The 54916-nt window shown below is 40.6% G+C and overlaps 6 protein-coding genes and 1 pseudogene across 11 annotated transcripts in view; 3 read left to right on the forward strand and 4 right to left on the reverse strand.

Moving 5' to 3' along the window:
- The window catches only part of LOC104760251 (disease resistance protein RPS6-like), a 6583-nt gene extending 1144 nt beyond the window's left edge, over positions 1 to 5439 (reverse strand). For 3 of the 5 annotated variants that reach the window (XR_015588739.1, XR_015588738.1, XM_087499010.1), the window contains exons 1-5: positions 4755 to 5439; positions 3538 to 4654; positions 3108 to 3443; positions 2606 to 3004; positions 1 to 1019 (exon numbers count right to left, since the gene is read on the reverse strand). The exon at positions 1 to 1019 is cut by the window's left edge and continues 198 nt beyond it. Coding sequence is in view for 2 of the 5 variants with exons in the window: in XM_087499010.1 (XP_087355136.1) it covers positions 1 to 1019; positions 2606 to 3004; positions 3108 to 3443; positions 3538 to 4654; positions 4755 to 5224 (3341 nt within the window). In the remaining 3 variants the exon portion in view is untranslated. Of the gene's footprint in view, positions 1068 to 2605; positions 3005 to 3107; positions 3444 to 3537; positions 4655 to 4754 lie in introns of all 5 variants that reach the window. The other 2 variants (XR_015588740.1, XM_087499011.1) reach the window with 2 other exon arrangements.
- A 1508-nt stretch (positions 5440 to 6947) lies between these two features.
- LOC147921348 (uncharacterized) lies at positions 6948 to 8042 on the forward strand. Its single transcript, XM_087497643.1, has 2 exons — positions 6948 to 7187; positions 7275 to 8042. The coding sequence occupies exons 1-2, from the start codon at positions 6948 to 6950 to the stop codon at positions 8040 to 8042; spliced, it is 1008 nt and encodes a 335-aa protein (XP_087353769.1).
- Positions 8043 to 10139: 2097 nt separating this feature from the next.
- Positions 10140 to 10478, forward strand: LOC104763053 (uncharacterized). Its single transcript, XM_010486469.2, has one exon. The coding sequence runs from the start codon at positions 10140 to 10142 to the stop codon at positions 10476 to 10478; it is 339 nt and encodes a 112-aa protein (XP_010484771.2).
- Positions 10479 to 15325: 4847 nt separating this feature from the next.
- Positions 15326 to 15835, reverse strand: LOC147921349 (uncharacterized). Its single transcript, XM_087497644.1, has one exon. The coding sequence runs from the start codon at positions 15833 to 15835 to the stop codon at positions 15326 to 15328; it is 510 nt and encodes a 169-aa protein (XP_087353770.1).
- Positions 15836 to 26054: 10219 nt separating this feature from the next.
- LOC104760252 (disease resistance protein RPS6-like) lies at positions 26055 to 31869 on the reverse strand. 2 transcript variants are annotated; one of them, XM_087499009.1, is made up of 5 exons: positions 30032 to 31869; positions 29387 to 29692; positions 28821 to 29228; positions 26421 to 27638; positions 26055 to 26277 (listed from the first exon to the last, which is right to left on the reverse strand). In XM_087499009.1, the coding sequence occupies exons 1-5, from the start codon at positions 31694 to 31696 to the stop codon at positions 26233 to 26235; spliced, it is 3642 nt and encodes a 1213-aa protein (XP_087355135.1). In that variant the 5' UTR covers positions 31697 to 31869; the 3' UTR covers positions 26055 to 26232. The 2 variants fall into 2 exon arrangements, with proteins under 2 accessions (XP_087355135.1, XP_019095933.2); XM_019240388.2 differs by lacking the exons at positions 26055 to 26277; positions 26421 to 27638 and having other exon boundaries at positions 28538 to 29228.
- A 1350-nt stretch (positions 31870 to 33219) lies between these two features.
- Positions 33220 to 37187, forward strand: LOC147921350 (uncharacterized; annotated as a pseudogene).
- A 13298-nt stretch (positions 37188 to 50485) lies between these two features.
- LOC147921351 (uncharacterized) lies at positions 50486 to 52469 on the reverse strand. The gene is made up of 3 exons (XM_087497645.1): positions 51477 to 52469; positions 51023 to 51392; positions 50486 to 50761 (listed from the first exon to the last, which is right to left on the reverse strand). The coding sequence occupies exons 1-3, from the start codon at positions 51917 to 51919 to the stop codon at positions 50486 to 50488; spliced, it is 1089 nt and encodes a 362-aa protein (XP_087353771.1). The 5' UTR covers positions 51920 to 52469.
- Positions 52470 to 54916: the final 2447 nt, after the last annotated feature.

Below are 54916 nucleotides of genomic sequence, written 5' to 3' on the forward strand. Positions count from 1 at the left end.
TCATTCATGTATAATGGACCCTTCCATATTTTTTTTATATGAATCTTCATATCTACGTGATCGTAGTTCCCTTGATCTAGAGGAGCATTATCTGCGCTTAGAGGGATACGACAGTCCAATATAAACAGATGACTATCCGTCGTAGGTGTCCAGAAATCATGTAACTGACCAGATGTATCAAATCTGTTCCCCAATCTGTCTTTGAACCGACAGTTTACATTGATATGTATTGCATTCGAACTATTAATGGTCTTAGAGTCGAAAACAACCACGGCGCAAGCCCTAAATTTGAAGAATTGTTGAGAGAGAGATTTGTGAAGTAGAGGGATATTAGTCAAAGATTCTCCGGAGCCAATAGATTGGTGAGTGAAATATGAAGGCACTTCTTCACCTAACAATATCATGGAGTTGAAAATAATTGATTGGTTGTGGAGTATAGCTTCTGGATCCAAGTTTAAGAACCTGAACGTAAACCCAACTTTTCGTCGATAATAACTTGGGTCATATGAGAAAGCCTCGTCAAGTCCCTGGATTGGAAACTTAGAGTGAATATTGTCTGTTGCTATTGCCACCTCACTTGGACTACCATTCCAACTAGCTTCGGTCAATGACCCGCAGCCTGAAAATACAGCCGTTAGTTGTTTCAGTTTGTAAATGTTTGAGGATACACGTACTAAATTGTTGCACTTCTCCATAGTCATGTATGCGAGCTTAGTGAATTTCTCGATCCACCAAGAGACCTCTTCTATCCCTGTTCGTTGTAGAAGGAGCTGTCTAATGTTGGTTGAGATATCAGGAAAAGTGTCCAACCGTGAGCATCCACTGAGATAAAGGGTTTTAAGATGATGTAAGTTGATGCCAGAGGGAAGAGTCTCCAGATTTATGCAATCCGTAATTCCCAAAATATCAAGTTTAGTGAAATCCTGGAGAGAGGAAGGAATCTCCAGCAAACTTGGAATATCCGAGAGAAACAATCTCTCCAAAGAGTGAGGCAGCATGGCCATGAGAGGTGTAAGCGGCTAAACCAATAATTAATAAAATAGAGTTGTCATCACTTCACAAATCATCTGTACGTTTAAAAACTTTAAAAGTGCCTGTTAATGTAATTAATAAAATAAAAAGAACTTAAAAATGAAAAAACATGTAATTTCTTGTTTATAAACTCTAGTTTTATAGTATTTTATAACTCTTGCTTTTATAAGTCTGAGAAATTCCAAAAAAAAAAAACAAATCCAAATAAAAATAATTTTTACTATGGAATATTAGTAAATTATATACCAATTAGCATCAATTGATTGTGTTGGTCAATAATTTTAAAAATAACTAAGAAGTTCTTGGTCTAGACCATATTTTTTCTCACGCCAACAACTAGAACATTTTATATAGTCTTCTTCCAAATGTCATTCAAACAAACAATCATTAGGGGGGTGAATTCAAACCATGATTTTAGAGAATTTGATGGGATTTAGGAAATTTAGAATTTTGATAGATTTTAGAGAAGTTGATATGATTTTCTGTAAAATTCTTTCAAATCCAACCTAAAACCATTGGATTTGGATTTCTGTATTTTTAACTAAACAAATCCTCTCAAATCTTCCAGAATCCTAAAAATCATTAAAATCCAAATCCACAAAATTGTTTTGAATAACAGTGGATTTTAAAGTAGATTTTTAAATCATCAGTTCAATAACAGTGGATTTTAAAGTAGATTTTTAAATCATCATTTCAATAACAGGGAATTTTAATAGACTTTTTAAAATTCATGATTGAATAACATAGGATTTGGATTTTAGGGAAGTTGATATGATTTTCTGTAAAATTCTTTCAAATCCAACCTAAAACCATGAGATTTGGATTTCTGTATTTTTAACTAAACAAATCCTCTCAAATCTTCCAGAATCCTAAAAATCATCCAAATCCAAATCCACAAAACTGTTTTGAATAACAATGGATTTTAAAGTAAATTTTTAAATCATCAGTTCAATAACAGTGGATTTTAAAGTAGATTTTTAAATCATCATTTCAATAACATTGAATTTTAATAGACTTTTTAAAATCTATGATTGAATAACATAGGATTTGTAAATTTTACACAAATCACTTAAAATGTCAAGTTGAATACACCCCCATAGGTTTTGCTTGAGAACCTATTGCCACTCGATAGAATTTAAAGGGGGTTATTGGTTCTATGATTTTAATGAATTTGGAAATCCAAACAAAAATCATGTGTTATTCAATCATTGATTTTAAAATACTTATCAAAATTATGTGTTATTGGTTCTATGATTTACAAATACTTGTTAAAATCTCATGTTATTCATTTAATGATTTGTTTTTGGATTTCAAAATCGATAGTATGTTTTAAATGGATTTGTATAGATTTGAAAGTGTAAAATATAAGGATTCAAATCAAGGATAAAACATGTTATTTCAAAATTCATGTGTTTTGATTTTTAGAATTTACAATTCTATATGGATTTAGAAATCACATCTCCCATAATAATCCCAAAGTTTTTAACTCTGGGATTTTTTTTTTTTTAATTTAGTTCCCTTAAATAAAAATCTGTTTAAAAAAAGATCGAAAAAGGTAAGATTAAATTCATACCTGCACTGTTTTCCAAAAGTTCTCATTCATGATGCTAAGAATAGTAAGATTCATTAGACACAAATGAGAGGCAATTTCTTCAATACATGTATTCTTGATAAGGAGCACTGAGATGTTGGTTGAGATATCAGGAAAAATATTCAACCGTGAGCATCCTTGGAGGTCAAGCCTATCAAGAGATTGGAGATTGATTCCATTGGGAAGAGTCTCTACATTACTGCATCCTGACATGATTAACTGCTCTAGCTTATTGAGATATTGAATAGAGGAAGGAAGTTCCAGCAAACTTGAGCAATCACTAAGATCAAGTTTCTCGAGATTGGTGGCCATTGAAAGATCTGGAATTTCTTTCAAATGTATAGATCTTTTCAAATCTATTTTCTTGAGCCCTCCAAGTGTCTGAGGTGTAAGTAAGGTACACACATCACTTGAAAGGAATACCATGTAAGAAGTAAAATAAGTATTATTTGTTTATAGTTATATAATTTTGGATTATACTTACATGAACTCCTTCCCATAGCCTCTCGAGTTTGCTCCCTTGCATTTGGAGCTTAACGAGATTTTGAGGACAAAAATTAGAAGGCATACACCTCCTTGGATAATCGTCCAACCTCAATAATCTAAGTTTATGGGGTAAATAGTCAAACCCTTCTGGTAAGTGCCATCTCACCTCTTTCTTTTGATCCGATTTTCTTGTTGTTAACCTTTGTTGGTACCACTCCTTAGTGTAAATTTCTAGAAAAAGAAGATTACGCATCTCTTTGAAAGCACTCTCATGTATACGCAGTTCATCAGTCTCATCCATATCCAATGATATACCTATTATCTTTTTGGTACCCTGAGATAATTAATTTCCAACATAATTTCTCAAATAGCATAACTTTAAATCTTAGAGAACGAGATATAGATATAAAGAACGCATCAAAACTTACAGTGTTATCTTCTAGTAAATCACATATATCCTTTGAGTCCATAAGGAATTCCCTTTCTCCAGGTTCATTGGACTGTGCGCGCACGATCTCCTTACCCATTTCTTGTAGCAAAGAGTGCATCTCAACGATACCCTCTCGTACATATATAAGAGACTTTTCAACGAGGTTTTTCAACCCGATATTAACATCCAAGCCGCTGTGTGCTAGTAGTAACTTGATGTTATTGACTTTTTCACCATTAAAAAGACATGCAATGTGTCGAAATATTGCTTTATCTTTTTTATCATTTAATCCATCATAGCTGAGTCTTAGTGTCTTCTCAATTTTTCCATCCAAACCATTTCGAAGCCTCGGCAACATATCCATTAAATCCTCTTTGTCTCTACCTCTTAAATACGAGCCCAAAACCTTAAGACCCAAAGGAAGATTACCGGCAAATAATGCAACTTCAGAAGCAAGCTCTATCAAACCGTCGGGTGGAAAGTTTTGCCTAAAAGCATATCTAGAGAACATCTCAAGAGCAAGCTTCTGAGATGGGAGACATACTTCATAGATATGATCAATCCCATGGGCCCGTAAAAAATGTTTGTCTTTTGTAACCAAAATGATTCTACTCCCACTTCCAAACCACTGAGTTTGACCGACCAAAGTATCTACCACCACTTGATCATCCAAATCATCAATAAAGATAAGAACTTTTTGGTGTTTTAGCCTCTCTTCCACTGTCCCTAAACAACTTATCTTTAAATCTTTTTTGTCTAAAATTTCAGACAAGAAATTTCTCAACAAATGCAACTTCATATTATAGTCGTCCGGGTTTGCACTTTTATAAATTTCCAGGCTCTTACACACGAAAGCTCTGTCTATGAAAATTTTACCTTGGAACTGACGAGAAAGTTGGTTGTATAAAACTCTTGCAATGGAAGTTTTACCAACTCCTGAGGTGCCCCAAATCCCAACCATCCTCACTTCGTCAGACTCTAAATGCAATAATACACTCATATTTGCAATATGATCTTCCATTCCGACAAAGTCCTTAAAATCCTTCGATGGAGCTAAGTTTAGTTTAGCCAAGATATCATCGGCAATTGCTTCTATCATTTTTGCTTCGTTAGGCCTAAAAAGATTAGAAAATGATTTCACTCACACGAAACAAACAATATCAACTGTCACATGTCAATGTGTACAAAAAAGGATATATATAAAAAAAGTTGTACCAGTTTTGAGAATGATATCCGAGGAGATTTGCTACGTCGGTCAACGATTGCCGCCAAAGTTTGCTTTCATCCTCTGTTTTTCTCTGACAAGTCTTTGCAAAAGCTTCTCCAAATTTGCCGGTTTGTTTCCTCACATGAGATGGATCTAAACCGTAGAAAACTGGTATAACGAGTTGACCTAATTCTTCCTTGCATTTCACGATCTCCAGTAACTCATCTAGGCACCAACTCGAAGATGGGTACTTTTCGGAAAACACAACCACCGCAATCCTTGAAGTCCTGATCGCTTGTTTAAGCTCGGGATCGAGCGATTGACTTCTCTCGATCTCGTTGTCTTTGAAAGCAATGATCAGTTTTCGGTCAAGTTCTTTTAGAAAGTGGCTGAGGAAAGTTGTGCGGACGTCTTCCCCACTAAAACTCGGGAAAACATCGTATACCCAATTGCGTGAAGAGGAGGTAGATGAAGCCATTAAGCTAAGAAAAACAAAAATCTTTCTGGGAAAGTTATAGGGTTAAGAACAATAGCTTAAAAGAAGTTAGAGAAACCTTTAGAAGTAGATTTTTTTTTTTTTTATTCTGTAAATTTCATGGAAAGGAGAAGGAAGCGTGAAGAGTCTCGTGAACCAAGTCTAACGGAGACTTTTAGGTAGGTTAGGTACTAGTTGAATCCATGCCATTGGTGGTGGATCCAAATTGTTTTCTTGCTCTGAATTATATATATGTACTTTTAGGAAGTCATGTTTTCGTCGTTATTGTGGAAAGAAATTGAAAAGCAAGCATCATTAGTGGTTGGTAGTTTCATGTCAAGTATTATTATCTTAGTGGTCTGTAGTCGACTATCAGTTAAATTAACAATGAAGCATCACTTCTATTAAAAAAAACTTATAACAGTATAAAATTACAAGTGGAGACAGATTCGATCAAATCCTAGATATATGATATTGAATTCAGCAAACGGTCCTCAAAATATTATTGAATAATAAATGAAACTATTATATAATAATAATATGTATCTTATTGGTATAGAGATTCTTATTTTAGTTTTACTATTAACTTTGATATATTTTTTTTATTTTATTTTAACTCTTATTGCATTTGATATTAATGTAGAATGGATACAGAGTTGAAATCCTGGACAATACATGATGGAATAATATTGTAAAGAGACAAGTTTGAATCATAAAACGTTGAGATTTTGCTAGCTTATCCGCGAGTCTATTTGAGCGTCTTGAAGTCCATCGGAACATAATGTTGTCGAATCTTGTTGCCCATGTTGTAGCCAGTTATAAATATCGTAAGCTGGTGTTGTGAATTGCATTGATCAGGGGTTAGCAGTTTCCTTGGGGGAATACTTTTATGGGTGGATTTCACCCCAACAATAGGCCCAGTCCAGAAAAGACCCAAAAGAATTAATATGCCGAGCAGGGTATTTTGGTCTTTTCAGATGACGAACCGACATAGTAATCTATAAATAGTGAATGTACGGCGTACGGCGAAAGGACACACGAAAAACGGAGAGGGAATTCGTACAAGAGAACAGGTTCTCGCAGTATCGATTTGACGAGCTCTCAGCTTGACAATTGTTTCCTTCTCGTCGTTTTATAGCTCGTAGTTACCAATTGTAGCCCGAATTTTTCATATATAAAAGAGAACTTCGACCCTCTAAATACTGAACTAAAACTCTCTAATTGGACCGATCTGGACATCAACAATTTGGCACGCCAGGTAGGGGGAACCAAGTCGAGATTCTATTTGAAAGTTTGAAGAATGGACCTACAACAAGTACGCGAGATGACAATAGCCACAAAAGAAGGAAGCAAGGAAGCCGGATCGTCAAGGGGAACAACAACCCCGACAGCGGATCAAGTAGGACATGCAGTCCTCCCAACCCCGGACGCTCCAAGAAAGGCTGCTACAGCGGAGAGCCCAGAAGCGTTCATCATCGCAAGAAACCTAGCGAGCCCGACGATCACAGAACCGACTCTGAACCCAGCGCAACTCACCCTGTTCAATAGCCAGCCCGTCTCCAGCATAGACAAGCTATTCCGGGAGATCTTAGCACGCCTTGACCAATAGGAACAGCGAACCAATACTCGATTGGACGCATTAACCGCAGCACAGGTCGGATCCCAGGAGGAAATCAACCATCTTCAGTCCATCCGACAAGGTTTGACGAATCTTTTCTTAGCAGGAATGATGCCAAGGCCGTCTGCGAGAACTGGCAGACCCGAGCGCGACCCCAACCCGCGCATCGTTGAACAGAGCGAAAACGCCAAGGATGCTGAACTAAAGCAAATTAGGGAAAAGATGCAAGAAATGGAGACTATATTTCATAAAGCGACGAGTAGAGCACCAGAGGTAGATCTCATGCTCGAGGCGACTCAGCGAACCCCATTCTCGAGAAGGCTTGCAACCACACCAGTGAAGCGAGCGGTCAAGCCAAGGCTGGGTTACTACGACGGGACAGCCGACCCACGAGACTTTCTGCTCACTTTTGGGGTATCTCTCGGCCCCTTGTAGTTCAGCCCGATAGAGTACGACGCTGGAGCATGCCAAGTCTTCGCCGAGAACTTGACCGGAGCAGCTTTGAGTTGGTTTTCGCGGCTCCTGTACGGATTGATTGATAGTATCAAGGAACTGATGACCGAGTTTTTAAAGCAGTTTTCTGTTTTGATGGAAAACAAGAACTCCCATGCCGATCTGTACGCACTGACTCACGGACGAAACAAATCACTTCGATCTTTCATCGGACGTTTTAAAGAAGTCGTCGTTAACGTCTCAATTCCAGACGCCGCAGCTGAACTCAAAAACGCGCTGTGGTACGAATCTTGGTTTAAAGAAGAGCTGTCTTTGACCCATGTAGAAACCATAGCCGACGCGCTACTACAAGCTGCAAAGCACATAGAAGTCGAAGAAGAAAAGGTGGTCAACGCTAAGAAGCATGCCACAAAAACAAGCGTCGCAACCAAACCACCAACAGTCACAGCTCCAAAGGTCGAACACGTTGAGCCGCGCCAGCACTTCTCCCGAAACCCAGACCGAACTCGTCGGACCTTCGCGATCGGTGAAAATAAGTACATCAGAAAGGAAGGAGGTGAGAGTAGCGCAGCTCAATACTGCGATTTCCATCAGAGTACCACACATTCAACCGAGGAGTGTCGTTACCTCAAAACAATCCAGATGGAACAGTACAAAAAGGGGGCAATAATTGTCGAGTCTAACAGAAACAAGACGACCCGACCCGGAAAAGCTGATTCCAAGCAAGCTGAAAGTATCGCCCGGAAGTAGAGGCGCTAAATAACGATGATCATGAAAAACGACCGCGCACAGATCATCGACCGACCACCGTCCCTCGGTAATGAGATGGATAAACATGATCATGAGTGGACTAGCAGGATGCAACGATTCGGTCAGGTCAATAAGAGATTACACCAAGAAAGCCGAAATGAAAAAGTTCTGGCCGTCGAAGATCAGTTCCGAGAACACAACGATAACCTTTGACGACAGCGACCTGGAAGGCTTAGATTTCCCGCATAACGACCCACTAGTCGTCGAACTATTGATCGGAGAAAGTGAGGTTTCGAGGATCTTGATCGATACCGGAAGCTTGGTAAACGTGATCTTCAGAATCGTTTTGGCACAAACGGAGATCGGCGAGAGCGAAATCAGGGAAGAGAGCAACTCTCTGACCGGTTTTGACGGAGATCATCTCATGTCGGACGGTACTATCAACCTGCCGATCTTTGTCGGAGGAATGGCAAGGTATTGCCAGTTCGCCATCATCGACAGGCCTACCATCTATAATGTCATTCTCGGAATACCATGGCTCCACAAGATGAGGGCAGTGCGTGAAATTCCCAACCCCAAAAGGTGTGTTTACACTGCACGGCAACCAGCAGAGCGCGAGAACTTGCTTCCTGATCTAACACAAAATTCGTACAGTGAAGAAGTTATAGCAACCAAAGCAGCAGGTCGGCAACGATGACTCGTCGCCGACCGATGGAAGACCGACCTCGATCCAACAGGGCATCACCGCAATGGAAGAAGTAAACCTCGACGAGGCCGACGAAAAACTATGTGTAAATATCAGAACGAAAATAACCAAAGCCATGCGCACTGAGCTGATCCTCTTCCTCAAGACAAACATCTCAACGTTCGCATGGACTGTAACTGATATGAAAGGAATCGATCTAACAGTCACAACACACGATCTCAACGTCGATCCAACGCACAAGCTAGTCAAGCAAAAACAACGCAAGCTAGGCCTAGAGAGGTCGCAACAGTCAATGACGAAGTCGACAAACTACTCAGCGCATGATCCATTGTAGAATTAAAATACTCGGAGTGGTTGGCCAACCTAGTGGCCGTCAAAAAGAAAAACGGAAAGTGGCAAATCTGTGTAGACTTTACCGACCTAAACAAGACCTGCCCAAAGGACAGCTTCCTACTACCACAGATTGATTAGCTCGTCGAAGAACCCGCTGGCAACGAACTTCTGACCTCTATGGTTGCCTTCTCGGGGTACAACCAAATTCTGATGCACAAGGATGACCAGGAAAAAACGTCATTCATCATATACAGGGGCACCTACTGTTACAAGGTAATGCCCTTCGGCCTAAAATACATCGGAGCAACTTACCAGCGACATGTTAACAAGATGTTCGCCGAACAGCTCGGCAGAACCATGGAGGTATATATAGACGACATGCTCGTCAAGTCGCAGCATGCCGACAATCATATTACTCATCTCCGACAATGCTTCGACACCCTGAATATGTACGGGATGAAGTTGAATCCGGCCAAGTGTACCTTTGCAGTCAAGTCGGGAGACTTTTTGGATTACCTGGTAACTCGGGGAGGAATGCCAACTTTGGCGAGAGTAGATCCCAAGGAAGAGCCTGAATTATCTAAGTGTGACATGAGAAAGGTTCGCACGTTTAAAGAAATAGCATGAAGAAATTTCCGACTGCGAAAGATTCGTGGCCAAATGCGAAAAATGTCAGCGTCACGCACCCATCATCCACCAACCAACTGAGCTTCTACGACCTGGCATAGCTCCATACCCATTTATGCGCTGGGCAATGAATATTATCGGCCCGCTACCAACGTCGAGACAGAAATGTTATATCCTCGTCCTCACCGATTACTTCACTAAGTGGGTCGAAGCCGAGTTCTACGCCAACATCAAAGCCAAAGAAAATATGCCGCCATGGCCTACCTTATGAAATAGTCACCGATAGCGGCTCGCTATTCATTTCTTTGCAATTCGAAGACTTCTGTGCAAAGTGGAGAATCAAGTTAAGGAAATCAACGCCGAGATACCCGCAAGGAAATGGGCAAGCCGAAGCGACTAATAAAACCATACTCAATGGCCTCAAAAATAGGATGGACGCCAAGAAAGGCGCTTGGACCGACGAACTTGACAGAGTGCTCTGGTCTTATCGTACAACCCCACGAGAAGCTACGAACCAGACCCTGTTTTCCTTAGCCTACGGAATGGAAGCAATGGCACCAGCTGAGGTCGGCAGTACAAGCCTTCGCCGAACAAAGCTCGTCCAAGACACAACACTCAACACCTATATGATTATGGACAGGCTAGAAGAGCTGGAAAAAGAACGCGACAAGGCACTTCTACGAATACAAAACTACCAACTCGCCGCCACCAAGTACTACAACAAGAAAGTCCACAATCGGCACTTCGACGAGGGAGATCTTGTCTTGTGAAAAGTCTTCGAGAACACTGTCGAGCCCAATGCTGGTAAAATGGGAGCCAATTGGGAAGGTCTGTAACAGGTGTCCAAAGTCGTCCACCCCGGTGTTTACGAGCTCCTTACAATGAGCGGCGAGCCAGTGCCCCTCTCCTGGAACGCCATGCATCTAAAACGCTACTATTACTAAAAAAAAAACAATAGCACGTTATCTATATAATGTGAACTACGAGCGGCTTGATCCCTCCTGATCGGGGGTACGTAGGCAGTCTCGTTTACGAGACGCAGCTGCCAATAATAAATTTTTCCTTTTTTTTTCAGCGATCACGGATCGCACCGACGTAAAACAAAGGCATAAAATAAGAGCGGTTTCAAAAATTATAATAAAGGGGAGCCGAATCCCAACCCGACAAATAGTTCAAAATGGGAGCCGACCCCAATACAGCACATGCAAAAAAAAAAAGAAGAAGAAAGGGGGGAGTGATAAGAAATTGGGATCGCCGCTATCAAGCACCCCACACAAGGCCCCGCTACTCAATCCCCAGGTCGGCGTTCGAGGGTTCGTCAAACTCCAGGCCACCGATGGTCATTTGCCAGAATCGACACGAATCCTTCAACTCTTTCAACCTGTCCATTGGGACGATAGCACCCCTGGAGACCATCTTCTCGAGGTAGGAGCAAGCCCCCTCAACACGACTACTCTCGCAGAAGTAGTGATCTGTACGCTCAAGCTGATTAATGTACCGCCACAACACGTCCACCCGAGTTTGGCACGCATCGATTTCCACGTGCTCTTCGTATGGCCTAGTACCAGTAGGTCCAAGGTCGCCCTCCTCGAGATCAGGAACCCCCACTTCGGCCAGTAATGCCTCGCAATGAGAACGCTCCTCGAGTAGTCGGTCCCATCTCCATTTGGGGATGAACAGCCCGTCGTCGATCAGAAGCTCGAGATGCTCCACATTCCCACTTACACGACAAAACTGGAAAAGACGCTCGAACTGTCGACACGTTGCCACAATATAATCCCGCAGCCGTTGAATCCGGGCATGATAGTACTCCAGATCCAAACGAATCACATCATCAGGTCGAACAGCGAGCCGTTTCCGCCCCTTCCTCAACCATACCGACCTCCTTGTTACGGGCATCGCAACGTATTTTCTCGAAACAAACATAGGAAAATGAAAAGAGGTAAAGGTTGGATGAACAATTTATAGATTGCACAGCACATATTCCCGAGGGGGTGCAATAAATCGCGCCCCTCGGAAAACGCACCTATTAAATGACCTCGTGCGTTTATTTTGAAAAGAAAGAAATTAAAAAAAAAAAAATTTTAAAAAGGGGGGTCCGAACTTACGCGTATCGCGTCTATATAATTAAACCGAGTCGTTACTCGCAGAATCATGAGCAAGCCAACCACCGCGTGTTGCATCTAGATAATTTAAGCCGAGCTGCTACTCGCAATTTTATGGGTAAGCCGACCATCGCGTGTCGCACATATATAATAAAGCCGAGTCGCTACTCACAATTTAATGGGCAAGCCGACCATCGCGTGTCGCACTTATATAATAAAACCGAGCTCACTACTCGTAATAAGAAGATAAGCCAACTCCTGTGTGTCGCACTCACACAAGAAAAAGCCGAGTCGCTGCTCGCGACTTAAAAAGAGCTGACCAAGCGCGTGTCGCGCGCTAAAGTTGGCATCCTCCCCACAAGAGTATTGCGCCCAAGCATGACGAGCGGATATACTCTCGCCAAAGTTGGCATCCTCCCCGCAAGAGAATTGCGCCCAACCAAGGGGAAGCGAAGTCAAGCTTTCCTCCGAAGACATTGCTTTTGCAAAGTGACGCAACGACCTCGGTCAATCCCAAGGAAGAGCCTGAATTATCTAAGCGCGACACGAGAAAGGTTCGCACGTTTAAAGAAATAGCATGAAGAAATTTTAGAAACATAAGGACGGTACGAGCTAAGCAAAAACATGGAGTCCAGAGTAAAAGAAGGTCGTCAATTCAAAAAAAAACATAATTAAGTTCCAACAACAAAAAACAATGCCATAACGACCCAACATCCGCTACATCACGGGGATAAGTTCAAAAGAAAGAAAAAACGTTAGGCTCAACCGACGAGATCATCCACGGGAGAATTATCACCGACCTCCAAAACGTTAGGCTCAACCGACGGAGCGACCGTCGAATCGTTTGGCAGGGGAAGAGCATCATCATCCAACGAGCAAGCTGGTGTCAGAGGAACGGTATTTTCTTCCTCGGCTTCCCCATCCTCACTGGACGCATGCTCTGACCTGTTATCCGCCCCTCCTTTGAACTCCGAATCAGAATCATCCGCGACACCCGGGGAAGGCTCGACAAAAATGGAGGAAATGTCAAAATCCCCGGGATTGAGATCCGTGATGTCAATCTTGAGGATTTCCTCCTTTAGCTTAGCCGCCACAGCAGCAACCCTCTCCTGTACTCCATCAGCCAGAAGAGGGATCTGGCCATCGGAAACCAAAGCCTCAAGCATTTGCAAATTCCCCAAGGCCTGATTGTACTCGAGCAACTTCGGGCGAGATGCTTCAACAGCCTCCGCTTGAGCCTTGTGACGATCCAAAATCTTCTGGGCACAATTGGCAACCCTACGATAAGCAACCATCTTCTGATACCGACCGAAACAACGACGATGAGCCCTAAGCCTCGTCGTCTCCTTGTCGAGAGCAGTCTGAAGTTGGGCACAAGATGCTTCTGCCATGTTGAGCTTTGACACGAGGGCAGCCTGTCCAGAATTCATCACATCTCGCTGAAGCTCCAACTCGGAAATCTTCCCGCTCAGCTTCTGGTTCGAACGAACCGCCTCTTCAAGTTGAGCTTCGAGCTTCTTGAATTGCTCGACCGAGGGACCTGAAGGCGTCGAAGAATCAGCAGACTCCAGATCGTACACACGCCTCTCGTAGCCAGACTCGAGACGGTTGATGCGACTTATGAGCTGAAACGACCATGAATCAGGAATGGGAACTTAAGTAAAAAAAAAATCAATTGACGAACTGCAAACCTCGAAGGCGGTATTCGCCAGATCGATGATCTTATCGCCCTCCTTCATCCTCTCAATCGGCATTAGACGACCTGACCCAAGTCGTTCGGGAAAGCTCGGGTCGTCGAAGTATGAGAGAAATCGCACCGATAGTCCACGGTCTTCTGCCGCTTCGACCGGTCCGATCGATCTTGAGATCGATCTGTCATTTTCTGCGAAGGATTCAAGGAATGCTCCTTCCGACGACTGGAGTCACCCGCATGCTTTTTCCCTTCGGAATCAGCTCCAGCGGGAAGAGCTAAGAGATTTGATGGGAGGGGAGACGAACACAATGCCAGCTTTTTGCCAGCTCGAATCTCAGCCGCACGCGAATCGCGAGAAGACGGAGGAGATCTTTGTGACGAGTCGACCACGGAAGGACGAGTCTCGGGTTGGACCTCAGGGCGAGAAGGTGGAGAGGGCGCAGGTGGACCATACGCTTGACGGTAGCGAGCCGACACGTTGGGAACATCCAAATTAAGCCTCCCCATCGTATTAGCTGCACGAAAATCAAGTCAAAAAAAAAAAAAACAAAAAAAAAGAAAAAGGAAGAGGTCGTCAATGAACCAAAGAAAAAAGTGTGACTATTAGCTGTCGGTCGAGGAACTTGTTGTTTTCTCGGACGACCTCCTTTCCTCTGTCCAGAGCCTGGCCAAATCTATGGACCCACTGCTCGTATCGCAGGAGGATAAGGAAGAAGGCACTGCGGTATGACAACTGCAAAGAAGCGAACGGGGTAACTATCAAAAAATATAAAAGACGTGAACAACTGACAAAGAAAGATGAACTACCAGGTGAAAGGTTCCACCCAGAAAATAAAGGGATCGCAGGATCCTCGACGACCCCCGGAACCACTTTTAAGAAAAAATAAGACCCTTCCCAGTTGTGGGTCTTCCCTTTCGCCCCTTCGACGAGCAGAGGGGGTCCCGAACTGACATAATAAACTCCAAGTTTCTAGTTTCGGCCAAATTATTTCATCGGAATCAAATGACGATCCCGAAGAAACGTCGCTACTCGTCGGAGACCTCGCTATACAACGATCCGATCTAGTCGAACCACTAGAATCAGGCGAATTATTATGACGAAGGTGGCTCACGGCCGAAGAATCAGACGAAGTGGACCGGGGGGAGGCCATAGAGTCTCAAGAAAAACAATATATAGACAAACTAGAAGACGAGGGAAGAGAGTACCTGGGACGACGAGCTGAGGAAACGATTGATGGAGAGGAATGAAGCTAAAATGAGGAAGGGGCGAGTATTTATAGGGTTGAAAGGAAGATTCCCGAAGAAATCATCATTACAACTCGAGGATCGAAGCAACGTTACAACTTTCGGATGTCACGCGTGTTAAGATGAACGCGTGACAATGTGACCGCATTTTTTGGGAAACGGGAAAGCCCACGCGCGACTCTCCAATTTCCCAATGTTTGTTCACGAACCCTTCAAGTGCCATCATTTGCCGACTTTGGATCAGCTCGTCGTCAAAAACAAAGGTTCGAAGATTATGCGACAGCCTGGGAATCACTGGAGGACACAAAGTTCTCTGCATAACTACGAACTGAAGATGGGGGGGAATACTGTTAGGGGTGGATTTCACCCCAACAATAGGCCCAGTCCAGAAAACTTCGACCCTCTAAATACCGAACTAAAACTCTCTAATTGGACCGATCTGGACATCAACAATAATGTTAGTGTATCCACTGTTCCATGTTTGTTGCATTGCAAAGGTTAAACTTTGACATTCAGCTTCTATAGCAGATTTGACGACATACCCTGTTTGTTGATCTACTTCTTTGAAAATTCCTTAATCATCACGAATCAACCATCCTGATGTAGCTTGTCGTGTTTCACTTATGAAACTGCCATCATAATTGCATTTAACCCATCCAGAAGGAGGTTTTTGCCAATCATCAATGTTTGTTCTGTGCCTGTTATCTTCTGCTCGATTATGGGGTGGTGACTCTGTATTTGCAGTCAGGATCGATAACCATTCATTTGTCTCTTGTTTTGCTTCTCGTAGATCACGGTACCAATGGTGATTTAGTTTCTGAAAAGTGAGTTTGTTACGACTTGTCCAAAGTTTCCATAACAACCAGAATGGCAGAAGGGAAAGTCTATCATGGCATCTCCGTTGTTTGTAAAATTGCAGGATTGCTTTAATTTTGGCTTCAAGTGCAACATTCGGATGTAGAAGGCATGTTATTGGGATGTTTGAGCCTCTCCATATCTGCATTGCATGTGGACAAGTGAAGAAAAGATGTTTTGTTGTTTCAATCTCAGTAACACATCGTTTGCAGAAAGGATTCCCAGCCATATGACGCCTTTCAAGTTCTGAACCTGTAGCTAAATCATTTGACAACAATCGCCAAAGGAAGTGCTTGAATTTTGGTGGGAGTTTTAGTTTCCATATTTCAGTCTTGACTTGTGGGTCGCCAAATCGTGGTCGTGCTTGGAATTCATGGTCCGGAAGATGAGTTGCAAGCCAATAGCCTGACTTAACAGTGTATATACCATTATCCGTGTAATGCCAGCCTAAATAGTCTTAGTGCTGCCATTGGCTGAGCTTGATTGATAGAATGTGACTGATATCATCCAGATGAACTGTCTCCCTTATTAATCTTTCATTCCAACCACTTTTGTTTGGCAAAAAGAGGCTATCCACTGTGGCCATGTCAACTTGTGGAATATTAACGCTCCGAAGGGACGAGGAGGGTGCACTGGAAGCCAAGGATCAGACCAAGAGTTGATACATGTACCATCCCCTACCGTAAATCGTAAACCCTTATTTATAAGATCTCGACCAGCAAGGATTGATTGCCATCCTAAAGAAGGCTGAGTTCCTCTCGAAGCATCAAGGATATTAGAACCAGAAAAATATCTTCCTCTAAGAATACGTGAGAGAAGACTGGTTGGATGTTGGAGTTTTCGACATGCTTGTTTTGCTAATAGTGCGTCATTAAATGTCTCGATGTCCCTAAAACCAAGCCCTCCTTCTTTTTTCAAATACTTCAAACGATCCCACGCTACCTAGTGAACCGCATTACCATTCTGTTGAGTATTCCACCAGTATTTTGCTAGGATCTTTTCAATTTCCTCACAGATTCCTTTAGGTAGCTTAAAACAGTTCATGGTATAAGCAGGCATTGCTAGAGCTATTGCATTCAATAAGATCTCCTTACCTCCTTGTGAAAGGAACTTATTGTTCCAACCTTTTGTTCTGTTTTGAACCTTCTCCACTATATATTGGAACAACTCTATCTTCTTTTTACCAAACTGCTCAAGCAGGCCCAAATACTTACCACAACCTCCATCATTGTGTATGTCGAGTCGCTGTCGAATTTGTGTTTTAGTTGTAGCTGGAACTCGTTTGCCAAATGTTATAGCAGATTTTCTGGTGTTGATCTTCTGTCCCGAAGCTCGCTTATATTGCAGTAGGATGTCTTTCAGAGCTTTGTAGGATCTTGGGTTTGCTTGACAGAAGAACAGTGAATCGTCTGCAAAAAGAAGATGGCTCACCCGCGGGCTGGCATTACTAATTCTTATGCCTTTAATAATACCTTGTGTCTCTGCTCGCTTCATCAGATGACTTAAGACTTCAGCACAGAGGATGAATAAGTACGGGGAGAGGGGATCGCCTTGCCGTATTCCTCGTTCCGGTTGAATAAAACCTTGTGGATTACCATTAATATTGACTGAAAAGGTTGGTGTTCTGACGCATGTCATAACCCATTGTATCCATTTGGTATGAAAACCAAATTTGAAAAATGTTTATTGTAGGAAATCCCACTCCAAACGATCATAGGCTTTGGTGATGTCTATTTTGATCGCCATATATGAGTTTGCACATCGTCGTTTAACCTTCAAAGCGTGAATAAGTTCGTGTACAATAAGCACATTGTTTGTGATGTTCCTTCCAGGAATGAAAGCAGCCTTCTCTTCAGAGATGATGTGATGCAAATATTGTTTAAGTCTCGCAACCAAGACTTTGGAGATTATCTTGTATCTGACATTACACAATGCAATAGGGCGAAAATCACTCATATGGTTTGCATCAGTGGTCTTAGGGATTAAGAAGATATTGGTATGATTTAGGGATCTGTCAAAAACTCCATGCTCAAAAAAATTATGGACTTCCTGTATTACTGCATCCTTTGTTGTTTCCCAGAAGTTTTGATAGAAAGCACCAGTGAAGCCATCAGGTCTCTGGGCTTTTGTTGCACCAATAACAAACACGACATTGGTGATTTCCTCCTCAAAGATTGGTCTCACCAAATCCTCATTCATATCTATTGTCACCCTTTGATGGAAGTCACAAAATACATGGAAGTGATTGTTTTGGGGGAACAACTCACTTTTGAATAGGTTTGTGAAATAGGTTTATGCCACCTTTCCTATCTCACCATCACCATAGTGCTCATAACGTTCATCATCAAGGATAGAGAACAATTTATTTCGAGCTGTGTGACTTTTTGCAGTAGCAAAGAAGTACTTTATATTGCGATCTCCACTAGATAACCAAGTCTTACGACTTTTGATTCTCCAAAATTCTTCCTCATTCTGGTAAGCACAAGTCAGCTTCTGTCGTAAGTCTCGGATGTGGTGTGTGCTAAAACCATTTGAGTGAGATTTATCTAAAAGTGACTTCAAGATACCAATTTCCTCCTGAGCATTTGATCTATTTGTTTTTTTCCAAGTGGAAATCGCCTTTCTGCACTCACTCAGTCGTGTATTAAGGCACATAGCTTGGCCTGGTCTTCTAGTCGACCAACCTTTATTAATTGCAACACTGAAACCTTCTCTTTTAACCATCCGTGCATCAAAATAGAAGTGGCCTCGACGTGGTGTGAAGTCATTAGATATAGTAGTGATAACCGGTTGATGATCTGATTCAATTAGTTCAAGAAACTCAACATAAGAAGCTAGATACTGTGCAAGCCATTCAGTATTCACCATTGTGCGATCCAGACAATAAGCGACGTCATGACTATATCTCTTACCCATCCAGGAAAAGGGATCACCCGTATGTTTCAAATCTTGCAAGTCACACACTTGGATCATTCTTCTGAAATCAGCAAAAGAGCTTTCAGGGCCAAGAGGACCTCCACTTTTTTCTCTATTACTCTTTATCTCATGGAAATCACCTACAGTCATCCAAGGCCCAGTTCTATTCACTGCTATCCGTTCTAACCGTTCCCAAACCAAGTGACGTAAGGATGGATTTGGATTGCCATAAACACATGACAAGTAGAAACCAAATCCATTAACTTGAACATGAGTGTCTACAAGGTTTGGGGATTGAGAAAGAACAGAAACATAAATACAACTATTTTTCAAAATAAGGCTACACCACCACTTAAACCAACAGGGGGAACTGTTGCTACATGATCAAATCCTAATTCAGCACCTACTGCTCTGACAGTGTCATCATCCTGTTTTGTTTCAAAGAGGCAAATGATGTCTGGAGAGAAAGTTTTCTTTATCTCCTTTAGACGTCGAACTGCAAGGTCATTGCCTAATCCTCTACAGTTCCAAGCGGCTGTCCTCATGGAGGAGATGGTGGAACCGGGCCCACCGCACCTCGGTCAAGACCTTGGGGACTACGGTTCTCCCCAGAGCAGCTTCCTTCTCCAATTTCATAGTTCGTGGCTTTGGAGCTAACAGTTCTAGCATTAGGATCGTGTGTTACTTCTCTCTTGTGTTTGCCTCTAGCAGTCATCACAGCATCCATATCACCACGGGGTGAATTGTTGTCAATCTCTTAAGGCTTAACATCCGCTTGTGCATCATGGATATGTTCATTGTCGTCAACTGGTTCCTCCAAAATGTGGTCATTAGGAATGGGCACTACTGGAACCGCCGCATTGATCGGTTCTTCGTCAACAATCTCACAAATGATGACACCAGGGTTTGCATTACCCTCAGGTTAGGAAATCTCATCATCATCATCAGGGTCATCAAATTGGACTTCGCCGCCATTTTGTAGGATACATGCACTTATGTCGTGGGTTAGCATACCACAGACTTCTCAGAAACCTCTCAAACGCTCAAAGCGGAATCGCAGAAGTGTATTGACTCTCGGTTGGAACTGGATTTGCCTCTGGAACCGAAGGAGAAGATGGATGTCCCAGTGAATCTGAACTCTAACGAATTCAACCCTTGCTGCAGCCTCGGCGTCGTAGTCAATATCCAGCAGAGTACCAATTGCACGACCAATGTGTGAAATCACTTCCCGGTTGAGGAATTGGAAAGGTATCCCATGAATTTGAACCCAGAATGGGATGAAGTCAATTAGAGGCGGATTATCATTTGGATACCAGCGTTGGAGGATGAGCATACGATCGTTGAAAGCCCAAGGACCACGAATGTGTCATGAACAAATTATTTAACTTTGATATTCTTATTGGTATAGATATCTCTCAGACCCGAATATCAAAAAACCAAAAAAAACAATTTTCTCCGACGCCCGTAAAGCGTCGGGGTCTCTGGTTACATCTGGTTCCCACCTTCATATCCTATTATTTGTTTTGTTCTCTTACCTGATTATCTGCTGGAGATAGACGGCGAGAAAATCCTTTGTCGACCCTCAGTCCGCTTCAAACCCCTCTCTCTATTCATCTGTTGGGAATCTCGCCTCTTCAATTTCTCAAATCTGTTACAATACTTCCTTTGACTGAAGCTTCCAGCTGTTCGGTAAGTAAGTTGACGATACTCGGCACTGTCGCTCGCTGGAGAAGAAGCATGTGTCTGCAAATACAGTAAAACCTCTATAAATTAATAAAATTTTGTTGGTCCCAACTCGGGTCAGTGTAAAAAATAACAAAATTTAATAAAATAATAAGATAATAACTTTTTTGAAATCCCCGTGTAAAATATGATCCTAAAAATATCATAAATTAATAATTATATAAATTTATTTATATATATATATATGTGTGTGTGTGCTGATATAAGGTATTTTATATCATTATAGTTTGATTTTGCAATTTTGTGAACAAACAAAATTGAACTTTATTGCTGGTTTTATTATTGGAATTTGCAAACAGATTTGATTTTCTAATTGTAAAACTTAGATAATGTCTGCAGTGAGAACTGATTTGATTTTACCATTGTGTCTAGAGTTCAAGAACGGTTTTAATTGCTTGATTCCTGATTGATTAATTAATTGATTTGATATTCCATAATTTCCTAAGAAATTCCCTGAACCTAGCTTTTATTCTTATTGATCTTAAAAACTCTTATATTAAACCTATTGTGTGAGTCTAGAGTCTTTGTGGATTTGATCCCTAAATACTATAGTGATCTCTTAATTTGAGAGAGTAATTCTATGGTAAGTTTGAGCATATCAATAAGTGTACACGTAAAATGGATAATCATTATCCAGTTTTTTAACACCCCTGGATTAGCCATGATTACGTATTGGCTCGTTATAAACCTTATCAGGGAAAAATCCGTGGGATAAAAACCATGACAAGGAAAAAAGAGTAGAGTAATGTAATCTCCTCCTAGTAAAGATTCTGCTAATGAATTCGTGGTAGATCTCGTAGATGACACATTCCAATACTGTAAATATGCTTTCTTAATATTTAAGTAGGAAGTGCCTTTGTAAATAGGTCTGCTGAGTTGTCGCTTGAGCAAATATGTTGGATATCAACTTCCTTCTTTTTCTCCAGCTCTTGAGTGTTAGTTATATCACTCTTGATTTACCCTTCTTAATTTTCTCGTTTTCTTTTCGAGGATTTTATTATCTTAGTAACCAAAGTAGTCTATCACGTTTCTAACGTGTCATAAACTTAGTATGTAATCCGTCAGAAACAATTTTTATTAGAAAATTATTAGCTTGGATGTGAGATTTCTTAGAACTATTTTGAAATTTCGTGAAGTACTCTAACGAATCAAGATGTCTTGTTCATAAGGGGAATAAAAGGTCGACATTGTGAATCAGGTTGTAGAAGGATACAGATTAGACCCAATCATGATAACATATCTATGTGTTTATCAAAAGCCATGAAAGAGGTTGCGTAATTGTTGTAATGGTGTTCTGAGAGGTTGAAATCTCAGGTTTTACTAGTTCTAAAAGTTTTGAAGACCAAAGTTCCACAAGCAAGTTATGTGTTACATGTGGGTGAGTCAAAAGTTCTGGTTCTTGGTGGAGATGTTGTAAGGAACAGGGGAATCAAGTAAAGGTCTTCATAAGTGTTTCTAATACTAGGAGAAACAAATTTGAAGAAGATGATTCATGTACAGAGTTACATGAACCTGTTGGGATAGCTGAAAAGTTTTTCAGATAAGCTGTCAAGAACAAGGGAGAAGCTGTATGTCTTCGCAGATTGAAATTTCAGAAATTTTGAACATTGGGACAGTCATGACGCAGTCTAAGGATTCAATAGGTTTTGGAAATTTCAGAGCAATGTCAGATGATGACATTGGAGAACACAAAGGAACATTTAATGGTTGGTTGTGTTCTGTACTGACTATCAATGAATCAAGTTTGATAAGGGTTTTTTGAAGAGTTATCGGGTTCAGTGGCCAGAGTTTGTCTGTAAGTGGAACTATAGTCATCAGGAGAAGGAAGCTTGAGGAGAGTCATGAATCTCTTGAAGTTTCTGAAGATAAAGTTTAAAATCCCTAAGGTCGACAAATACAATGATCATCGGAAGTTGCCGGTTCTATAGGAGAATGCAAGTTTTGTTTTTCTTCTCAGGAAAAAATGAAGCAAAAGATGGAGTTTGTTGCATCTGTTTGCTTCATATGGGCTTATTTGATCTGAATCGTGAACTAGGCCTATATTGGTATGTATCCCATACAAGATCCGAGTTGTGTAGTTTGCAAAGTAAACTGACATAAGCTCTAGGTTTTACTATATAAGGGAAACTATAGTTGAAGAAACAAACATGCCATATGCGGAAGACACACGTAAGAAGCTAGTTTTACGTGGCAGCTGCAAGGCACATCACAGAGCGATGTGTATGCCAGATGAAAGATTGCATCTAAGGGTGCAGAGCATAGAGCATGCGCAGTGCGTTGTACAGAGAGGTTGAAGTAGTGCGCAAAACCATGATAAATGAGCAAAAGCTCGGCTGGGGCTGAAGGTCTGAGAGCAAACACGACCTAGTATACTTTTGAGGTGTTTTTAGAGCACTTTGATGAGAGATGATAACTCTCTAATTTACATGTTTTAGACACCCTTTTTGTCCATATTTTGCATTATATATACCCTAACGTTAGCATTTTTAGGTCCTTTACTGTAGGAATTTGCATTTAGACTATTTGGGATGCTGCATTGTTGCATTTGTGCACTTTGGATGAAAACATGTGCTTTAGAGCCTAAAATGGAGGAAAACAAGGTCAAACCCGAGCATATACCCGAAGGATCAATTGTGCAAGAAGACCAGTATGAACCTCAACCCGATCAAAGAGGATCTAAGAGCAGGAAGAACAACCCGAAGACCTACCCAAGGAGCTACCCGACTTGAACCTCGTGAACCGCCTCAAACAGACCCTCGGGCAGGACTGAGCAGCTAGGTTAAAAGGGTTTCCATATATAAACCCCCTCTTCTTCCTCTCGTCCTAGCACGCCGCAGAGGAAGACAATTATGTGTTCCTGATCGATTAGGATGTCTTAGCTTGAATTTTTATTTTATATGAATTTCCTTCTAGATTGATGTTCTTAATGCTATTTTCAGATCGAGAGGTTGAGATTAGATCTAGGGTGTTTTGCCATCGAGACATGTCGTTGAAATGCTTGAATCAATCAATGCTAGAGATTTACTCACTTAGCCTAAGAGATTATATGTGTAAGGATTTTATTGACAATAATGAATCGGTTTGTAATGCATGTTTGGTCATGTTTCTCCAACGAGAGTTGGGTAGGGGAGTGACCAAGGTTGATTGTTTCTATCACGAGAGTGTTTTAGCAAGATTTAAGAGATTCATTACCTAGTAAATATTTGTTTGAGGCATGTAGGACATCCCAAATTGGCCAGGAGCACTTAGGAGTCGATTACCCCATCCTTAGGAGCTTTCACATCTTGATTATTTACCTTTTTTTATTAAAAACTCGACCCCTTACCCGAACCGGTACTCGATCACCAGCTTCGTGTATACCTTCGAGCTGTTCATACTCGTCTTCTTGATCCGATCATCCCACCTGATCTTGTACCCGATTGCTTGCATCGAGTACTTAGGCCGTGTGGTTCTTTTTCCTTTATTTAGTTTTGATCATTTTAGGTTGTTAGATAAAACCCACATTATTGCTTGGCTTGACTTACATTGTTCTGATCATATCTCATCTGCTAGCATAACAACCATTTGGATTGATAACCCTTTGTACTACAACTGCATAGGGAATTTATACCCTGGGTGAAAATCCTGTTATCAAGAGACAAAGGTGGAGTTGTTTCCTTGGGGTCCTAGAGGTGTTTGAGGGTGATACATTGAGGGGAGAGCTGAAGCAGAGACAAAGCATTTACTATGTGTTGTCTTCTTGAGGTTTCTTTGTTGTTGCTCTCTAAGCTTGTATATGAAACACTGTGTAAACGCTTGTTAGAGCTTTGTGTAAACCTTGATTGATTGATAGTGGATGTTTGTGGAAGAACGTTGATATTTGGTGTTTTTGGTATCTTTTGTCCTTTATTTAGTATTCGTTTTGAGTCATTGTTGCATTTTCCGTCTTTTGTGTCTTTTTGGTCTTTTCTTGAGTTGTGATTAAGTGTGAAGACGATGTGCTAGATTTCAAGTCTTTTGGTTGGATTCAAGCTTAAGCGGAACAAAGAAGCAGGAATTGACTTTTGGATATCTCCAGGTTGAACTTAATCATGAAGTGTGGACAAGTCAGGAGAAGTCTTCTGAAGTATGTAGATAATTCTGGACAAGTATGGTGAAGTTTATGAACAAGTCTGCTGAAGTCTAGAGAAGTCTGGTGAAATATGTGGACAAGTCTGCTGAAGTCTGGAGAATTTTGAAGATGTCTAGTGAAGTTTGTAGACAATTCTGGTAAAGTTTGTAGACAAGTATGGTGAAGTCTGCATACAAATCTGCTGAACTCTGGAAAAGTCTGGTGAAGTCTATTGTTTTTTTGTCTGCGTTCCAGACACTTCTTTCCTTTTTTGATTTTTATTTTATTTTCATTTTTATTTTATTTCTTTTATTTTAATAAGGGTATATAAATACCCAAGGACCTAATTAGCAGCATGTTCTATTTTTCTTAGTTTTTTTTTGGAGTTTCTTGTGACCTTTTGTAAGCCACCTTTTGGGGATTTAATTTGGAGATTGATCCTTCTTGACAATTGGGAGAAGATTTCTAAACCCTTTTTGCTTTTTATTTCATTAGATCTATCATGCATTATTCATCTCTTTGTGTTATTGCTTTCAATATGTGTGAATAGTCAGCTAATTGGGGGTTTTTCTAATTAGGAGATTCAATGAATTGGTGTTTTGATTGTTATTTGGAGTTCTTAATCTTTAGGTTCTTTGATTCACATGATCTTAATGCTAGAATAGGAATGATCATTTTGTTCTAGATTCTAAGTTTTTCTACGCATCAAAAGTGTTCAATAGAATGCCTAAACGAATGTGAATTGAGTAATATATGTATAGCCTGCGAAATTTGATGTTAGATTGTATTATGAACTTAAACTTGTTTGGTAATGCGAATTTGGCTAGGAGATTGCAAATGAAAGTTTAGCAAACTAATAGTCAAGTTTAGTGATTAATCTTGAAAGAGGGTTAGTCTATTATTGTGTTCATGTTCTAGAACGGTTCTTAATTTTTTGAATTCCATATTTTATTTTCTCATTAGTCATTGATCTCATAAATTCCTATGGTCATGTTTTAATCCCATATATTTAATCATTTATTTCTTGCATTTTTATTTACAATTTCTGAAACCAAACAAATAAACATTTGTTCGCTTTAACTATTTACAAGTCTTGCAAAATTTAATGTGTACCATTGGTCATTGTGAATTCGACCTTGCATATACTCCCTCATGATTATAATTATCGAGTAATTACTCGAGCAATCAAACGTTTCCACACGAGATGTACTCTCATGTAGAGGAAAATTCGTTAAATCTCTTTGTTATTATTATGTTATGTTATTGATCTATGAAGTAGACGAGAAGTATGGCAGAATCGTGGTTTATGATTCGCTACAGAGGTGCATCGGGTCTGCGATTCTTATTTACGGATACAGCATTCTCAAATACTTTGCAAGATGAAGCTGCATAAACCACATTTCATAACATTATTTAACTTACCGTACATCCAACTAATTTACGAAGAGAACCGTACACGCAACTAATTTACGAAGAGAAGTAAAATAGAAACCGAATGGACATCATATGAAGTAACCAATTCAACCAACTCTTCCGTCAGTTGTAAAGTATCTATTGAATATATTTAAGACCCTCTTATTCTCTCTTTTAATATAATAGCATGGTTTTTGAGGGTTTTTGGTCACCTCCCCAGCTTGCTTGGGAAACATGGAAGACTCGCTGCGTGTCCTCTTATCAAAATCACAATCACAATCACAGATTCAAAATGACATCATGTGTGTAAACAGTGATGTGAAGGATGATTTTATTACGAGTATAGACAGCCGTATATATGCATAAGAAGAGTTGAACTATGGTACTGTAAGCTATTAAAGACAATATACTACTTTACATAATCTCAGTATTCGAATCCGTAATCCCTATTGTGGTAGATCAAATCATGGATATGATTGATCTGTATTAATGCGTTCTTCCCGAGTAAACTTCAAAAAAAAAAAAAAAAAAAAGACAGTAAGACACCAAAAAAAACAATGGTCTATTATACAAAATTAAATAGTTTCCCATTGACTTTGAAAACGAACTGTGAGATATAAAACATTATGTCTAGTACATGCTTAATGCTTACCTTGATTCGCTTTTTGTTTCTCTCTGTCTCTACAGCGCGACCTCTACATTCTTCACATTTCTCAGTCTGATTAACCAAAGTGTCTTCATTGGCTTCACAAACATGTGGAAGAGTGTTGGGAATACCAAGTTGGTTTTCCGGTGATAAACTATCCGCTAAAAGTTGTATTCCCCATCCTTTTAATTTTAACATAGAGTCACTAGTATCACCTATATAAAGTTGTATATCCACGTGATCGTAGTTCAGTTGATCTAGAGGAGCATTATCTTTCGTAAGAGGGATCCAAAAGTCGAAAATAAATAGATGACTACTCTTTTGATTCGTCATGAAGATAGATGGCCGGCCGAAAGAGTCAAAGGTGTTCCTAAATATGCCTTTTAACCAACATTTTAAATGGATATTTACTATACTGTAATCAGATCTAGACCCAGGAACGAGAACAAGAACCGCACAAGCCCTAAATCTTAAGAGTGGTTGACAGAGAGGGGACTGAAGTAGAGGGATGTTCAGAGAGGAGAACATTCCCCTAATACTTTGAGGTAAAGGTGAGGAGGTTCCAATAGTACGATGAGTGAAAAATGAAGGCAATTCTTCCCCTGAAAATACCATGGACTTGTAGATAACTGTTCTTTGACGAAGGATAGCTTCTAGATCCAAGTTAAAGCAGTACATGAAATTGAGATTAGTTTCTGGGACACAACAATCTGGAAGAGAAGAGGTAGCCTCTTCGAAAACTTTGTCAATATTGTCTGCTTCCATCGGCGCCACTCCACTTGGATAGCCACTCAAATCAACTCCAGTCAATGCCCCACAACGTGAAAAAAAAACCCTGTCAAGATGTTTCAGTTTAGAAATGTTTAGGTGTACATATTCTAACTTACTGCAACTTTCCATTCTTAGGTGTTTGAGCTTAGAGAAGTTCTCGATCCACCAAGGAACCTCTTCAATTGATGTTCGGCTTAGAAAGAGATTTTGGATGTTTGTTGAGATATTAGGAAAAGTACTCAACTTTGAGCATCCACTAAGATCAAGTTCTTTTAGAGATTCAAGGTTGATACCGGTTGGAAGAGTCTCAAGATTTCTGCAGTAACAAATCCTTAACTTTCCCAATTTATTGAGCTTCTTAAATGAAGAAGGTACCTCCACCAAATTTGGGATATTTGAGAGATGCAACCCCATCAAAGAGGGAGACAGCATTTTCATGAAGTGCCTAAGAGGCTGACCAAAAAAACATAACAGCACTTTGAGAATACAATAATAATAAAAAAAAATATTAGATTTAAAAATGTTAGATCACCTCCAATAAGTATAAGCCCACTAAATTTCTCAAATAACTTTTTTTCTTATTATTTTTAATCAATTATTTAAAAAATAAATTAAAAATAAAAAGTTAAACCAATGATGGGTATTAGAAATATTTCTGAAGTTGCTCATTTAAGAAACTGTTTTCAAACTCACTACTCCTTTCAAATATTTTTATTATTATTTTTTTGCTTAGAAACTTTTTCACGTTCTCCTATTGGAGGTAGTCTTATAATTATCTTCTATGTATTATTTCTTTAAAAATAATTATTTGGAGGTCTTTTTGCTTACGTGTTGCTACGAGAATTTGTTTAGAAATTTTTATTTATTTAATCACAAAACACTATAATATATAATTTAATGCATCAAAAACAAAAACAAATTTTGATTTAATTTCTTTATTAAAAAAAGTAATACATTCAATTTTCTACAAGCCCTCGTGATATAAGTATATTTGAGATTTTAGTTAAATTTGAAAGTACCTTTTTTTTATCCCACATTGCTTAAATAGAATGGAAGACTTCACAAAATTTACTATATATAGTAACACTTATAGTTGAAATGGATTGAACCAACGTGGCCACTAAAGGCTTTATAAGTACATATTTTTTTTATATATAACTCAGCAATGATCTTAAAGGCTTTTTAGGTCCAAAGACTAATCTCATGACGCCGGGGGAAATCATGTTAAATTTCGAACTCCCGTGGCCAATGCTACTCGAACCCAAATTGTGAGATTTTTTTCCTTTTACTACTGGACCAAGGCCACTTGGTTCAGCAATATTCAAATTATTTATTTTGTTTTATCGTACAGATAACACATTTCTTTTAATTTATAAATAAAAGGCAAACTCTCTACAAATTTAATATAAAACAAGAGTTAAGTTTAAGTAAACCTAACTTCAACTAATGCAAGATTTGTATAATTCTTTTGACGTATCATTTTTATGCTCATACTAAATAGACCAAATTTATATTATCTACATAACCAAAATGGTAATCAGTACGTGTATAAAATTAGACCTCAAAACAGTGATTTCTTGTTAAAAATGTTGGTAAAAGAGGTCGGAGAAAAACTTAAAATTTGGAACTTCATACCTTTACTCCTTCCAATAGTTTCTCATTCTTTATCGAATGCATGTGAAGCACAACGAGATTCTCGAGACGTAAATTGGTAGGGAACTCTTCAATGGCTGTTCGCTGCAAAATGAGATAGGAGGTGTTGGTTGAGATTTCAGGAAAAGCCCCCAACCGCGAGCATCCATCGAGATTAATGTGGTCGAGAGATCTGAGGTTCATGCCGGTTGGAAGAGTCTTCAAATTATAGCAGTTATTCATTTCTAATTTCGTTAGTTTATTGAGATTTCGAATAGAGGAAGGAAGCTCCACAAAACTCCCACAAGACTGAAGATTAAGTTCCTCGAGATTGGTGGCCATTGAAAGATCTGGAATCTCTTTCAAGTTTAGAGATCCCCACATATCCATCTTCTTGAGACATGTAAGCGACTGTACACACAAAGTGCCAAATAAAAATTACACACCACGTGACGTGAGCGTAATCAAAAAAGTAATATAAGCATTATATATAATCTTCTTGCATAATATTGCAAACATCTATTTCATAAGAAAAAATATATAACATAACAATAATCCTCAAAACTTACCGAAACTCCTTCCCACAGTTTCTCTAGTTTGCTATTCTGCATTTTAAGCTTGACGAGATTTTCAGGACGAAATCTAGAAGGCATACTTCTCATTGGATAGTCGGGCCAACACAATAGTTTGAGTTTAGGGGGCAAATAATCGAAGCTTCCAGGTAAGTGCAATTCGACTTCTTTTCCCGGTGCAGATATCGTCGAGTAAATGTCTAGGAAACGGAGATTGCACATCCCTTTGAAGGCACCCTCATGTACATACACCCCATAAATCTCATCAATATCCAATGATATACCTAAAATCCTTGAAGTACCCTGAAAAATAAAATATAAATGAGAAAAAGACAAAACTATACTCCTTTTGTCTCTAAAAGATTGATGTTTAGAAACTTTTACACATTTTAACAAAACAATGATTACTGAGTTTAAATATATTTTTTTATTTAACTAAAGAGATATTATTTAATTTTAAACCAATAACAATTTTAAATTTTAAATATTTTCAATGACTTCTTGAAATTTACAAAACATCAATATTTGTAGGACAAAAAAATATTCCAAAACATCAATCTTTATTAGACAGAAGGAGTATGATTCATCCGTTTACAGAATGACATTCTCTTCAACTTATATAGTGAGCTAAAAAAAACTTACAGTGTTTCCAACAAGTACATCACAAATATCCTTTGAATCCCACAGAAATTCTCGTTTCCCGGGCTTGTCAATGGATTGTGTGCGAACAATATTTGTACCCATTTTTTGTAGCAAACTGTGCATCACCACGTTACCCCATCTGACATGAATAAGGGACTTATCATATAGATTTTCTAGTGCAATATTAACACTCAAGACACTATCTGCGAGCAACAATTTCAGGTATGCGAATTCCACATTATTGAAAAGGCATGCGATGTGACGAAATATAGCTTTATCTTCTTCGCTATCTAACCCGTCGTAGCTGACACTCAATGTCTTCTCAATTTTCCCATCTAGACCATTACGAAGTCTTGGCAAGATATCCATCCAATACTCCTTATTCCTCCCCTGAAGAGATGAACCCAACGCAGTAAGACCCAAAGGAAGATTACCTGCAAGGTTTGCGACTGTACATACGAGCTTCTCAAAACCTTCAGGTGGAGAGTTTTTCCTGAAAGCTGATAAACATAACATCTGGAGAGATTGCTTCCAAGATGGGAAATCAACCTTGTATATATGATCAATCTCATGGGCCTCTAAAAGATGCTTATCATTTGTAATCACAATGATTCTGCTCCCACTTCCAAACCATTGAGTTTCACCTGCCAAGGTATCTAAGACTACGTTATCGTCCAAATCATCAATAAAAATAAGAACTCTCTGGTGTTTCAGCCTCTCTCCCAGTGCACCTAAATGATCGATCTTTATGTCCTTTTTCCCTAGAATTGCCGATAGGAAATTTCCTTGTAAACGTAACTTCATGCTGGGGTCCTCTCGATTGGATCTACTATAGTTTTCCACACTCTTATATACGAAACCCCTGTCTATGAAAATAGAACTTTGGAAGTGCCGAGAAAGTCGACGGAACAAAGCCCTTGCAATGGTAGTCTTCCCAATTCCCGCTGTACCCCATATACCAACCATCCTCACTTCCTGAGATTCCAAATATAACAATTCACTCATCTGAGCAATATGATCTTCGATGCCAACAAACTCCTTAGAATGCTTCGATGCATTTAAAAGCAGTTTACCCAAAACATCATTGGTTATTTCTTCAACCAGTTTTGCTTCGTTACCCCTAACACGGAGAACGATCATTTCACAAACATGAGACAACATTATAAATGTTGATATAGCTATATAATATGATGTAAAGCACAATACAGAATGATATCCGAGGATATTTGAAACATCGGTCAACGCTTTCTCCCATTGATTTATCAGTTCCTCTGTTTTGTTTCTGCAAGTCTTTCGAAACTTCTTTCCAAAGTCTCCGGTCTGTTTCCTCACATGGGAAGGATCCAAACCGTAGAAAATGGGAATCACAAGTTGGCCAAACTCTTTCTTGCATCTCACGATCTGCAGCAGCTCGTTAAGGCACCAGCTCGAAGAAGCGTAGTTTTTAGAGAACAAAACTACTGCGATCCTCGAATCCAATATCGCCAGTTCAAGCTCGGGACTGAGTGATCGGCTTCTTTCAATCTCGATGTCTTTGAAAGAAATGATCAACTTTCGATCCAGTTCCTTGAGAAAGTGGCTGAGGAAAGTTACCAGGACGTCCTCTCCGCTGAAGCTGGGGAAAACATCATATACCCAAGTGCGAGAAGAAGAAGAAGGAAACATTGAGAGAAAGAGTAAGAAGGAAACTAATCTTTAGAAGAACAAAGACTTTGGCGTTTGAGATTGTAAGAAGATTTATGAATGAATTCATGAACTCTGAGCAGAGTGGTGACAGCAGCAGATTGTTTCTCCGATTTTTTCTGACGCAACTTGACCTGAGCGATTCCCCAAGGGCCAAGTCTTTAATCGTCAGTTTAGACTTTATTTATTATTTTTATTTTTGGTCAAAAAACCCTTATTTATTTTTCTATTAATTATCAATGGGCTATATTAATATTTGTACATGGAAGATTTTTGTTTTTTTCACTCAAGGATTATATATTGATTGATAGTGGGAACACGTTACGAATACAAAAAAGGATCACAAAAACTCAACCCGGCAAAACCAAGCTAAATCTACCTTAGATTTTAGTCATATCCTCTTTAAAAAGATGTTTTAACCAACAAGGAAATCCAGTTGCTACATACGATTAGCCATGATTCTCTCATGTGATGCTCTTAGCTATTAAGTGATCTCCAAGATTTAATTAAACCAACTCCCACATATGGTAGTTTAACTTAAAGTACTGTTATTAGTATCTAGTATTACGTACTACACTATATAATTGAAAACGAAATGAAAGAAAAAACATTTGGAATAAATCATAATTAAGTGGATACATGCTGTACTCTTTCCCAAAATGTTTCACTCTTCATTCCACATAAGTGAAGAGAAAGATTTTCTAAACGCAAGTTTTAGAGGGGAATGTTTCAATCCCGGTCTCGTCTAATAAGAGCCATGATATGTTGGTTGAGATATCAGGAAAAATCTTCAACCGTGAACATCCACTAAGGTTAAAGCCTATCAAGAGATTTGAGGTTAATTCCGATGGGAAGATTCTCCAGATTTATGCATCCTGACATTTTCAACTTCTCCAGTTTATTGAGATACTGAATAGAGGCGGTTTCGGTGGGGTTGGTAAGGAGCCCTAGAAGCAGAGGAAGGTGGACGTGGCAAGGGTGAAAAAACAGGCGATTAGGGTGTCATTGCTTTCTGCCCAAGGATGCTGCCGTCGGCGGCCTCTCAAGGCTGTGTTGAGGCGGTTTCGGTGGGGTTGGTAAGTACTGTTGCAGGGGAGAGGGGGGTTACTGAGAAGGGAGGATCGGGTGAGGTTTTGGGGGATGGTTTATCGGGTGAGAGTCTTAATCAGGGGGACTCTAGGGAGGTCTCGTCAACGGTTCCCGCAACGACGGCGAAGCGCTCTTTCCTACAAGTGGCTCAGAAAAGGGTTTTTACCCAACAAAAGTTTACTGTTGTAGAGGTTGATGGTCAGGAGAAGGTTATTGTGCCTAAGGGGGTGTTTGAGGGAGCAAAACCTCTTTGGGAAGATTTTGTGATTGGAAAGTTTCTCAACTTGAAGGCTCCGCATGTTGGTAAGATTCACATGATTGTGAACAAGATCTGGCGGTTGGGAGATCGCTCTTCTTTGATTGATGTTTACGCAGTTAATGAATATACAGTCAAGTTTCGGATTAGACATGAGGGTATGTGGCATAGGGTTCTCAATAGAGGGATGTGGAATATCATGGACATACCCATGATCGTTTCCAAGTGGACTCCGTTTGCGGAGGACGCTCAACCAGCACTGAAATCTTTTCCCTTGTGGGTTACAATCACTAACATTCCTCCAACAATGTTCACAGATAAAGTTTTGGAGTTTTTGTCTAGTGCAGTGGGTAAGCCTATTAGGTTGCACCCTAAAACAGAGGCCTGTGTCAGTTTTGAGGAAGCTCAGGTGTTGATAGAGGTGGATTTGACAAAGGATTTACCAAAGGAGTTTTGGTTTGCAGGTGAGGAAGAGGGGGAGCTGGATTCGATTATTGGGTTCAACTACCCTAGGCTTCCTCCAAAGTGTAGTGGTTGCAAGAAATGGGGTCACTTAAGTGCAACATGTCTATCAGTGAAGGCGGTATCGGTTGCTACTACTCCACTCGTAGCTACAATTTCAAAAGAGAACCAAAATGAAGTATCCTTTGTTCTTGAACAAGAGGTTGGAGTGGAGCATGCGGTTGCAGGTCTAGTAAGAACTTCGGTGCAGACGCAGGATGGGGGTATCTCGGTGGAGGGTTATGCACGTGAGGAGATGGGGGAGGAGCAAGTGCAGGAGGTCTGGATCACTCCAAAATCGACTCGTGGGAGCCCTGGAAAACTCAAGGACACTCCGATGACTAACAGTGTCTCTTTACTCAAAAACTCTTTCTCGGATTTGGGGGTTGCTTAGGATGAAAGTTCTGAAGACCCTGCTGTTGATAGTTCGGTGCAGAGTGGTTTAGCGGATACCCTTGTAGTTCAGCAAAAGGTGTTTGTCTCTAAACCGCAGGGTTCGCAGGTGGAGGTACCTTTGCGCACTTATCTACCAAGAGGGACAAAAACGGCTCATAAAACAGTGTCTACCCTTCCTGCTCATTCGACTAGGGTCCAGCCTAGGAATCAGAGTTGGAAGGCCTCATCAAAACATTAATGCTAGGGTTCGCATGGAATATTCTTGGTTTAAATAAGACGTCTAAACATTCCGTTATCAAAGAGTGGGTTGCGAGGGGTAATTTTCAGTTTGGTTGTCTGTTGGAGACTAGAGTGAAGGAATCAAAAGCGGAGAGGTTGGGGAGGAAGTTGTTCCCTGATTGGTCGATGATGACTAATTATGAATACAGTGAAAGGGGGCGCATTTGGGTCCTGTGGAAGGATACAGTCAGGGTTGATCCTTTTTTTAAAAGCAAACAGATCATTACATGTTCTGTTAAGCTGGATAATCAGGATGAGGAGTTGCTTTGCTCGTTTGTGTATGCTCTGCATATGGTGGAGGCACGAAGAGAGCTATGGCAGGAGATACGTGATCATTACGCATCTCCTCTGTTTCGTAATAATCGTTGGGTCCTACTGGGGGATTTTAATGAAACTCTTGATATGGCTGAGCATTCTTGAGTAGATGATAGTCCACTGCTTATGGGGGGATGAGATATTTCCAGGAGGTGGTAAATTTATGTTCACTAGTGTATATGACTTCCCATGGTCATCTGTACACTTGGTGTAATAAGCGGGAACATGATTTGATTCTCAAGAAGTTGGACCGTGTGATGGTGAATGTAGTGTGGGGAACTGTTTTTAATCAGAGTTATAATGTTTTTGAAGTAGGAGGCTGTTCTGACCACTTGTATTGTAGGCTCATGATTCGTGGTGATGTTGGTCCTGTTACGAAACAGAGGCCTTTCAAATTTGTAAATGTGTTGACGAAGATGGAGGATTTCATGCCATTAGTGGAGGACTATTGGACCACCACTGAACCTCTGTTTTAATCTACTTCTACCCTCTTCCGTTTTTGGAAGAAGGTAAAAGGACTAAAAACTCGCTTGCGAAGCTTGGCAAAGTCGCGAATGGGGAATCTTGTTCTTAAGACAAAGGAGGCTTTCACCACTTTATGCCAGAAGCAACAAACGAACCTGATGCAGCCTTCATCACAGGCCATGGAGGAAGAAAATGAGGCTTATAGGCGCAGGGATTTCCTGGCTGGGTTGGAGGAGAAGTATCTCAAGCAAAAGTCTAAGTTGCATTTGTTGCAGGTGGGAGATAGGAATAATAAAACTTTTAGTCGAGCTGCTAAAGTGCGTGAAGCGCAAAATAGTATTCGTGAGATACAGTGTCTTGATGGTCGTGTGGTAGTGACAGGGGATGACATCAAAGTAGAGACTGAGAGGCATTTCAGGGAGTTTCTGCAAACCATTCCTACTGATTTTGAGGGTGTCACGGTGGAAGAGTTGGAGAATTTGGTGCCATATCGCTGTTCTGTGGCTGAACATCATGCTCTTACGACAGTGGTGTTGGGGGAGGAAATTAAAAAAGTGTTGTTCTCTATGCCGTGTGATAAATCTCCTGGTCCTGATGGGTACACAGTGGAGTTCTACAAAGCAACTTGGCCGATTATTGGGAGGGAATTCGTGTTAGCTATTCAATCTTTTTTTGCAAAAGGTTTCTTGCCAAAAGGTATCAATACTACCATTCTTGCGCTCATTCCAAAATCATTGGAAGCAATGCAAATAAAGGATTATAGGCCTATCTCTTGCTTTAATGTGATTTATAAGGTGATCTCTAAAGTACTCGCTAATAGACTGAAGTATGTGCTTCCAAATTTTGTCTCTGGGAATCAGTCTGTTTGTTCAAGACAGATTGTTGATTGAGAATGTGTTGTTGGCTACAGAGCTTGTTAAGGACTACCACAAAGATTCTATATCAAGTCGTTGTGCAATCAAAATTGATATTTCCAAAGCTTTCGATTCAGTGCAGTGGTCGTTTCTCTCTAAAGTTCTCTCAGCAATGCAGTTTCCGTCGTTGTTCATTCATTGGTTAATGCTATGAATCACTACAGCTTCTTTTTCAGTGCAAGTGAATGGTGAACTTGCAGGGTTTTTTCGGAGCGCTAGAGGGCTTCGTCAAGGTTGCTCCTTATCACCTTATCTTTTCGTCATTTGTATGGATGTCCTATCGAAATTGCTTGACAAGGCTGCTGGAGAGCGGTTATTTGGTTACCACCCTCGGTGTTGTCAGCTTGTACTCACTCATTTAAGTTTTGCGGATGACCTCATGGTGTTAACGGATGGCAAGTTGCGTTCAATCACTAGAATTATTGATGTGTTTACGGAGTTTGCAAAGATTTCAGGGTTAAAGATCAGTATGGAAAAGTCCACAATTTATTTGGCTGGAGCTTCGGTTCCATCAGAGTCTCATCTCCCGTTTGTAGTAGGTCGTTTTCCGGTTCGATATCTAGGTCTCCCGTTAGTAACTAAGCAACTCTCAATTGCAAATTGCTCTCCTTTGCTTGAGAAACTTCGGAAGCGTATAGGGTCTTGGACAGCTCGTCATCTGATTTCCTCTGTCCTTTGGAGTGTGTGTCACTTTTGGCTTGGTGCTTATTGGCTGCCTAAAAAGTGTTTTGAGGCTATTGACTCAATGTGTGCGGTTTTTCTCTGGTCGGGTCCAAACACGAATCCTCGCAAGGTGAAAGTATCTTGGGACGCAGTGTGTAAGCCAAAGGCAGAGGGGGGTCTTGGTTTGCGATCTCTCCATGAAGCTAATCTTGTCAGCTATTTGATATTAATTTGGCGAGTGGTCTCGAAGGGAAACTCTTTGTGGGTCCGTTGGGTTTACTCTAACTTATTGAAACAGGCATCCTTTTGGTCAGTTAAGGACACTACGACTGTGGGTTCGTGGATCTGGAAAAAGCTTCTTAAGTATCGGGGTGTGGCAAGAGAGTTCTGTAAAGTGGAGGTGGGTAATGGCGAAACCACATCATTTTGGAATGATCATTGGTCGGATATGGGTTGCGTCTTGGAAACTGTTGGCGATAGAGGGATAATTGATATGGGGATCCAAAAACAGAGTTCTTTGGCAGAAATGTGGAATCACCGTCGCAGAAGGAGACACCGGGGGACCAACTCAATGAGGTGGAGCAAGCACTACTGATAACTCTCTAATTTATATGTTTTAGCATCCTTTTTTGTCCATATTTTGCATTGTTCATACTTCTAACTTAGCATTTTTAGGTCATTAACTGTAGGAATTCACTTTTAGATCATTTAGGGTGTTGCATTTCTGCATTTGCATATTTTGGATGAAAACAAGTGCTAAAGAGCCAAAAGTGGGGGAAAACAAGGACAATCCAAGCATGTACCCGAAGGAGCCATCGAGCTGGACGAACAAGTCCGAACCCCAACACGAACGAGGAGGATCAGAGAGATGAAGAACAACCCAAAGATCCACCCGAGGAGTAACCCGACTTCACCCTCGTGTACCCCATCGAGTAGACCATCAGGCAGGTCTGGGAAGCTAGGTCAAAAGGGTTTCCATATATAAACCCCCTCCTCTCCTAGCTCGCAAAGGAGCACGCCGCAGACCCTCAAACCGGAGAGCGAGAGCTTTTGTGAGAGAACTGAGCAACTCAAACATTTTCTTTTTAGTTTTGCATTTTCATTTCATAGTTTTTATAGTTTTCTTAGATTTTCTATCTTGTACTCTTTCTACTCTATTCTATATTTTGATACAATGCAAGTTTCATTCATTTTTGGTTATTTTGTTCCTTGTTATCATGTCCGAGTAGGGTAGTAAAGTTTCTAGGGATGGGATAGATGATTTTGTGTTCTTGATCGGTTAGGATGCCTTAGTTTGATTGTAAATGATTGATAGATTTCCTTCTAGGTTGGTGTTCTTAATGCTGTCAACAGACCGAGAGGTTGAGATTAGATCTAGGGCGTTTCAGCGACCGAGAGGTGTAGATGAGATGCGTGAATTAGCCAATGCTAGAGGTTTACTTGAATCTGAGTAAGGGAATAGATGAGTTTGAGTTTACTGACAATAATGAATCGTTCTTAATGCCTGCTTGTTCATATTGCTAGTGTGGGAGTGTGGTAAGTGATCAAGGTTGATTGTTGCTAGTGCGAGAGTGTGGTGACAAGGTTTTAGAGATTCATTGTCTAGGAAATAATTGTTTGAGGCATGTAAGGTATCTATACTGGTGTAAAATACTTAGGATTCGATTACCCCATCCTTAGGAGATTTCGTATTTTATTTGTTTACATTTTCTTTACTTACTTGACCACTTACCCGATCAGGTACACGATAACCTGCATCGAGTAATACCTCGAGCTGTTCATATCTCATTTGCTTACTCGATCACCCCACTCGATCCTGTATTCGACTGCTTGCATCGAGTGCTTAGGTCGTGTGGTTTCTTTGTTTATATTCTTTCTTTTATTTATTTTAGGACTGTTAGAACAAAAACCTTATTTGTTTGGCTTGACTTGTATTGTTCTGATCATATCCTTCCTGCTAGCAATAGAAAATCATTTGGATTGATAACCCTTTGTACTACAACTGCATAGGGAATTGATATCCTGGATGAAAATCCTACTATCAACTACAAAAAAAGAGGTGTTTTGTGTCGCTTCTTTTGAATATTAGCATCAATTATAATTGATGCAAATGAGTTTTACATCACTAATTTAAGTGACTCTCGAAGTGGTGATGCAAAATATTTGCATCGGTTACTAAATGTTTGCATCACTTATTATAGTCGATGTTAATATACATCGGTTGTTTAAAGTGGTGTTATTTTTGAATCCCTTAGTATAAATGATGTTATATTAGCTACGGTAATAATAAGTGATGTTAAATATTTATATCAATTGTAAATAAGTGATGTTAACCGTAGTGTCAATTATTAGAAGTGATACCAATATTGTATCATTTGTTAAAATTGATGTTAAATGTTTAAATCGGTTACAAATAATCAATGTTAAAATTAGTGTCATTTTTCATAAATAATTCTAATAATTATGTCATTTCAGATAATTGATGGTAAATATTAGTGTCAGTTATATATTACTGATGTTAAAATTAGTGTCAGTTTTCAATAAATGATTCTAGTAATTATGTCATTCATATTAATAGATAAAAAAATATAATAAATAAATCAAAATAATTAATTGATTATTTAAATCTAAAAATAGTATATAAATTAAAAATCAAATTGCATAATTCATATAACGGAATTCAGTGTCGAATCTTGAACATAGAAATCCTAGCATGGTATTAAAAAAAACATTAAGATCAAATTCATAACCCACATGTTCGCTACGTTGATCTTCACTCTTCAGCATTATGACTTCCACTTATACGACCACCACCGTTAGCTGAGGAAAAAACACAAATGAACTTTATCATATTAGCTAAATTGTTATGTATGAAATTTCAATAAAAATGGCATTCACCTCCGTATTAGGTGGATTCGGAATGTTTGCCAAAGCTGCAGCAAAGTTTGAAGCCCATGTGCTTGCCTACATCATTTGTATATTAAAATTAACAAGGTCATAAATTTTAAGAAATCAGTATATCATAAACAGATGATATATAACATGCAAAAGGTATAATACCTGATCAACAGATGCAACACCGAACATTTTCTGGAACAAAGTATTCATTGTTCTAACTTGATCTTCTAAGCCTTTGTTCTGCATTTTCAGCTGAGCAATTTCAAAATTTTCTGTCTCTGAGCTTACTGCAATTGAGCGTCTCAAGAATTTTGAAGGTGTAGGTCCACGGCCAACACAACGCACTCGTCCTGAACGTTCTGGACCAAACACTTGAGCATATTCATCGTCCAGATTAGCTGTAACATTGCTTATGGTTTGCATTGACGAATTTTGGTTCATCAAGGTTGTAAGGGCTTCCTAAAAATGCAACAAAATAATATAAGTATAACAAATTCTTTTTTTGTTTGGTATAGTCAAATGAGTAATCTATGTTAAGAAATGAGACAATGAATTGACAAAATCTAATATGAACAATAGAATAAGATAAAGCTAACCGCATGTGTTTTAGCCTCATCAGATACATAGCTTCCATCAGGTTTTGTGCGTGTCGCAACAAATAATTCTGCTCGACTTGGTGGTTTTCCGTTCTTAATTGTCTGCGTTAATAGCACACACATAAATATTATGAAATATCAAAATAGCAGGAGAACAATCATAAAATTGAGTTTTATAAGAGAGAACAAAATTACTTACAATCTCTTTTCTTTTTCTTGCAAAACTCTTTCTTCCATATACGTGAGGCGAGGTATGGTTTTTGTTATTCTTCTTATTTTGATCTTGCATTTTCTGAAAGTTCATATATTGGAGAAGATAATTAATAGTTATTCCGTACGTTTCATATACAATTACATATTTATAATATATAAATCATACCTTCCATTTATCAGTGAACCTCGTGTTGACAAAAGAAAACCATTGATTTTCAGGAACACTCTTTGGTCGATTCCGGATCATTTCAGCTTTGTTAACCCGTTTGAACTCTCTCCATAAACGTAGTTTAATATCCTTGCATCTGCTCCCTAGTGCACTAATCACATAATGCTTTCTTTTTGCAGGATCATCAAACCAAAATTTTGACTGAAATGATATCATGAGAACATTCATAAAGAGAGAAGCAATATGAAGTGCAAAACTTAGGAGAATGTACTAAAATGTTGGATATATATTACCTGAATCACTTCCCAAGCCCTATCTTATGTGTCAGGATTAACCAATCTCCAATCACTGCAGTTAATGGGCAACAAATTCAAATCATTACCTAATTGACCTAACCAAGATCCAAGTAGACCTCCGGAATCATCAACAGGTTGATCGGTATCTACGTCGAAATGTACAATGACTTTGCTATTTTGTAGTTTCCACACATCTCTTGATGCCACCATTTTTCCTTCTATGTTTCCATCATCATCTTGTAGATAAACACATATTAACAAAGCCATCAGTATATCTATATATACACATGTACAACAACGACCACAAATAAATTTATTCTCATGTAAACAAAAGCAATGATCAATTCAGTTCATTCTCACACAATCAATTATTTTTAATTACCTATCAATTGTACTTTCCACTTGAAACTGTTACCGTCTGGAGTTTTTGAAGGAGGAGAACCGTAAACTGCCTCCAATTGTGTCATATCATCTGGTGCTTGAGTTTCTGAATCAGTCAAATCTGTGAAAGTCCGAAAATGTGTCATACCATCTGGTGCTTAAGGTTCCGAATCACTAAAATCCGTGAAATTCCGAAAATTCATGAACCTAAACAAAGCACATAAAAGCAAACTATTAAGCAATACTGAATTTTAATTTATTCTTAAAATAGTGACTAATTTGGTCATTAAAACCAGCAAATTTAACTACAAGTCATTTTTTGATATTTCAGTGGAATATATGAGCTCGAGAATTGTAAAACTTACACTACTATTGTAACGTCCGCGAACCAAAACTCAGCGTTTTGGGGGTGGGTGTCGATCGACACTCATGTTGGTGTCGGTCGACACCACTTATTTCTGGTTCGACCAGATTGATATAATTATTGATTTGGACCGGTTTGGTTTAAGGAAACCATTGGACCAAGGTTTAAAAATGAGAAAACGACCTAGGGTCGTGTTTTTGTTGTCTCACGCCGCTTTGAGAGAAAACTGTTCTTGAGGTTTTAGAGGGAGATTGTGAGATTTAAAGGCTTTGTGGGTGAGATCTTGCTGTGGGAGTGAGTATTCAAGGCAAGGAACGTGTGGGAAGCTTGCTGAGAGTGTGGATTCGTTCATTGTTGGTCAAAAACAGGTGAGTGCATGACCATGGCTAATCTAAGCCTTTGATTCCCTTATTCTTGCTTGTTTGTTGTTGTTTTGTGTGTTTTCTTGTTGGGGATTCGATTATACAGGTTCCTAATGATGTTTCCGGCATGGGTTTTGAGTATTGGATGATTTGGAAGAGATTGGGAAGCCAAATTCGACTCTCGACTTCTTGCGGATCACACTTGCAGGTGGAGTGTCGATCGACACCACTTGGTGTCGGTCGACACCAGCAAAAATGGGCATCGATCGACACTGTGGGGTAGTGTCGGTCGACACTAGGCTGGTGTTGGTCGACACCTCCCTTCTAGTGTTCGTTTTCCTGGTTTGTGTGTTTTGTTTGTTGATTGTTTGGAACATTGGAGTCATTGTTGCTTGTGTGTATAGTCCAGTAGATGGGAGGATTTCCTCACTGAGTATTTATCAAATACTCATGCATCTCAATTTGTGTTTATGATGCAGGTAAAGGCAAAGTGTGATCGTGGAATCAAGGCAATGAAGAGGAAGATGTTCTAGGGACTCAATTGGATGTTTTCTGGCATTGCTAGGTTGCTAGAGTTGGGTCATTAGAAACATTGTTAGGATTGCCGGTTTGGTGTTTCTTTTTGTTTGACATTGAAATGGTTAGGATTGGATATTGGTTATTTGATTATGGATTATTATTGGTTATTTAATTGGTATTGTTATTCCGTTGTTATTTGTGATTGTGATTAGGTGGCTAGTGGGTATTGGACCACTAGTCGTAGTTTTAATTATTATTATTTATTATTTAAAAAAAAAAAAACGGGTCAGGTCGTTTCAGTTTGGTATCAGAGCCCTTACTGTTCTAGGTTTGGGTTCACTAGGTTTCTGTTGTGTTGTCTGGGATTGCATGTCTTGATTGATTATGTGATTTAGTCAATTATGTGTGGCATGGAGTCCTAGAACATCTTCTTCGAGCCTACTTTGTGATTCCACGGTGAGTTTTTGTTTTTGTGTTCTGTTTATTGTGTGCTTAGCCTTCTGCTCATGGTAGTGCAGATGGTTAGAGAGGATGCTGTTGCTGGTCGTGGTGGTGGATGCTGGCGTGGTCGTGGACGCGGACGTGGTCGTGGTAGGGGCAGAGTCCCAGTGGTTAGTGAGACTGCGGACCAGAGTGTGACAGCAGAGGGTGTCAGCGAGTCGCAGGGTGTCTAGGAGGATTCCATAAGTGTGGCCGGAGGGGGCAGTGTTGATGCTCCAGTAGCCGGTGATATTAGGGCCCCAGGTGTGGGTGTCCCAGTGGGTGGAGTCCCGGGTGTCGACTTTGCGGGTTTGCTGGCACAGTTGTTGGAGCGGTTGCCACCTGTGGCACCAGCTCAGGCTCAGGTAGTGCCACCAGTGGTGGTGGAGGAGCGGCAGCCAGTGGCTGCGGATGTGGGAGTCCATTCTCGTTATATCAGCATGCTGACAGAGATGGGCCGTATTAGTACCGAGCGGTTATTGGGAGGTACATATCCTACCGCTGCGGATGCGTGGAGGAGGAGTGTGGAACTTAATTTCCATACTCTGAGGTGTCCTGAGGGATTTTGGGTGGACATTGGGGTCCACTATCTGACTGGTGATGCTCAGTTGTGGTGGAGTTCTGTGGCAGCCAGGAGAGTGCAAAGGGAGATGTCTTGGGCTGACTTCGTCTTGGAGTTCAACCGCAAGTATTTCCCTAGGGAGGCAATGGATAGGTTGGAGGTGTCGTTCCTTCACCTAGCTCAAGGGACTCGGTCAGTGCGGGAGCTTGACTTGGAGTTCAGTCGACTTCTGAGGTATGGGGGTCGGGATATGGAGTCTGAGGAGGCTCAGATCAGGAGGTTCTTGAGGGTCCTACGTGATGACTTGAGGGTTCACTATAGGGGGCAGAGTTATGCTTCGCGTGCAGAGCTGGTTGAGACTGCAGCAGGGATAGAGGAGGATATCCGGGCACAGTCAGTGGCGGCTAGCCCAGAAGTCCAGCCTAGTAGGGCTCAACATCAGGGAGGTTCTAGCAAGGGCGGTAAGCCTGCACAGAGAACCAAGAGGAATTGGGCTCAACATCAGGGAGGTTCTGTGGAATCGGGTTGCTTCAAGTGTGGGAGCTAGGATCACAAGTTTGCTAGCTGTCCCAAGAGGAGTGCCCCGTCGAGAGCAGACCGTGTATGCTACTATTGTAGGGTGTCAGGGCACATCAAGCCCTATTGTCCCAAGTTGCAGCCAGTAGCAATGGTAGCGTTGCAGCAGGTGCAGCCGGTGGCACATATTGAGCAGGCACCACAGGTTTACACGACTGTGGAGACTAGTGTGACAAGTGCCGGGGCGATTACAGGTATAATTTCTGATACTTTGTCTTTGTGAATTCTTATTAAGTGCAGATTTTATGTTGTCTTGTGATAAAGTGTTAGGTTCTCAACATATGAGGTTTGTGTAGGGACCTTGTTGGTGGGCGGGTTTAAGTCCCACGTTATGTTTGATTCTGGAGCTACTCATAGCTTCATTACCCCAGAGTGTGCAGAGAGTGCGAGTATCATGGGAGATCCCGGAGAGCGTACATGAGTTGTCAGAGTTGTGGGAGGAAAGTTTATGAGGGTTATTTGTCGAGCGAGGGGCATCAATATTCAGATCGCAGGAGAGTCTCGGCCTGCGGATTTTCTTATCAGCCCAGTGGAGCTGTATGAAGTTATCTTGGTGATGGATTGGTTGCATCGGCATATGGTTAATCTGGATTGTCATCGGCGTAGAGTGGAGTTTGAGCTTTCAGGAGGGAAGTTGGTTTATCAGGGGATTAGACCGACTTCAGGGAGTCTCGTGATCTCGGCCATTCAGGATGGGAAGATGATCGAGAAGGGTCGTGAGGCTTATCTGGTTACTATATCTATGCTAGAATCAGTGGGGAAGTCTACGGTTAGCGGTATTCAGGTTGTAGAGGAGTTTTAGGACGTGTTCCAGTCGTTACAGGGATTACCACCTTCTCGGTCTGATCCTTTCACGATTAAACTGGAACCAGGAACGACACCGTTATCCAAGGCTTCTTACAGGATGATTCCAGCAGAGATGGCAGAGCTAATGAAGCAGCTAGAGGATTTGTTGAGCAAGGGATTCATCCGTCCTAGTGTATCACCGTGGGGAGCGCCGATGTTATTCGTTAAGAAGAAGGATGGGAGTTTCCACTTGTGCATTGATTACAGAGGTCTCAACTGGATCACTGTGAAGAACAAGTATCCTCTTCCGAGGATCGATGAGTTGTTGGATCAGTTTAGAGGTGCTACTTGGTTCTCCAAGATAGATCTGGCGTCGGGTTATCATCAGATCCCGATAGATGAGACGGATGTGACGAAGACTGCTTTCAGGACAAGGTATGGGCATTATGAGTTTGTGGTGATGCCGTTTGGCTTGAGTAACGCACCAGCTGCGTTTATGAGATTGATGAACAGCATGTTCCAGGAGTTTCTGGATGTGTCTATCATCATTTTCATCGACGACATCCTGGTTTACTCTAAGAGTCCTGAAGAGCATGCAGTACATTTGAGGGCAGTTCTGGAGAAGCTGGGGGAGCAGAAGTTGTTTGCTAAGTTGAGCAAGTGTAGTTTCTGGCAGCGTGAGATAGGTTTTCTGGGTCATATTGTGTCTGCAGATGGAGTTTCTATAGATCCGGAGAAGATGTAGGCTATCAGGGATTGCCTAGACCGCAGAATGCCATGGAGATCAGGAGTTTTCTCGGGTTGGCAAGGTATTATAGGAGATTTGTGCAGGGGTTTGTGAGCAGAGCACGTCCTATGACTAAGTTGACGGGGAAGGATGTTCCTTTTCTCTGGTCACAGGAGTGTGAGGAGGGCTTTGCAAGCCTGAAAGAGATGTTTACTACTGCTCCGGTGTTGACTTTGCCTGACAAGGGAGAACCCTATGTGGTTTATATAGATGCATCCAGAGTTGGTTTGGGATGTGTGTTGATGCAGCATGGGAAGGTGATTGCCTATGCTTCGCGGCAGTTGCGGAAGCATGAGGACAACTATCCTACTCATGCCTTGGAGATGGGTGCTGTAGTTTTTGCCCTGAAGATTTGGAGATCTTATCTTTATGGTGCAAAAGTACAGGTGTTTACATATCATAAGAGCCTGAAGTATATATTCACTCAGCCCGAGCTGAACTTGAGGCAGAGGCGGTGGATGGAGCCAGTGGCGGATTATGATTTGGAGATACCCTATCATCCTAGTAAAGCTAACTTGGTTGCAGATGCTTTGAGTCGGAAGCGGGCGGCTTCGGCTCTTGAGCAGGATATGGATTCTCTGTTACGAGAGATCAGTGCATTGAGCTTGTGTGCGGTTTCTCAGGAGCCGTTGGGTTTGGTTGCAGCTGATAGAGCAGATTTGATAAGCAAAGTGCGGTTGGCTCCGGAGTCAGATTTGTGGCTGGTGAATGCCTCAAAGGATGTTGACTCGGAGTATCAGGTTTCAGCTAATGGTACTATTCTGGTGCATGGGCGGATCTGTGTGCCCAAGGATGAGGAGTTGAGTTAGGAGATTCTGAGAGAAGCTCATGCTAGCATGTTTTCTATTCATCCAAGAGCGACTAAGATGTACTGAGATCTCAAGAGGTACGATCACTGGGTCGGGATGAAGAAGGCCGTGGCTAGTTGGGTTGCGAGGTGCGATGTGTGTCAGCTAGTGAAGTCTGAGCATCAGGTACCATGTGGTTTGCGTAAGAGTCTTCCCATTCCAAAGTGGAAGTGGGATATGATTACTATGGACTTCGTGGTGGGTTTGCCAGTGTCCAAGACGTTTGATGCTATTTGGGTCATTGTGGACCGGTTGTCTAAGTCGACACATTTTCTGGCCATTAAGAAGACTGATGGGGCAGCGGTCTTGGCTAAGAAATATGTGAAGTAGATAGTCAGGTTGCATGGGGTACCAGCGAGCATAGTGTCTGATAGGGATTTCAAGTTCACTTTGGTGTTCTGGAAGGCATTTCAGGCAGAGATGGGCACTAAGGTGCATATGAGTACAACTTATCATCCCCAGACAGATGGACAGTCAGAGAGGACGATCCAAACGTTAGAGGATTTGCTGAAGATGTGTGTGTTGGATTGGGGTGGCCATTGGCAGATCACTTGAACATGGTAGAGTTTGCTTATAACAACAGTTACCAGGCGAGTATTGACATGGCTCCTTATGAGGCTTTGTATGGGAGATCGTGTTGTACACCGTTATGTTGGACTCAGGTGGGGGAGAGGAGCATGTAAGAGGCAGATTTTGTTCAGGAGACCTCAGAGAAGATTCGGGTTCTCAAGCTGAACATGAAGGAAGCTCAGGATCGGCAGAGGAGTTATGCCGATAGGAGGAGGAGAGATCTTGAGTTTCAGGTTGGAGATAGAGTGTACCTCAATATGGCCATGTTGTGGGGTCCGAACAGGTCATTGACTGAGACAAAGTTAAGTTCGAGGTATATGGGTCCGTTCAGAGTGATTGAGCGAGTTGGACCAGTGGCATATAGGCTGGAGTTACCTGAGGTTATGCGTGCATTCCATAAGGTTTTCCATGTGTCTATGTTGCGGAAGTGTCTCCGTGAGGATGACCAGTTGTTGGCTAAGATTCCTGAGGATCTTCAGCCCAACATGACTTTGGAGGCGAGACCAGTGAGGGTTCTCGAGAGGAGGACCAAGGAACTTCGGAAGAAGAAGATTCCTTTGATGAGAGTCCTTTGGGACTGCGATGGTGTTGCGGAGCAGACTTGGGAGCTTGAGGCGAGGATGAAGGCAAGGTTTAAGAAGTGGTATGAGAAGCAAGCCACGACTTAAGCTTGTCTAGCCTGGTTCCATCTGTAGTCCGTGGCTGGAGCCGGAATGGAGTATTCCAGCCCATCTCTCTTGTTACTCGGTCGCTTGGGGTGGTTAGTTGTGTGACTCAGTAACAAGATGAGGTGGTGTTTGGGGTACAAAATTTCCGCAAGGCAGTGTTTTGGAGGAAAGTTTCCTGTTTAAGAAGTTTTTATAAGTGGAAAGTTTCCAGAAGTGATAAGTGCTAAAAATGAAAAGTTTTATGTGAGTTAGAATTTGTCCATTTTTTGTGGCGGAGAGCCTAGGAGAGGTCTTGTGTGGCCTTTGTGGCGGGCTGTTTAGCCATTGTGTGGCCTTCGTGGCGGGCTGTTTAGCCATTGTGTGGCCTTCGTGGCGGGCTGTTTAGCCAGAGTGCCTGTTGAGGCGGTCCTTCGGGACAGATGGTCTTCGTGACAGTCCTTCGGGACGAGTGGCCTTGGTGATGGTCCTGTTGAGGACATTTGTTTGGCCTTTGTGGCGGTCTTGTTTAGGACATTTGTTTGGCCTTTGTGGCGGTGCTGTTTAGGACAATTGTTTGGTCTTTGTGGCGGTCCTGTTTAGGACATTTGTTTGGCCTTTGTGGCGGTCCTGTTTAGGACAATTGTTTGGCCTTGGTGGCGGTCCTGTTTAGGACATTTGTTTGGCCTTCGTGGCGGTCCTGTTTAGGACATTTGTTTGGCCTTTGTGGCGGCCCGTAGGGCAGTGAGATGATCCTTGTGTGGTCATGGGGTGTTCCAGTGAGGGAATATGTGGTTGGTATGACATAGTGTTGTCTTACGCGAGCCACGGGCAGGAAACCTGGTTAGGGATAGGACTCAGACGTGTTCAGAATTGTTTGCTCGCGACTCTTGGGGGACTTCGGTTCTCCTAGTACTGCCGTATTCCAAGACTTTGTGGCTTAAGAGTGTGGTTGGTATATCGACTTCGGATGACGATCCAAAGGCACACTGTAGGGTGACGACCCGAGAGACGAATATTGGATTTCTCCTTATACATTGTGGCATGCGGGTTTAGGCCCCATGTGGAGCCAACATTATGGCATGCAGACTTAGGTCTGATGAAGAGCCAATAAAAACTCAAGGTTTAGGCCTATGAGTAAAGGAAATTCCAAAAGTCGAGAGCAAATAACGCCTGGAGCGTGACTCTATACCTAGAGGTGACCTTTCGTATATCGGTCGGAGGAGTGCGGGCCGTGGAGTCGGTAGCACATGAGTCCTTGGCTGAGTGTTGTTCGAGATTCAAGGATGAATCTATTTTAGTAGGGGAGAATTGTAACGCCCGCGAACCAAAACTCTGCGTTTTGGTGGTGGGTGTCGATCGACACCCATATTGGTGTCGATCGATACCCATGTTAGTGTCGATCGACACCCATGTTGGTGTCGGTCGACACCACTTATTTCTGGTTCGACCAGATTGATATAATTATTGATTTGGACGGGTTTGGTTTAAGGAAACCATTGGACCAAGCTTTAAAAAGGAGAAACTAGGGTCATGTTTTTGTTGTCTCACGCCGCTTTGAGAGAAACGAAAAGAGAGAAAACTGTTCTTGAAGTTCTAGAGGGAGATTGTGAGATTTAAAGGCTTTGTGGATGAGATCTTGTTGTGGGAGTGAGGATTCAAGGCTAGGAACGTGTGGGAAGCTTGCTGAGAGTGTGGATTCGTTCATTGTTGGTCAGAAACAGGTGAGTGCATGACCATGGCTAATCTAAGCCTTTGATTTCCTATTTCTTGCTTGTTTGTTGTTGTTTTGTGTGTTTTCTTGTTGAGGATTGGATTATACAGGTTCCTAATGATGTTTCCGGCATGGGTTTTGAGTATTGGATGATTTGGAGGAGATTGGGAAGCTAAATTCGACTCTCGGCTTCGTGCGGATCGCAGTTGCAGGTGGAGTGTCGATCGACACCAACAAAAATTGGCATCGATCGACACTGTGGGGTAGTGTCGGTCGACACCAATGCCAGTGTCGAACGACACTAGGCTGGTGTCGGTCGACACCTCCCTTCCAGTGTTCGTTTTCCTGGTTTGTGTATTTTGTTTGTTGATTGGTTGGAACATTGGAGTTATTGTTGCTTGTGTGTATAGTCCAGTAGATGGGAGGATTGCCTCACTGAATATTTATCAAATACTCATGCATCTCAATTTGTGTTTGTGATGCAGGTAAAGACAAAGTGTGATCGTGGAATCAAGGCAATGAAGAGGAAGATGTTCTAGGGACTCGATTGGATGTTGTCTTGCATTGCTAGGTTGCTAGAGTTGGGTCATTAGAAACATTGTTAGGATTTATCGGTTTGATTTGTTTGACATTGAAATGGTTAGGATTGGATATTGGTTATTTGATTAGGGATTATTATTGGTGATTAGTTGTTCAAGTTTTAACAACCTGTACAAACCAGGGATAAACTAACTAATTGATCTCAATTTGATTCACATCACACAAAGTCAAAGCAAGCGATTGTCAAATAACACACCACATAAACAAGGGATTGAAATCAGTTTACCTTACACGTCGAGGATTTCTGAATTCTGATTTTTTGAGAAGCTCTCTCCCGTTTACACACAGGAATTTTTTTAGCAACCTTAATTCCATAGAATATTAAAGTTGTGATTAACTTATATGAAATATTCTGTTTCTAAAAACAAAATCTAATTCCCGCTGAAACTATAAAATTAGTGGGATTAGCAAAAGATTTATTGAGAAAATTTCAATAAAAATGGCATTCACCTCCGTATTAAAAATAAATGAAGTCAAGTCAACAAAAAGAGAAAGACTCAAGTGTTCCTTATTAAAGCCAAACTATTCTCATAGAATTGCATCACCCATATCAAATACGTCTCTAGGTTGAACATGAACTGCAAAATCCCACTCTGACTCGCCAGGTTGTTTAACATAATATACCAGTCTCTCTTGAGAAGCCAAGACATAAGGTTCATCCTCAACATTCTCTCTTGAGTGTAGCAAGCGTGAAAAATTGACCATATGATGACCATATGCGTCTATTTTATATCCTCGTTCAGTACGATAATCAAACCATTTACACTTAAACAACACAACTTTAAAAGTATCATAGTAATTTATGTGACAACCCGTCCCGTGGATCCCACTAGCCCACCGCTATCCGCCCCAAGGTCCGTCCGTTGACTCCAATAGCCCACCGCTAGCCACCCAAACGGACTCCAAGCTGGCCCTGCAGGGCATCGATCCTAACACATCACTGTGGATATCACAATCCACCAGTAAGTTATTGGTGTGCCAAGCTTTCCTCGAACCCTGACCCCCACCCTTTAACAACCTTCCCACAAGACAAGCTGTCACCAATTGACCTGCAGATCAACTAGCTTCCATAACTTCAACTAGCTTCCCATAGTAAACTACATCTCCAGCTATTGGGTTTAGATCACGAGAGCTTGCATAACTCATAGTCTCAACAGCCACATAAACACCACTATTTTGTGTTTTGAGATCAGCATCTCTTTCAATAGTCCGAAATTTGAAGTCGTTCACGTTGTAAGCTGTATACTTCACAACTTTGTCTGATAGACCAAGAGCTAAGCATCGTAAATCATCATCTATCCCATCAATGTCATTTTCTTCTACTTTTTCTCTCATCCATTTAGCAAAATTAAGATGCATTTCTTTGTCAATGTCAATAGCACGATTCCTTTTGTTCTGACCAGAAATTCTACTAACAAGCTCATTTTTGTATCGCCTAGATAGAAAATAATAAGAACTATATTAGTATAGTTCAATTAAAAAAGTTAGAATAATCAATGTTATTGTGAGCTAAACTTACTCTCGTAAATGATCAAGTAGCTGAAAATTGATCAAAACATGTCGATGTGCTTGTTGCGTCTCTATGTAAGTTAGTGTACAAACGTGACCACCTCCAATGAATCTACCAATATTTGGAAAAATATCTGCAAGTTTTGAGTGTGGCCTTACACTAATGTTAACTGCAGGTCGATCATCAACGCGACCGACACGATTAAATTGTGTCTCCATATCATCAAGATACATTGAGCAGAACATTATACACTCATCAGCCAAATATTGCTTACATATAGAACCCTCGGGTTGAGCACGATTGCGAACATAAGATTTAAAATATCCAAGAGTCCTCTCAATTGGATACATCCAACGAAATGGAACTGGCCCACCATGTTTCGCTTCTTCTGTGAGACGCACTATTAAATGTACCATCACAGTGAAAAACGATGGAGGAAACAACATCTCCATCTCGCATAAAGTCACAACTATATGCTCTTGCAACTTATTAAGCTCATCAATATCTAGAACCTTTGTCGATATATCTCTAAAAAATGACAAAGCTCAACAACAAGTGACGTCACATTTGCAGGCAACAAATTCTGAACTGCAATTGAAAGCAAATCTCTCATTATCACGTGACAGTCATGGCTTTTTAATCTAGATAGCTTTCTACTTTTAACATCAACGCAACTTGAGATGTTAGAAGCATAACCATCTGGAAGTTTTGCATCCTTGAAGACACTCAGAAAAATGTCTTTTTTCATCATTTTTCAAAGTAAAACATGTTTCCTTGTACTTCCCATCTTCGGTAGGCCATAAATTAGGACGTATTCCCATCTCACGAAGATCTTTCCTAGCCTTCAGATTATCTTCTGATTTTTTTGTTGTCATCCAGTAATGTGTAAACTAGATTGTCAAACACATTCTTCTCTATGTGCACTACATCCCAATTATGTCGCACCAACACAAACTCCCAATAAGGCAGCTTAAAAAATATACTTTTTTTCCTCCATTGTTGCGTACTATTTCTTTCTGAAATATTTAGGAATTTTACAAAACAAATATTTAATGAGATATTGTAATTAATCGTTGATTGATTAAGGAAAAATTTAGGAATTTTTGTTCTGCACAAAATCTTGGTTTTAAATTTCATTTTATAATTTATAAATTTAATATTTAATACTAATGGCATTCTTGTAAATAAGAACCAACTTCAAGATTTATTTGCTAAATGTCTCCAAAAATGTATATATAGATATATCTTGCTATCATTCATTAGCAAATAATACACAAGAACAATTTCTAAACTTTTTTCGCAATATGTTATCAGCATGAAATCCTAGACTCATGAACTAACCTACTATAAACATCTACCTTCATGAGTCTAGAATTTCATGCTAATAACTTGTTGTGAACAAAAAAGGTTATGAATTGTGATTGTGTATTATATTAATAAGTGATAAGATATGTATGCTCGAGGAGAGATATACAGATACAGTTAAGGTTCGACTTGGGGAAACCAAATATTTTAAAAGTTATAGACCATCTATACATATTAGAAATTAATTATGGCTATCCATACACTAATTTTTACGTATATGCCTCAGGATAGTATAGCGGATTGGACATAGATAATTTGGGTTAAGTTGGTGCTAAGTATTCGATAACTTTTATTTTGTATAATAATTAGCCGATAAAATTAATCTGAAGCATGCGGGGGTGGAACGACAAACCACATAGTTTTGTGTTGGCTATAACATCTTCAAAGTACAGTTTTTTATTCTGCCAAGAATGTAAAATCTTCAAAAGTACTTGTTTGCGTAGGATTTGCAATGTTTATTCGTTTCTCTCCCCATTTACAAGACAGTTATCTTGATCTTATATGTCACATGCGAGCAAAAGTGGCATTAATTTGAACACAAATTTAGTCTCATGTATGGATGAACTTATATTTTAGTTAGAATTTATAGAGTCAAGATTTTGCATCACTAGAGTTGGAAGATTTGCATGACCCAAATGTTATGGTAAAGTACTAAAGTGAAAGCGTTTTGATCATCTAACTGTAAATGTTTATGTGAAGGATTATTTTATTCCACAGAGAGTTACAAGTATATATACACCTAAGGATTCTTCTAGGGTTCCATACAAAGATTGATTACATAATCTTCTTAACATAAATAGAAGATTGAGGGAGTAATGAGAATATTTGATTGAGAGATTGATTGAGAGAATCACTGATATGATTGATCCTTAATACGCCCCCTCAAGATGGAGGAGCTCTGCGTAACTCCAATCTTGCCGGATAGAATAGTAAAAGCAGCTCGGGAGAGTGGCTTGGTCAGAGCATCAGCTAATTGATCATTTGTTGATACGCGAACCACTCTTAGTGCACCAGATTGGACTTGATTGCGAATAAAATGATAATCTAAAGCAATGTGCTTCATCCGAAAATGGAATACAGGATTAGCACACAAGTATGTGGCACCCACATTGTCACAATAAATAGTTGGTGATGCAGGAAGAACAATACCAAGTTCTTGGAGAAGAGAACAGATCCACCTAACCTCCGAAGAAGTATTCGCCACTACCCGATATTCTGCCTCAGCGACACCCCGGTGTTTCTTAGACGACCACGACACCGGATTATGACCAAGATACACGACATAAGCGTTTGTCGACACATAGTCGTCTGAATCACCCGCCCAATCTGCATCCGAATACGCATGAAGAGTAAGAGGATTATGGCGTTTGAGGAAAATACCATGAGTAGTCGTCCCCTGCAGGTACCGAATGAGACGTTTAACAGCTTGCCAATGCGCAGTGGTTGGTGAATGCATATAAAGAGATAGGCGATTGACAGCGAAGGAAATATCCGGACGGGTAAAGGCAAGATATTGAAGGCTTCCAACAAATACCAGAATGAAGAGACAGCTTCGGGTTTATGGCCATGGGTGTTGCCACTGGTTTGGATGTAAGCATATTCGTACGTGCTAATAAGTCCAGAATGTACTTACGTTGATTGAGATGTAAACCGGAAGCAACATGATGAGCCTCAATGCCAAGGAAGTAAGACAAGTCTTCGTGTTCTTTGATAGAGAAACGTGTAGCCAAACCCAAAAGCGTATGAAGTAGCAGTCTTGGACTATTGCCTGTGACAATAATATCATCTACATATACCAACATATAGAAAATCTGACGATCTCGTCGTAAAATGAACAGGGACGTATCAGCCACAGAATTAACGAACCCAACATCCAGTAGATACCCTCGTAATTCATTATACCAAGCTCTGGGAGCTTGTTTCAAACCGTAAATCGCCTTGCGAAGTTTGCACACACGGTTCATTCTATCTCGATCAATGAAGCTTGGAGGTTGGGATATGTATACGTCTTCCGTTAGTGGCCCTTGGAGAAAGGCATTGTTGACATCGATTTGACGAATGGGCCAATTGCAATCAACCGCTAC

Source organism: Camelina sativa, chromosome 18 (genome assembly GCF_030686135.1).
Source record: "Camelina sativa cultivar CO46 ecotype springtype chromosome 18, ASM3068613v1".
Taxonomy (NCBI): domain Eukaryota; kingdom Viridiplantae; phylum Streptophyta; class Magnoliopsida; order Brassicales; family Brassicaceae; genus Camelina; species Camelina sativa.

Bases quoted from the DNA above. Each gene is read 5' to 3' on its own strand.
- LOC147921351 (XM_087497645.1), bottom strand. From the start codon at position 51,919: ATGGAGATGTTGTTTCCTCCATCGTTTTTCACTGTGATGGTACATTTA. The intron at 51,393-51,476 runs GTAAGTTTAGCT...TTTTCTATCTAG, and splicing joins CTACTTGATCATTTACGAGA to GCGATACAAAAATGAGCTTG. The intron at 50,762-51,022 runs GCTAGTTGATCT...ACGGGTTGTCAC, and splicing joins AGCTAGTTGAAGTTATGGAA to ATAAATTACTATGATACTTT.
- LOC147921349 (XM_087497644.1), bottom strand. From the start codon at position 15,835: ATGGCTGGGAATCCTTTCTGCAAACGATGTGTTACTGAGATTGAAACA.
- LOC104763053 (XM_010486469.2), top strand. From the start codon at position 10,140: ATGGACGCCAAGAAAGGCGCTTGGACCGACGAACTTGACAGAGTGCTC.
- LOC147921348 (XM_087497643.1), top strand. From the start codon at position 6,948: ATGATGCCAAGGCCGTCTGCGAGAACTGGCAGACCCGAGCGCGACCCC. The intron at 7,188-7,274 runs GTCAAGCCAAGG...GGCCCCTTGTAG, and splicing joins CCACACCAGTGAAGCGAGCG to TTCAGCCCGATAGAGTACGA.
- LOC104760252 (XM_087499009.1), bottom strand. From the start codon at position 31,696: ATGTTTCCTTCTTCTTCTTCTCGCACTTGGGTATATGATGTTTTCCCC. The intron at 29,229-29,386 runs GTAAGTTTTGAG...TTGTGTGTACAG, and splicing joins AACTGTGGGAAGGAGTTTCG to TCGCTTACATGTCTCAAGAA. The intron at 27,639-28,820 runs GTATGAAGTTCC...TTTTTTGGTCAG, and splicing joins AACTATTGGAAGGAGTAAAG to CCTCTTAGGCACTTCATGAA.